Raw genomic sequence first — 70770 nt, forward strand, 5'->3', positions numbered from 1 at the left:
CAGAACAAGAACAACGTGGCACGAGGTGAGATCAACATTATAGCTGGCGGACCGACCAGCGGAGACTCCAACCGAGCCCGAAAATCATATGCTCGGCGGCTAGAGATCCACGTCGTTGGCTACAGTAGGGAAAATGCGAGCGGGCCCGAGATTAGCTTTAGCCCCAAAGATCTCGAAGGAGTCGAAGTGCCACTCGCGCCTGGATGAGTGCGTCGAGTTCTTCGAGAGAGAGCGTCACGATGTGAACGTCCAACTTCCTCCATCTTCTCGGCTCGGATTCAGGTGTGTTCCCACAGATGGCGCCAAATTGATCTTGTCTGAGAGTCGAGTCGACGGGCGCTGGGAACGTAGCGCTCGCTGCTGTCTTCAAATTATTTCTAAGATGACGTGGACCTCCTGGCGAACCTGCAACACAGCCGAACCGGGAAGGAGTTCCTGGCGACGACCCTCAGACGCTCAAGTCAGGCACCGGTGAAATAAAGTGGAAGCAGAGTAACGAAACTATAGCTACAGTGAATAATCGCGCATACCTCCGTCGAAGTCTGAGGGTCCTTATATAGGATCCCCGGGGGGGCACGTGCACGCTTCCCGAGGCATGCACGTTCCACAAAGCATACCTCAAAATGTACGTGTCGGAAAAGCGTGGCTGACGCCATGCTGCAACCGTCCGAGCATATCTCCAGCATGACAGTGGAAACTTCCATCGTACGATCTTCTATCCGGTCTGGTCGCTGATCATGTTGTCTGTCGGCGACGCATGTCTTGAGAAGGATATCGCCAGCTGTCTATTTTGTCCTCTTCTCTCTCGTCTGTTACTAGGCCAAGCGGGTGAGCTGCTCGGTCGCATACTTGGACGGGCATGCAGCCTTAGTCATTCGGTAGCTCGGCCAAGCGGACTTGCCGGTCGGCGCATCGCCTCTTTTATACGAAACCCTCATCGGAAACCCGACCTGTAATCGAGTTGTCTTCGCGGCGGCCTGGGCGCTATTAAGGCCGATCGGTGAGGTGACCTCCCCGCTCGGCCAAAACATTGGTCTGTCCATTTTGACTTTGACTTCCACGTGTCGTTGACCACTTTACGGCCGGGCCCCCTCCTTCACCACCGGATCAGGATATATTTATGTCCACCTATTGGGCAATATTATTACTTTTACATAGATAAATATGATCCATGTAAGTAATTTTTTTGAAGTTTTAAATAAGAAATAATGCTCACAATATTTATACATGTCCATATTCCTGTATAGCGTATGATCGTCCCCTCGGGGCGATGCGATGGTTAAAATATGAGGTGTTACCACATGAGGTCTTGGGGTCGAAACTCGGCGTGACCGAGCATAACCTCCTCCATGTCTTGGCCATTTACACTAATGGCTAGTAGTCATCCGTGATTTACCTCCTTCGTGTTGGTCTAGAGACGGATTGACGGGGGCACTGAGGATGAGCGAATCACCTTTTGCCATATGTATAACATATGATCAATGAAACCCTGAAATTTGAAACTCGCCGAAATCATATTTACAAAATTCTGTCAACTATGTAGGATGATGACGAAATTTATACCTCCATTTGACCATTTCTATTTTGAACTCGCCGTCCCACTTATCTGATAATAGGCAAATATGTGACAGTCCCTTCTAACTATTCGACTGCTTAGTTTTCATTCGGTCTGAGAAATCCAACAGAGACCAAGTTAGTGGAATATTCCCAAGTTTAACGTGTAGCTCGCATAAGTCATCACAACAAAATCATACTTGCGATTCCTTAGAATCAATGGGAAGGGAGGCAAAATGGTTGTCCCAAGCAGCAAGCTGTCATTCAACCGACTATTTGGCTTTGTTTTTACTACTGCTTTTTGATTTATGGTCGAACATTTTTTATTTAAATATCTAAATTACTTTAAAAAAATACATTTACGGAATTTCTAATAGATATAAAACATCTCATTAGCCTAATCTCTCCTGTATAAAGGAACAGTGTGACAGAGTAAAATGTCTTTCAATGATATTGGACCGTTTGTAACCATCTGAGCTTTGCTTCAATTGTACTAGGCATCTTCCAGACCGGAGCATGTGCCATTCGGTTCAATTTTTAGCCCAACAAAATAACTGGACATTCTGTGCGAGCTTACGGGCCACAATTGATGCCGTACGGATGCCGATGTCGTAGTTATTCGTGTTTGCTCCCCCATCAACTGAGCGCGCCTCCCTCGAGTCCCAGCTTTGTGGCCCTCCTCCCCGCCGCCGCCGCCGACGACGACGACATGGCGAGGATGGCCTCGCGAACCCTCCCTATCTCCATCAGATCTCGTCTGTCTCTTTCTCCTCCGATCTCCACGGCGATCTGGTCGGGGCCGACGGGCGAAGCTTCCTCCTCGCGTTTTCTTTCTTCTCCGCTCCTTCTCTCCGGCACTCCCTATGTTCCCTACAGGACAGTTTTCCATCTATCCTCTAGCTATTCGCGCTCTATGGTGGCTTCCCTCGGGTTCTTGGCGAACCGCCGAGGATTTCGGAAGGTGAGACGCCCGCAAGCTGCGATGAGGAAGCAGGTGCCGAAGGACAAACAGCTGCAGCTTGATGTCAATATTATTCTGGAAAAAGCATTGCCCAAGGACCCTGAAGTTTTGGTAAGCGTCCGATATTTCTTTTTCTGGTGTGGTTATTTTTACATTACTTAAATCGCTGTTGATTGCTTAACATCATCATTTAAAGAGAATTATGGTCGACTGGTGAAAATTATGGATATGATCTGTGCATCGTATTTCAGTTGCTGTATAGAACATGCAATTCTACCTTATGGAGTACTGGAAACAAAATACTTGTTAAAGATCTACACTTGCACAATCTACCATCTCATGGTGAACTTAAAAGCTATAATCTTCAAGGTTCCTAGCTATGTAATTCACCTGCATAGTAAATGATGTCTTCCACTGATACTATACTGACATGCAGATATAAAATACAAGGGATGTCATTTGTAATGTTTGCATATTTCCGATGCCATTTTTTTTTTTTGCCAAGATGTTATCTATTCTTCAGCAATCTTGCAGCTGATATAGTAACTGATTTTGCATGCTTCTTAAGGATACTTGATGCAAATGTGAATAGAAGAGTTAGTTATGGTTGGAAACTTATCTGTTCCCCTTTTTTGCCTTGTTGAAAAATGCTTACATATATTTTTTAAAGACTTTTGCTGCATTTCCTTCATTTTTTTACTTGTTTTCATTTGCTATAGAAACTTGTTGCACGTGTTCTTAAGGATAATAGTTTTACCTTTGATATTTATCCAGAACATTGCTGAAATGTTAAAGCTGAATGTTTCAATGGCAATGAAAATTGCATTCGATGGTCTTAAGGATTCAGAGTATAAGACAAGGGACACCTCTATATGTGATGTTGGCAAATTTGATAAGGTTGAACTTTCGGTATTGCTTTGCAATGATGAATTTATCCAAAATCTGAATAAGGAATGGAGGGGCAAGGACCAGGCGACAGATGTTCTATCAATGTCTCAGCATATAGCTGAACTTGATCTACCTGTTGTAAGAAGACTTCTTTTTGTTGAAGTCTAATTTAAGCTTATGATTTTTCTTTATTTTCATTTTGTTTTCCCCTGCAGCTAATCCTAGGTGATATAATAATATCTGTTGAGACAGCTTCAAAACAAGCGGAGGAGCGAGGTCATACCCTTCTTGATGAAATACGAATTCTCATGGTATGATTGTGGAATATATACTTGTATTTCTCATTCATCACTGTGCTTATCTTTTCGTTACTTGAAATATTTATCATCTATAAAGCCTCCTGATGGCACCATCATGTTAGCCTCCTATATATCTTTCTAGTTTACTATTAGGTGTCCTTTGTTCCTTGTGAAACTAGCTCCTGCATGGATTAGTTCCAGCTTCCAACTTGAAACGATGATGTAAACCACATTAACCATCTTTTTTTCTCAGATACTAATAAGATACAAACACTTTGCTAACAATGAAAGTAGATTTACTTGATTTTTCCTCGCCTATTCATTCTAACATTTTCTTTGTTAGTAATTTCAATTTTTATTAGTTTTTGGTTGTGGCTAAATGCAACTTTTGGATAGAAATTTGTAGTTAATGGAAGTATCTTGGCAGTGAGACAAATGTTTTGTAACTCTTGCTTAGCAAGGGTTAAATGAGTAATCTCAATTAAAGTTGGAAATATTGGCCAAGTAAATAAAAAATGGACATACTTGCAGTAGTACGAAGCATTTAGCACACTTCGGTTCAGCATTAAGCAATATCTATTTCATACTTATTTAGGTTCATGGTTTGCTGCATCTTCTTGGGTTTGATCATGAACTTAGTGATGACGCTGAAAAAGAAATGGAAAATGAGGAGAGACTGGTGTTGAAGAGTCTTGGATGGAAAGGAAAAGGCCTAATAAAGAGTGCAACAGATGCTGCAGAAGATCGAACCCTTCCCAATGACATCTTAGAGGGTTAGGCTTCTTATTGTCTCCTTCCTTTTCTAAACCAATATGTTTCCATGTGAATTCTTTTTGTCTCCTTAGATCTACTGTGAAAGATGACACTGTGAATCAGTACTGGTAATTTTTTACATATTTTTGGCAGTAAATGTAGTAAAGGATTCAAAGAAAGCAGGTAGTCTGAGATTCTACAAACCCAAATTCAGTTATATCTTTTGTGATATGGATGGTGAGGTTCAGTTCTTAGCATTTTACTTTATCTAATAGGATTTTTTCTAAATCCTTTATTCTAACAATTACTTTCTGACAAGGCACACTTCTAAACAGTAAAAGTCAAATTACTGCAACTACTGCAGAGGCTATACGGGAAGCAGTATCCAGGGGAGTAAAAGTAGTTATTGCTACTGGAAAGGTGAGTGGAGGTGAAGCTATTATCATTTAGTATTGCAGTTACTTATTTAGTAGAATTTAGATGCTTGGATTTGTGTATTTGTTTTTATACTTGATGCATCTTGTTGATAGATATTCTGAATTGTAAATTGCTTCTGGCTAAACTTTTACCTTTTCTATTTGTGGTAGCACTTTATACTAGACACTGTTGTTCAGGGAAGTAGCAGGGATATGCTGATTTAATATTCTTATATATGTGAAACAGACTCGCCCTGCTGTCATAAGTGCGCTCAAGATGGTTGATTTGGCTGGGAAAAATGGTGTTATTTCTGAGTTTTCGCCTGGCATATTCTTACAGGTTTCTCTATGTTACTTCACATAAATTTGTTACTTATTAGACACCAACTTATTTTAAGAAACTGCTTCTCATGAACACTTTCAAACTTAAGGAATGCTGAAACTACTAGTTTGATCTAAAATCTGGAAATCTGTTTGTGAGTTTATGTTGCCGATAAGTACACTATTTTTGTTTTTTTTTTAATTTTTTGGTTAAAATTAGCTCTTCTTTAAGAGAACATACGCTACTTTACCAGGTCACATGATATGCTCTCAAATAGATACCCAATCCATTGACTTGAGGGCTTGACGCTATATTCATTTTTTTTTATCAATTGGATCTGGTAGTCAATCTAATGGTTAGGTAAATATCTCTGAAACATGTTTAAAAAATTGTTAAATATAATAACGTTGAAAGATGTAAAGCATAGTATTTGACAAAACCCAGCTCTCATTTTGTTTGAAAATACACTAGTCAATGGATAATTTGGTTATCTAGTTGGTAGAATAATGTTCTAATTAATTAGTAATGTCAAAAGATGCAGCAACAACAACAACCAATTCTTATTCCATTAGGTGGGGTCGGTTCTATGGATTCTAGTAATGTGAGAATATAAATCTATAAATTGGTATTTTCCTAACAACTTACGTGACCCTAAGTCCTGGCTTGCTTCCTATACCTTGTTATGATATCCTTGTTTATTCTCCTACATTTGATTCAGACTTAGTCTAGCTTGAATGTGAGCCAATGCTAAATCATTCATTTGTAATCAGGTCCTTTTCTAACGCTTGACCTTTTTGAATAAATAAGTTGCTCAAATCTTGGTAATGAATGAATTAAATGATTTCTTCCCACATTCCTTTCATTTTGAAAACTTTAGATTGTATTTTGGCCAATTAATCTAATTTCTCACAGTGATTTAACCTATCATTTTTTTTTTCAAAATAAATTTTACTATGTAACTTTCATTACTGTATATTTTATTACTTTTTATGATTTTCTCATGGTAAAGTTTTCTGCATTCAGAAAATTTCTATTAAAATTTATGTTGCATATTGTGGCTATTCGTGAAGATAAACTTATACACAAATTTGTTGGGTATAATTTTTTTAACATTCTTAGCAGACATTTTGACCTTTTTGTTTTATTTTTTATTATTTTCAAATAATTTTGGTGTTATTCCTCAAACTGAACTGTAGAAAACTGCTCTTGCATCATTTGCAAGCTCTGTAAAATTTTGTTGTCTTTTAATACTTATCTAATTCAGTCTCACTATTCTCATTTCAAAAGACCAAAAGTCAACGTTGGTTGTTGTTTTTTCTTCTAATTTTATCGTTTTTGTATTACATGAAATAGCTCTAATAAGAATATATTTTGTTAATAATAGTATGCTTTCATCCTACATGTCTGGCATTGACTCATCTTAACTGAAGCAACAACTGCACTTTTAGGGATTGCTTGTTTACGGAAGACAAGGACGAGAAATTTCTAGAAGTAATCTTGACCAGGATGTTTGCAGAGAGGTAATGAGATGTATGCAATGCAATATAATATTTTTAGCTCATTTGAGTTCACACATGCTTGTAATGGGGCTGTACTGTTATGAGTATGTGAATATGAGTATGATCCAATTAATTTATCTCTTGAGAGATAAATGGGAGTCCAGTTATTTCTCTTGAGAGACAAAATTGGTCATCTATTAGTTTGTGATTTGTGCAGTTTTCCTTGATTTTATGTTTATGAGGGTCCTGTGATTCTGCTGATGTCTTGGTTGTTCATTAGTATGTCACAGCCTAATACTTCGAAGCATTTTAAAAGCTTAATTTTTCTAATATGATTTGGTTATGTTAACAATTTATAATTGGTGCAGATATTCACTTTAACCTTGTAACTTGCATGCTCATTGTTTTCCTATTAAATCACAGGCACTTTCATATTCTCTGGAGCATGAAGTTCCTGTGATAGCATTTTGTCAGGATCGTTGTCTCACATTGTTTGACCATCCTTTGGTTGATTCACTCCATACAGTATATCATGAGCCAAAGGTGGTACAGAAATGGGACTCTCACCACATTGTCCTTCCATTATAACTTCTTGTCAACTAATGCAGAATTTTCTTTTGCTACAGGCAGAAATTATACCTTCAGTTAAGCACCTTCTTGCAGCTGCTGAGATACAGGTAAGCCGTAAGCGGCTACGTGTTTTGGTTGACATATGCTCAGTTTAACTCTATTGATTTACTTTATAGTCCAAATTTTAACTCTTTCTTAAGATCATACTTTGTGAGTCAAATGTCATAGTGTTATTTCTCTTGTTCTTTATCGTGTAAAAAGTTTTATTTCTAGTGATGGGCATAAACAAGATTGAACAATCAGTTTTTTTTTTTTTTCAAAACTTAAAATTCAATTATGGGAGTATGTTCCTTGTGCCAGCGTGTACATCTTTTAGCAAGAACCGAGATAACAAAGTTGTTCGTTAGTGTTTATATTAGTGAGGTTAGATTACAGAAATAATTGCCTCGAGTAGTGAGCATGAATTGGTATCTGCAGAAACTTCTTTTCTTTGATACGACCGAGGGTATTTCTCGTACTTTGCGACCATATTGGGCAGATGCGACAAAGGGCAGAGCAAAGGTTGTCCAAGCTCAACCTGATATGCTCGAGATTGTACCTGCTGGAACCTCAAAGGGTGATGGAGTAAAAATACTGTTGAATCACCTTGGTGTTAGTGAAAAAGAGGCAAGCAATCCTTTTCATCTTTCGTCTCTTGCTCATATTGAAACAATTTGCATATAAAAAGATTTTAAGATAAACTATTTTAACTCACTTATAAATCCTACTAAAGATGGTATTCCTCTTCGTAGAAAAAATGTCTCCTGAACCTGAGAAAATAGACCAAACTCATGCATGAATCATGATCCACTATGTTCACATACTTTCTTGTAATTATGATCTGCTTATAGGTAATGGCTATTGGTGATGGTGAAAATGATATCGAGATGCTCCAGTTAGCATCATTGGGTATTGCACTTGCCAATGGATCAGAAAAGGCTAAAGCTGTTGCCAATGTGATTGGAGCTAGCAATGATGAAGATGGGGTGGCAAAGGCAATTTATGAATACGCATTCTGATGTTCAATTGCAGCAACAGATGGCTGCTCTAGAGTTTACTTTTCAGGGATAATGCAAGAAAAATTAAACTAACGCAGAAACAAGGTTGCTTGGGTTCTACAAGTTACTAAAGTTGTAGATCATTGTTTTAAGCTGGTGCTCAACGCCAGTTCAACATTGTATTTTAGGCCAATGTCATTGTTTTTAGATTCTGTATTTAATCCATTGCAATTTACGAATTTGCAATAATGACGATAAGGTTCATAATCCAACTTGATGTTGCACGATGTTGTGTTGCTGTAGTGTGGGATGGATAAGTATTGCAAGATTCATGTTAAGCTGGATTAATATTTACCTACAGATATCAAGCTTTGTGCTATTAAGAAAGGGATTTTGAAAAGAATCGCAATTATTTATGCCCAAACAGCGGTAACTCAATCAGTCATCAATTAATTCAACTGTATGTTCAGAGCACAACCATAAAATGATTCAGAATCTGAATCACAACATCAAGAGTTTGGTGTCCCTTTGCCTTGAGGCTGAAATGGCTCGACTACTGAGTCGGCTTGAGCGTCTTAAAGGAGTAGGTGCACTATCCATTCCCCCTGCTTTGTTTCCAGAGTCCTATCACAAACACTAGAAAACATTAGCCTTCAGTTTCTGGGAGAGAACTTAACGAGTAACAAAGAAGAGGAGGAAGAGAATAATTCATGGTTGCCATATATTTCCAATTGAAGTTTGTAAGTAGTACTTTGATTTTTCTGCTTTTATACTTACAAAAATACTCAAGTAGCTAAAATAATTTAAATACATCACAACTAATGTGCTTATGGTTGATATGCAATAAATGCACAAACAGAAAACTAATACAATATACTTGTTTGGATTAGAAAAACATGCCGTGCTCCTTTGAACTACAACCATCGCAACTAGTTTCAAATTAATTCTCTACTTGTTAGACTGGTAAACGTGTAACATTTGAGGATTAGAATATGAAAACTATAGTTACTTGCCTGTTTTTCCCTCGTCTGCTTCTGTGAAGTAGGACTTATACTAAGAACCGAAGCAACCACATTAAAGTTGGATGATGAAGTTGTCATGCTCGTCGACTTCATTGAACATTGAACTAGTTGTAATCCTATAGTTGATTCAGCTTCACTTGCTATGTTCTCGTGGCCAGAACCTATTGTCTGCCTGGTTCTTTCTACTGTCACAAATTTACTGAGCAATTGCACCACTGGTGGATGGTTACTTGCTAAAACTCTACCGTTTTTGCTTGGGGAATTCAAAGGCTTACTGGACACTCCATCGCCAACCTTGTCCTTAGTATATTCTGTTTTTCCGGCTGAGGATATCAACTTATCCTCAACTTCCAGATCTCTACTTATTTTGGGAAGGCAACTTGGAGGATTACAATTTGCATTTGGATCGCTGAATTTCTCATTACTATGTTCTTTCATTCCAATTGATGATGCCGGCTCATCTCGACCTGCAAAACCTTTTGAAGATGAAAATACTGGTAAAAGAAGGGATCTTGGAATTGAAATCTTCAGTGAAATCCAACTAGAGGTGCCCAGCAGTAGAGTTAGCAAACACAATGAAACAAGTACCAAAAGGGCAGTCTCCGAAGAAACGTCATTCCATTTAGGTATTTTCTTCAATGCATCACGAATTGTATTTTCTTCCATCATCACAGACTCAGTATCCAGGATTGCAAGAACACTGATGTCATTTCCTTGGTCATGCTTTTCTTGTTCAAGGGAGCTTAGAACCTCTTCTTTAATCACCAAATCATCCGCCTTGTTGCGCACCTTTTCAATCAGCAATTCATTAGTTCTTTCTGCTTCCCATGGAATAAGTAGAAATGATGCTGCGTCTTCAAAACTCGATTTCTGTTCAAGTTGAACATCTGATACTACCATGCTTTCACCATTGCTTTCGATTGGACAAGTCGGATGTTTTAGAGGCACATTGAAGCAAGTCTCAGACAGGCCCATCAAAGTGATCATAAATTCTGTTCCAACTTGAGAAGGCCTGATGTTACCTTGAAGCTTCAGAGAATCCTCTATAGAACCTCCATCAATTGAACAGGTGAGTTCTTTATGAGCCACATTGAAGCAAATCTCAGAAACGCCCATGAAATTCAGCATAAGTTCTATCCCATGCGAGGGACTGTGGTTGTCATGAAGCTTCGTAAAATCCTCCATGGAACTTCCATCATCTTTAGGAGAGTGAAATCCTGAGTCGATGGAAGAAAAATAGCAAGAAAAATAAACTAACCATCCAATCAGAAACAACGTCCATGTTCTTTTTGACCACCAAAGAGGCCTCCTTGCTTCCTCTTCATCCTCCATGTCACTCTCCTCAAAATCACAGTTTGAGGCATCCACCAATTCCTCTTCCTCCATCCTCGCCCTCTCGATGCGCATGAGAATCTCAAGGCGACTATTAGGATTGTAGCGGAGGAACCGAGGCCTTGGGCAGGTATAGTTCGTCAGCGGATCATAGAAACCAGAGCAGGATTCTGCTCCTACTCTCTGCACAAGGGAATTCGTATCGGCAGCAGAAACAAGCTCAGGCTTCGCTTGCTCCTTCGATCCAAAGCTGGCATGACCGGAGGAGGCCAGCGAGGTCGCATCGCCATTCTTCTCGGCCAAGATCTTCTTTTTCATTGTCGGCGATTTCTGTTCCTTCCTTGTATGGCGCGACGACCCAAACCCTAATTTCTCACGAGAAGGTCCGCTTCTGTTCTCGTCGCTCTCTCCGGATCCATCGATTCCTGTGACAAGGTTTCGAATACGGCCATCTAAAACCACATCAATTACTTCACTCATCCAAAGATCCACGAGAAGAAGCGATCGTGGAATAAAGAAAATCAAAGAGATTGAAATGAGATATTTGAAACCAAAAAGAGTAGAATCAGTGAGATTTACAAACCAGAACGAAAAGGGAGATTGGTAGATCGCGGAAATGGCGAGGGATGTTTCCTGGAGAAATCCATCAGGTCGCAGCTCCAGTTGAAGTATCGGAGATGGTGTTTGAATTTTTGAACACTTCCCCACCCCGCCGACGATTAATTAATAACAACATTGCATTGCGTTGCATTCGACCGTTAGGTCACCAGGCGTTGCAGTGAACTCGCGGATCATTGTAACCAAAATGACTCTTCATAAGCGGAACCTTGTATCCGGCCCATCAAACTTCTCGGTCAGGCCCACTACAGTTTTCCTTTAAAGCAGCAGCGGCGCCGGCGCCGGCCCAAAGTGAAGAACATGGCATCCCTCCCTAAGCGACGGAAGCTCGATGGGGAAAAAAGGTATTGCTCTACTCTTTTATCCTCTAATTTTCCACCACTTGCTTCAGGAAAACTATCGATACCTCTTCCTTGTTTGATTCACCTCCTATCCCTTCTCGGTATCTGGATAAATGAGTTGGGAACTAGAAACCTATTTAGGGTTTTTGTTCTGGTTGCAATCGAAGATTTAAGCATGTTTCTCTGTTGCCGTATGCTTCAACGATCAAATATCTCAACGACATTAGCGAATATAGCGTCTTGAATTGGACATGAAGTTGCTGGATGCCAAATTTAAAACTTGTTCTGCGCATTTTTTTTTCCCACTTTCAGACTGTTAGGTTGAAGCTTTTATTTGAGAGACCTTGAATTGACTTGTTCTGTTTTCATTTGAGAAACCTTTCATTTAAGTGACTCTAGAGTTTGACTTTGTTACCGAGAACAGAGTTTGTGTGTGGACTTTCAGATTGTGTAGGTGTTGTTGAATAGTTTTGCCTCCTTGTTATCCAATTCTTCTTTATTGTTGAATAGTTTTGCCTCCTTGTTCTCTCTGAGGCTTCTGCAACTGCAAAATTGTAAAGTGAAAGATATTTACCATGTCAATAGGTAAATTTATAGTTGTCTCCAAATCCTGAAACATCCATTTTCGTCTTAAATCGTGTGTTTCTATAATGTCAACTAGTAGTGTAGTAGTAATAACAGAGTTATATTATATAAACATAGTTCATGTTGACTTTGAAAATCTTCCTTTCTTTGACATTAGATTTTGTTCTTTCTTTTTTTTTCATATTGATGTTCTTTGTTACTACCTTAATTCTAGCATGTTCACCATGATAACCTATTTCTGTCTTCTTGTTTATGTTGCAGTAGCAACATACAAAATGTTTCTGTTTCTATTTCTATTTTGGTTCTATCCACAGTCCAAAAACTGAGTGCTTTGTACATAGTCATCATCATACAGCCACATACCCATTCTTGAGATACACTTTCTCACATGTCATCTTCTATTATTTGGCGTGTTTCGCATTTTCCTCTCTTTATGCAGGAATGTTCCCTCAGTGACTGTAAACTATAGCGCTTCAGCGTCCTCAATTTCTTCCAGTGTATGTTTTTCATTGTTGCTTTCTCTTTCTTTTCAGCTCCTCATTCTGTCCATTGAGATGCATTTAATTCCATGCAGGAACCAGCCACAGCACTCCAATTGGAGGTCAAAATTCAGATTCAGCAGGCCAAGAAATTTGCAGTCTCGCAGGCTCAACAAGAAGGATGTTTGGGGAATTATAGAAGTTTTGATTCGCCATTTGGAAACTATATAGTTCCTGTAATCCCAACTCGTGCTGATTTATTTGGCTAGTTGCTTACTGGTTATGTCATTAACAAATACGGTTTGATGACGAGGACTATTTCTTCATCGTTCATTTTTTTAAAATATATTCCTACAATTTTTGTTTATTTGTTGCTATTCATCTATTGTATTATCTTTTGAGATGTTATTGCTTCTTCTAGGGTCGTCATAGTTGAATGCAGGTTAATGATTCAGTTGGAACACTAGCTGGATCAATCTATTAGATCCATGGCTTCCTCATTAAGATTGATTTTTATTGGATCGATTGAATCAATCTACTAGATCAAAGAATTAACCGCTAGCCAATTTGATAACTGGTTACGATTCGTTTGAACATGGCCTATTTTGATTTGTTTTAAAGCACGACCCATTTAAATAGTATTATTATATTATAAGGGCATTTGATTTTTTTTAAAGCGCGACCCATTTAAATAGTATTATATTATGAGGGCATTTGTTTCAATGTTAATATTTACTATCTCTTCAACTAGTATAGACGGAAATATTTTATTATTTTAATATTAACTCTTATTATGTATGTGTTTATTTATTCATCTTTAATTTTTTTTATAATTTTCATGAATTGATAGGTCAATATTTATATGGATGGTTGTTCTAATAAATTTTGTAGTCAATTTTCAGTAAGTGTAAATATTTCGTTAGAGGTTTAATTTCTCCCTTGTAAAAAGTTATTGTGTTAAGATAAAAATATCCTCATATGTACTTGTCTATCTAACTAGGGCCAAATGGGACCAGTATTATGCCCTTTTGTTCCAATATTTATTCTTTTTATATCTAAATTTAATTTTCTTTTTTTATATATAAAATTTACTCACGTCAAAGAATTGATTAAAATGTTAATATTATAATACCGACTCATATTAATTATGACACCATTTGAGTATTATACACTCCATTTTAACACCATGGAAGTTCTATAAATAGAATTATATTTCTTAAGAAAAAAGACACCATTTTTTATGGTGTCGCTTGAATTTAGAAAAATAGTATTGCATTTGAAATTAAACATTTTTAGTTTTTTTTCAATAACACAAACTCCTCTCTGATCCTATCAAAGTTCCAGTTAAATTTGTCAGGTTGCAAAAAGTCATAAATATCTTTCCTCTAAAAAAAATAGATATATGAAATTTTAGCGACAATTTTCAAACTTTCCTATTGGAACTTGGATATCAACTAAAGTCCTCTTTGTTCGTTATCCATTGGAGGTAAAATCTCCTATAATTTATCAAAGCTAAGGGATGCTTAGTTAGATAAAATAGAAGTGAAGAATGGAAAAAAAAAAAATTAAATGTTGATGTTTGATTTAGGAAATTAGTGATGGGTCCCACGTATTCCATCCCTCCAATATAAAATTAAATAATTACTGAGTAAAATTTGGAGAATAGAAAAAAACCTACTTTTAAGATTGAAAGCTCTCATTCTTATTCTTCACTTCTATAAATCACATTCCTATTCTCATTCTTTCTACAAACCAAGTGTCCCTTAAGTTTTGACCCTGAAATTTCTAGGATCCAGACACGGTAAATCTTTTCCATTTTATAAGTTGATTCATTTACCAATTGATATAAATTGACACTTAAAATTTTTATATTATAAACTACCATAAGTATTTAACAATTAATTTTCATAACCATATATAAAAAATCAAATTGATCTTTAAAAAAATAATCCCTCGACCCCTATTAAAAAAACTCTATTCTTTCCCTTACATCACTTCAAAATTAAATTTAAGTTGGGAGCTCATTTCCTCTTCTTCTCCTTTATAAGAATTCTAAGATCTTAAAAGTTACTTAACTTTTAAATTTAATTCAAAATTTATTGGATATTAAAATATAATTATGGATAAATGAGTAACAATTTTTTTTTAAAACATAAACAAATTTATTCAAAAGAGATTGTCAACGACACATTATCATTTTAAAATAAAAAAATTTACTCAAAAGACTTGGTCAATAAACACTATCATCTTAAAGAAAATAAATAAATTTACTCAAACAAGATTATTAATAATAAACTAAGATTAATATAATCCATTAAAAAAATGGCTAAAGAATCAAAAATATACATTAAAATATTTTTTTTTAAAAAAACATAATTTTAAATGTGCATAAATTGTATTTCGATTTTAGTCAGCAAATAACCAAGACGAAAGTTGAATTATATATATATGGGGGTTAGGTATCTATCCATTTATTAAATGTGACACAATGGTATTATAAATTTAAACTTTTTTATTAAATGAGTCATTGTCAAATTAAAACTAAACGTATTTTTCCTCATGATGGCTCTTGCTTGAGAGTAGATCCTCTGATTCATAAATTATGAATTAGAAGATGGTCCATTACATAAGGATTTTTAATTTGGATGAATCTCATCTTTAAATAGGTAGGATTCATTCAAATCAAGGATCTTCATCAGTGGACCATCCTTTGATCCGTAATTTACGGACCAAAAGATCCCTACTGCTCTTGCTCACCAACAATCTGTACAACAACTTAAACTATAAATATTTAATTTAAAAATAATCTTATTCTGTGGTGATAGCTCAATTGGGACTTTGGGACATCGGAGAGCTGATGAGCATCTTATTTGATCGATCCACGCCCACAGTCTGCTTTTTTAAAAAAAAAAAAATCAACAGTTAATTTCTCTATTTATTTTTTTTTTTTACTTTGGTTAAATAATGGAATATATTCTCTGTAAATTAAGAAATCGAAGCTATCTAGTATCTCAGTTAAAAAACTACTCATAGTAATTCTTCAACTGGGTTATGCCCCGTCGGCGAAAAGTAGAATGGAATATCGAGTTGACTTGACCAAGACATCAGCGTACAAACATAAATCCAATTAGATTTGTTTAGTAGATTTGTGCACGTCTGCTCTGCTCTGATCGATCCTCTTCACTATTTCCAACTCCATTTCCACTCTCGTCTTCCATGCCATGTCGCCGTCGCTTTTCCCCTTCCTCCTCCTCCTCGGTTTCATCTGCCCTCTCTCCTCCGCCGTCGACCTCCTCTTCAACGGCTTCAACGATGAAGACCTCCGCCTCTACGCTAACGCCACTCTCGAACCTTTCACATACCACTCCCACCACCACCAACGCCGCCCTCTGTTCCTCCTCTCCCTCACCCACGACGACGACGCCTTCTCTCTCGGCCGTGCCCTCCTCCCCTACCCCATCCCAACCAAATCTTCCTCCCGCCAGGTCCTTCCCTTCGCCGCCTCCTTCCTCTTCTCTGTCGCCACCGTCCTCACCGCCCTCCCCGGCCACGGCCTCGCCTTCCTCTTCGCCCCTGCCCCCGGCACCCTTGGCGCCACCTCCGCCCAGCACCTCGGCCTATTCAACCTCTCCTCCAACGGAGACTCCTCGTCACGCGTCCTCGCCGTGGAGTTCGATGTCTTCCGCAACGAAGAGTTCGGCGATATCGACAGCAACCACGTCGGCGTCGACCTCAACTCGCTCACCTCCGTCAAATCAGCCTCCGCCGGATACTGGCCCGACGACGAAGCTGCTTTCGTGGGACTTACACTCAATGACGGATCCAATTACCAGGCTTGGGTCGACTATGCGGCCGGAAGACTCAACGTCACCATCGCCCCTGCAAGTCTCGGCCGGAAGCCACGCCGCCCCCTTATCTCCGTCGAATTAGACCTCTCCGATGTCTTCCTCGATGAGATGTACGTCGGCTTCTGCGCCTCCACCGGGCGGCTTGTGGAGCGCCACCGCGTCCTGGGTTGGAGCTTCAGCAACTCCAATTTTTCCTCCGGCGACGGCCTAATTACGGCCAATCTTCCTAGTTTCGCGACGCCGGCGTCCTCCAAGTTGAAGAGACGTCTTTCTATCGCCCTCTCTGTCTCTTCCACGGTGATCGCGATGTCGTTCATGGGAGTGCTAGGTCTCTGGGTTCGTCGTCGGAGAAACAGGGGACAGTTGGTCGAGGAGATAATAGAGGAGTGGGAATCGGAGTATTGGCCGCATCGAATCGACTACCATCGGATCGTCGCCGCCACGGATGGTTTCGCCAGCAGCAACCTCGTTGGCCGAGGGGGCAACGGGACGGTCTACAAGGGGCTTCTTGGGGGCGATCCGGTGGCGGTGAAGGTCTTCTCTCGAACAAATGAGGAGGAGGCGAAGCTTTTCGCTGCCGAGGTCTGCACGCTCGGCCGGCTGAAGCACCGTAACCTGGTCCGCCTCCGGGGATGGTGCCGGACGCGGCGGCCAGCCGCTAGCGCGATGATTATCGTGTACGACTTCATGAAGAACGGAAGCCTTGATCAGTGGATCTACGGCGCCAAGAAGCCGTTGGATTGGGGATCGAGGGCGAGGGTTCTGCGGGAAGTGGCGGCGGCGGTGTGGTACCTGCACGAGGGCTGGGGCGAGGCGGTGGTGCTCCATCGCGACATCAAGGCGAGCAACGTGATGCTGGACGGAGAGATGACCGGACGGCTAGGAGACTTCGGCCTGGCGCGGGCCCAACCGAGAGGGCGGTTGCTGAGGACCACCAGGGTGGTGGGGACGGCGGGGTACCTGGCGCCGGAGGTGATACGGACCGGGCGGACTACGACGGCCACCGACGTGTACGCCTTCGGAGTACTGGCGCTGGAGTTGGCGAGCGGGCGGATGGCGGCGGAGGAGGGGCGTCCGCCGCTGGTGGCGTGGGCGCGGGATGCTGTGGCGACGAACGGGGAGCTGGCGGCTGTGGAGGTGAGAACGAGGGGGTCGGAGGGGTTCGACGATTGGGAGGCGGTGCGGATGGTGACGGTGGGGTTGGCATGCACGCACGAGGAGGGGCCGGCCCGGCCCACGATGAGGCAGGTGGTGCGGATGTTGGAGGCGGAAGAGTGGTACGAGGTGCCGGAGGTGGGCTGCAGGAGAGCGGAGGCGACGTCGTGGCTGCTGGATGCGAGGGTACGGCGACCGGTGGAGACGGCCAGTGCGGGTCCCATCTCCATTTCCACGTCGCAGTCCGGGTTTCGGACGGACTCGGGTATTATAAAAGAAGCTGATGTCTGACCATGTAAGAGGATACGTAATAAAAGCAAAAAAAAAAAAAAATCTCAAATATTTATGGTCCTTAAATTATCAATCAAATATTTTATTTTTTAAATATTTTAAATTTCACAATCAAATATATAAAATATCATATATGGTTCAGGACTTAACTGTTTCTTCATTTTCATCTCATCCTAATTTCACAATAAATATGATATATGGTTCAGGACTTTAACTGTTTCTTCATTTATGTCTCATCCTCACCACTCTAAACGCTGCCATGCGACAATATATTAAATTTTGACTTTTTATAAAAAACAAAAGCGATCATGTTTTTTTTATATCAAACCTACTCTGGATCATATTAGATCCAGGTAGATTTGATATGAAAAATATCAAATCCATAATAGGTTTGGTATGGAAAAATATTAAATTCATCGTGGATCTGATATGAGATCATATTAGACTTAACGATAGATTTGATATGGGAACATGTTAGACCCTTTTTAATTTTGGAGAGAGGGAATGCATTAGAAAACGGAATGAGATTTTTTTTTCTTTTAACACTGGAACCCACTCTTCTAGATTCTAGGTATTTCGAATAAAAAACACATCTGAGCTTGAGTTACAATTGGAGTTTGGAGTCAATTGAAGAGTATGTCTATTTTTTTCTAGGATGAGTAATTCGAGTTCAGAGGATCCACTCTGATTTTTTATTTTTAAATAGCCTCTCATTTTTTATAAAGTTTCCGCATAATTTCCTTCGGATTGAGCCAATATCTGTTACGTCATTCATTCTATTCAAAGAATCTCTATTTCAAAACCGTACGTGATTTTCATTTCATATAGCTCCTCCCTTCTTTCTGCACATAGTACTAAGAAAAATAATCTATGAAATTCAAATTTGACTATTTTCATTATAAACTGAAAGGAGCTAGTATTTTTATCAGAAATCTCTAGCCAGCCTTCCTACAAAAGATTTTTTATTAACACAACTGTATTAGTACTAGATGGAAATGATAACTTCAACAATTTCTTTGTCCTCAACGCCTCCTATTTTCAGGAATTAGTCACTTTAATGATCTTTGAGAGAGGAAATTTAAGAGATCGACGAGAAGGATAAGAAGGGAATAATACTATTTTTAGTGTTGTTTTTTATAATTTTAAAATTAGTATACTTTTTTAGGTAAATAAAAAAATATAGCCCATTTTTTTTTTTTTTTGGTAGAAAGCCCATTAATTTTTGCTTATAAAAAATATGGCCATTGAATGCTTTGACATTCAAAAAGAAGTTTATTCTAATCCTGCACTCGTAAATCTAATCATGATCGACGACTTCCCTGATTTCCATGATTGCACTCGTAAATCTTGTTGAATAAATGAAACGCTGTCTGATTAATTAAAGAAACTCTGGTATTGTCCTTGTATTTGACTTTGTTCTACAACTGATTGTTTCAAAAATATGACAATCTCTTGAAAATTATGGGAATTAATGTAACTCATTTTTGGTTTAATTTACTGGGGAAAAACATGCTCGATCCTGTTGTTTGTCAACGGGAAACAAATCAGAGAAAGAGAGCTGGAGTTTTATATATAGCATGAAGGGTCTCTGAGTCCCGACAGCCGCAAAAGTCACTGGTATATGTAACCATCAAACTTTATACCGAAAATTGTAGATGCATAAACTTTTATATATAGCTCATTTACCAATTTTTTTTTTTTTAAAAAAATCACGCTATGAAACATAAAAGACTTTTTTTAACTTATGGGCTGATTCACATGTTGTGAACTAGCTGCGCCACCATAAAATGTCTTATTTCATACCTAACACAACTCAAATTAATGATAAAGAGGATACCATTTATTAATGAGCAATTGATTAAGAGAGGACTGATGGATCATCCGCTATAAGGACTTTTTAATTTATAAAATCTAGCTGATCATCTCGTAAATTGAATATCCAATACCAACTTAAAAAAAATACTATGAATCTCATGTCTGGCAGACAACTCAATTTAGTGATAAGGAGGGTACAATGTCCAAAGCAACACAATTTTGTAATATGGAGGGTAACTCATGTCAAGGAGGGTACATCTTAAGTCGTGCCAAGTGAGGTTCAACAGGAGGGTACAAGCCATCCATAGAGAAACTATAATTTCTAACCGTGCTATTGAACACTATTGAGTATCCATATCAATTTTCTTATTACTATATCTAAAATTTAAGATAAATAATTCATTTTATTAAATTTAGATAATCATTTTTCACTACACACTATATCAATTATTTTAAAATTTTCATCATTTTTAATTTTTTTATTATTTTCTTTTATTTTTTATTATTATATTTATGAAATAAGTGTAAAAAGAGATTAAAAAGAAATATTATTTTATTTTTTAGATAAAAATTTCATTCTCTAAATTTAAAAAATTATTATTCATTAAATTTAAATTTAAAAAATAAATAAGATAACTGATATAAAGATTTTTAAATTATTTAAAATTTAAAATAAAATCTTTTAGATACAGATGTTCTAAGATTTCAAATTGCCTTAAAAGATGTCTTTTCACTTCTCTTTAACTCCCATTCAATTGTCTTTACTCTCCTTATCCATTCAAATTAAATTAAGTTTTAATAAAGAATTAAAAAGATATAAAAGAAAATCCAGTGCATGATTCATGAGCGACTTTCAAAGCATCTGAATCGAGTCTCGGCGGCTCTCTCAAACGGGCATAGAAGTCGAACACGAGAGTTAAGCACCATATTATTTTCGTGTGTGTATATATATAAGGTTTGCTGATCAATACATCTCATGCTGCACACCTTATTATCATCCTGTGTATTTTTTTTTTTAAAAAAATTAACTTAAATACTATAGCATAAGTCTTAAATTCTAAAAAAATAGAGAAAAAATATATATTGTTGCTAACAAAGTATGCACCATGAGATGTGTGGCTAACTTGTATATAATATCTAATTATAAAAGAATGAGAACAGATTTTATTAATAAAAATAATAAAATATTTATTTTTTAAAATAAAAATTATTGTAGTGTTGATTTTTAAAAATCAACACCACAACTAAAATAACGACATCACTATGGTACTAATTTTTAAACATGAGTACTACAATTGAAATACCAACACTACCAGCACTGTTATAATATTGATTTTTTAAAAATAGTAAAAAATGACATATTTAGACTCTGAAATACAATAGAATTCTTGCAATAGTTGGAATAAGTCCAATTGAAATTTTTTAAGTTCATCAATGAATTTTGATCGAATCACACTTAAAAAATTTGAATTTTTGAAAACTTAACATGTAATGAAAGAGGATAGTGAAGTGAAGATATTTATGATATGTATAGTTCTACATTCCTTCGATAAGTTATATGTACGTATCAATTATTTTAAATTCATAAATTTAAACACCTTCATCACTGTTGTTAATACTTTCAAGCTAATATCTCTAGACACATAAATTTGAACACTTGAAATGAATTTGATTATAGCTCTCTAAGTCTCAAATGACCGCTTTTAGAAGCTATAATTTTTTACTTGGATATCAAAACGAGGCATTATAAAAGTCAAATCGAATCTTGTTCAAAGATATATATTTATTACCAGATGAAACCCGTAATAACCCAATTTCAAGCCTAAAAATATCATTTAAAGTTTTTCAAATTTATTAATGAGTAAGTGCTACAGATCTATGATGTGCCATAAAATCTATGTGTAGAGATATCTTCAATGATGATGAGAATGTTTTCAAAATTTATGATTTTAAGACAATTAACACGTACATATAATTTATCAAATATCAAAACCAAACATTGATATCATAAATATCTTCATTGTATTACCAAAATAGTTTATGATTTTCTATTTTTAAAAATCAATATCACAACTGTACTAACGTTGAAGTTATGATATTAATTTTTAAACGCGAGAATCACTATATTGTTGATTTTTAAAAATCAAAACTATAACAGTATTAGTGTATTAAACTAAAAATCAACACTATAACAGTAGTAGTGTATTAAACGTGTTAATATTTAAAAATCAACACCTCAACACTATAACAGTATTAGTGTATTAAACGTGTTAATGTTTAAAAATCAACACCTCAGCAATGTTAGTTCTGAAGCATAATGCTGATTTTAAAAATCAATAAAATTTATTATTATTATTATTATTATTATTATTATAATATATATATATATATATATATTAAAATTTTAAAATGAAAAATAAATAAATTTAGAAGATTAAGTAACATTTAGTTTAATATAATTTAAGAGAAAATAAAAGAAAAGAAATATATTACATGCAAATAAAAGAAAAAATAGAAAAGTCAAAAAAATCAAATAACGTAGAGGTAAAATGATAATTAGATGTGTTTTTAGGAAGAATGAAATGGATAGAGCAATTATAAATTGATCCTATAATTTTTTTTTTTTTCTTTTTTCATATAATTTAGAGATAGACGGTGAGAAATCTCTAAAATGAATATAATCAACTTTCTTATAATAAAACCTTAGGAGCGCCTTTGAGAAACTGTCAGTAAAGAAATCCACACTCAAACATAAACCCACAGTCATAATCACATTCAGCTTGTCCTGACTAAGTCTGACTTTGTTAGGCTCTAGAACTCGATCAAATTTGGTACCTAAGCAGGACCAGACAAGTTTGCATCATAATTTTTTAAATTTTAGCTTGGAGGTCCAAAACCATTGACCTGTAGGAATGTTTTAGGTCCAAGACCATAGAACGATAGGCCTGAATGAATGTTTCAGGTCCAAGACCATAGAGCTGACAGCTGTATGGAAGTCCAAGAACATTTTTTTAATTTTAGCTTGTATGGATGTTTCATTAAATTCATACAAAAAATATATACAAGTGGCGTTTGGAAAAGAGTCAAAATGTTGACCATTGACCTAAAAAACCAACAAACGGCGATTCATTGGCATTGTTGACCTTCCATTCACATTCTTCGTGGTAGTCATTAGCTCTAGCATACCAAAAACATAGATGTTAATTATATTTTAGTAGTCTCAAGTTTATTAATAGGAAACAAGTTAATATTCTGCCTACCAATAAATAATCACTATATATTGGAGTTTGTTCTGGAAGAAAATAGATGCCACATGTATTCCAAGATATTATTTAAATCTAATTTGCTTGTTTAAGTTATACGTAACACAAGATTGGCGACTTCTACGGATTAGTCAGTTGGTGAATGCTCAACGTGTCAACTGATTCACCGAGACTCTTAAGCCAAGTAAAGCTATTTGATCATTGATGGTTTAACTAAATAATACTAATATTAATAATAATATAACATTAACAGTTGTTAATAAAATGGAAATCAGGATAAACCTTGTTTGAGTTTGCCCAAAGGCGCACCTAAAATTAAGAATTGATCAAAAGACACCCCCAGATTTGAAAATGCCCAAAAAAAACTTACTTATTCTTCCCATTTTATCACTATGTTATGATCCGGTAGTAAAAGCGCCCCCCCCCCCCTTCTTGCAAAGTCAACGCCAAGTGAAAGTCACCGGAACAGCCGCCCCTCCGAGGAGAGTGTGGTCCGACCGGACGGACGGCCGTAGACGGCCGGCCCGACCGGACTGCTGGCCGGCCGATGGAATCGAATACCCGGATGGGTCCGGCCGGCTCGCACTTATGGTTGGAAGACACCCTGTCAAATCGGGGTTCCGACGCTCAGTTAAAAAGGTCACGGACCGAGCTGACCTTTTGACCGGCCACAGTCATAAAGCGCCCCTGTTTATTAGTCTCCACAAAGCACAGGTAAACCACTGCGTATGTCCGGTCGGATGTTGAGGTAGCTCTCCGCTCGGACGACAAGTTTGGAGCAAGGAAAAAGACCCGAGTATTTCTCCTCTGACAACTGGTAGGTTTCACGTGTGTGTCATGCTCCAAATCTTGTGACAGGGGATTCTGCTGTCCCATCGAGGGCATGTTTTGACTGTAGCGATATGGGTCAGGTAAGTTTTCTGACAGCCACATACCTAGGAAAGGACGGGTAAGCTTTCTGACAGCCGCATACCTAGGAAAGGACAGAGAACACGTATGCACCTAGGTACGCGTGCCCAGACCCTTCATAGCTCTATATAAAGAATCTCAGGTTTCGCCGGTGAGATACGTATTCTGAGATTTTGGAAGCCACTTTGTTCATCGTAGCTTACCTGACTTGAGCGTCGGAGAGCCGTCGCCGGGACACCCCTCCCGGCTCGGTTTTGCTGCAGGTTCACCGGAGCACTCGAGGATCCAGTAGGGAGCGCCGCATCCCCAGCGTTCGTTGACTCTTGGTTCGAACAGGATCAATTTGGCGCCGTCTGTGGGAACGCTCCTGCATTCAAACAAGAACAATGGACGAGGCTGGACGACAACACACGGTGGCGCTTTCAACAGAAGAACTCGACGCTCTGGTCGAGATGAGGGCCGCCAAACTTGTGGAGCAAAAACAGAAAGCCGCGGCCGAGCGGCCGGAGCAACAAGCAACATCTGCGTTAGGTGGCCGAGCAGCCACCGTCGCATTCCACGGGCCTTATTTCGCACCCCTCAAGCCATACCAGCCCGAAGAGATAGAGGATCTTCTTCGGATGAAATGCCAAGGCGGGATGACAGAAGGGGAAAGCTCCCCGAGCGGACTCCTCCCGAGCGGATCAATCGCTTTCGGAGGCTATTCTACAAGACCCTCTGCCCAAGCACTACGTGGCTTCGACGATCGGCGAGTACAATGGAACAATGGACCCGGATGATCATCTGGGTAAGTTCGATAACACGGCTACGCTCCATCAAGATACAGATGGAGTAAAGTGACGAGTCTTTCTTACCACCCTCTCGGATCGGCTCAACGTTGGTTTCGGAGGTTACGGACGGATCCATCACTAGCTTCAAGGATTTCAACGGCCTTCCTCCACCACTTCGCCAACAGTCGAAGACAAGTGTCAGCTTGTTTGCCATCAAGCAAGAGCCGAGAGAATCGCTTCGAGCTTACATCCAGCGATTCAACCAAGTGACGATGGATATCCCAACGGCCACATCGGAGACGATGATGAACGCCTTCACACAAGGCCTTGTAGATGGGGACTTCTTCCGGTCGCTCATCCGAAAGCCGCCCTGAGATTATGATCACATGCTGCATCGGGCCAACGAATACATAAACGTGGAAGAAGCGCAAGCCGCTCGGAAAATGGAAACTCCAACCGAGCGTGCACCTGTTCATGCCGAGCGGAAACAGCACGCCGTTCAACAGCCACCCAAAGGACCGAGAGCCGAAGCAATTCGATCCCCCCACGCCAGATCGCACGTACAAGAAGTGGCTGCCGCTCGGCCCAAGCCAAAGAAGAGGTGGACCCTTATGTTCTGCACCTTCCACCAGACGGATACGCACAACACGAGGGATTGTCGAAGTCTTCCCTTCGTGGTCAATCCCGTGCCCAGGAAAGCCGAACGACGGTCTCCTCCCATCGACAGGAGACAAAGGACCCATGAAGCCGACCGGACCCGCACCGAAAGGCGACATCAACAAACACCCGATCGGCACAGATCTCCGAGACAGGAGAATCGCCGGGCGTCCAGAGAACGGTCGCGACCGTCCACTCGGAAAGAGGAAAATAGGAGCAATACTTCCCGGAGCGAGATCAACGTTATTGCTGGAGGGCCGACCGGAGGAGACTCCAACCGAGCCAGAAAGGCGGGCGTTCGGCAGCTGCAGATCCACGCAGTCGGCTGTAGCCAAGAGCGGGCAAGTGGACCGGAAATCACTTTCGGTCCCGGAGACTTGGAAGGAGTAGAATTGCCCCACGACGACGCTCTGCTCATTAAAGCGATAATAGCAAATTATACTATTCACCGCATATTTGTTGACACAGGGAGCTCGGTCAACATCATATTCAAGAAGGCGTTCGATCAGCTGCAAATTGATCGTGCCGAGCTGCTGAGCTGCTTTACGGGCAACGAAGTTCAGCCGGTCGGACAGATCCGGCTGGCTACCTCACTGGGAGAGGAGCCGTTCAGGAGGACCAGGACAATAAACTTCGTGGTGGTCGACTCTCCCTCGACCTACAACGTCATTTTGGGACGACCGGCGCTCGGCGAATTCCGAGCGGTTGTCTCAACCTTCCACCAGAAGATAAAGTTCCCCGTGGAGGACAAAGTAGGAGAAGTACGTGGAGATCAGCTAGCAGCTCGGCGGTGCTATATAGAGATGGTCCGAGCAGAGGCTTGTTCCGCTCGGAAGGCGCCCCGAATTGAGGTACACGCCATAACCGAGAAACATCCTGCTTTAATTTACGATGAAAAGGAGGAAGTTCAGATCCGTAGGCGACGTCGGCAAGCTTGAAGCTCCGTGGGCGGGTCCCTTCAAAATCATCGAAAAGCTCCGCTCGGGCGCGTATTATTTGGAAGATGAGGACGGTCGGCAGCTAGATAGGCCGTGGAGCGTAAACCACCTCCAGCCTTACCGGGCGGGGTGAAAGGTGTGCCTATGTAAATCATCCTCTGTACGTCTTTCGACTGAATACTTGGAATGCAGAAATGAAAAGTCAAAAGAACGAATATAAGGCATCGTCATCGAGTAACGAAGGCCCCTCGCTGCTCGGCTGGAGGTAAAAGGGTCGAACCGAGCGCGCGAGTATCGAAGGCCCCGTATCGTCTGGACGGAGGGTAATTATCCGAGCCAAAGTGCTCGACGAAGCAGATCCTGAGCCGTTCGGCTAAGCGTACGTTCTCCAAGTCGGGCGAAAGGTGCGCTAAATACAAATTTATATACTTTTTGGTCGCCTATGTACTTGCGATGCAGGAAGTAGAAAGAGGAAAGCACATTGAGTATTCTCTGCTAAAAGGAAGGCCAAGGTCGCTCGACCTGGCAAGGAGTTAGCCTTAAAGCCGTCTAGCCCAGACGTTAAACCGTAGAGCCGCGCCGACCGGCTATAAATATCCGCGCCGACGAGCTCCGTCGTTAAAGATCAAGAGCCGCGCCGACCGGCTATAAATATCCGCGCCGACGAGCTCCGTCGTTAAAGATCAAGAGACGAGCCGGCGTCTATAAACCCTCCGAGCGGAAGACCGACGAGCTCCGAAGATCGAGGGCCGCCGACCGGCTATAAATATCCCGCCGACGCTCCGTCGTTAAAGATCGAGAGCCGCGCCGACAGACTATAAATATCCGCGCCGGCGAGCCCGTCGTTAAAGATCAAGAGACGAGCCGCCTATAAACCCTCCGAGCGAAGACCGACGAGCCGCCGTTAAAGATCGAGAGCCGCTACCGACCGGCTATAAATATCCGCGCCCGAGCCCGGCGTTAAAGATCAAGAGACGAGCCGACGCCTATAAACCCTCCGAAAGGAAGACCGACGAGCTCCGCTGAAGATCGAGAGCCGCGCCGACCGGCTATAAATATCCGCGCCGACGAGCTCCGTCGTTAAAGATCAAGAGACGAGCCGGCGTCTATAAACCCTCCGAGCGGAAGACCGACGAGCTCCGTCGTTAAAGATCGAGAGCCGCGCCGACCGACTATAAATATCCGCGCCGACGAGCTCCGTCGTTAAAGATCGAGAGCCGCGCCGACCGGCTATAAATATCCGCGCCGACGAGCTCCGTCGTTAAAGATCGAGAGCCGCGCCGACCGGCTATAAATATCCGCGCCGACGAGCTCCGTCGTTAAAGATCGAGAGCCGCGCCGACCGGCTATAAATATCCGCGCCGACGAGCTCCGTCGTTAAAGATCAAGAGCCTCGCCGACCGGCTATAAATATCCGCGCCGACGAGCTCCGTCGTTAAAGATCAAGAGACGAGCCGGCGTCTATAAACCCTCCGAGCGGAAGGCCGACGAACTCCGTCGTTAAAGATCAAGAGACGAGCCGGCGTCTATAAACCCTCCGAGCGGAAGACCGACGAGCTCCGTCGTTAAAGGTCGAAAGCCTCGCCGACCGTCTATAAATATCCATGCCGACGAGCTCCGATGTTAAACATCAAGAGACGCGTCGGCGTCTAAAAATAATCCGAGAGGAGTATCGTCGACACGGCAATTACCCGCAGCCGATATTGTTAGACCGACGCTAAGTTCCGCTCAGACTCGAGATATAAAAGGTTCTGGTCGGCCTATAACGAGCGAGTCTTGCCAGCAACACAGAATGATATTCGGCCGCACGGAAGGGCTGGGGAAAACACTTGCAAGAATGCACCTCGAATGCCAAAGGGGTGATAGCGGACGAACGGACAGCACAGGTATTAGCAGGTGGACAGTGCAATAAGATAGAGTACACGAAAGGAAAACATTTCATTAAAATTAAAAACCTTAGGCCGAGTGGCCTAAGTACAAAAAGATTCATGTTCAGCCGAGCGGCGAAATTACAAGAATTACTCGATGTAGTCGTAGAGGTCCCTCGGAATGTTGCTCAAGAGCTCCACTTGATCGCCGACCGGAATATTGGTGGACTCCGGAAGAAGGCCCTTCGACTTCAGATAGGTCATAGTAGCCGGAATGGCCAAGTCGAAAGCCGAGTACATCCGCTCGCAAATTTTCTCCGAGAACTCGGGCGATCGGATGTGGCTTTGTCGGAGAGCGGCGACTCGGCTCGGCTCAGCATCCTGGTATTCTTTGAAGGTCGCCTGGGAGCTTGTGAGGGCCTCATTCAGACTTTCAATCTTCTCCGCATCGACCGAGCGGCCTGCCTTCTCCCGGTCGAGCTGCTCCGTCAGCTCCTTTATCTTCAACTCCAGGCCCCGGGCCTCCACGTTTTTCTTCTCCAGATCGGAGATGGCTGTGTTCTTCCGAATGGTGGCCAGAGTTATCTTCGTGTCAAGCGACTTGACTTGTCGCTCGGACTCGGCTAGGGCGTGGGCCTGGTCAGCTGCCAGCAGAGTTTGAGCTTTCTTCAACTCTTTTTACTCGGAGTAGGAAGGGCCTTGGGAGCCGCCCGGACCGCCAGTTGCTTTATCTCCTCGTCCGCCATAGCTAAACCGCTATCTCTTCCACCCATCTCAAGCAAGACGATTTGTTAAAAGCGCGGAAATATCCGACAAAACTTCAAAGCAACAACTTACCCCGTAGCCGCTGCATATGGCTGGCTAAGTTCGAGAGGATCATTGCTACCGAGCCGCCCACATCTCGCGAGGGCCTTTCAAAGTAATGGTGTGCTCGGGCGCGGTACGGCCGATCGGTAGCAACTCTTCAATTGGAAGATGAAGAGTAACTCAGATCGTGCGGCCGTGACCGGGGATCGAAGATGGCGCAGAAAATCGCGAATGGATGGTCGAGCGTTGGACTGAACGGGAGAGTGTCGACCGGAGTGGCCTCAACCGGAGTAGGCAGCTCATCCCAGTCCGAGGACGAGATGGTCTCGCACGGCGCCTTGCCTTTAGCAGTCGCAGCGGCCCGGTCGAGGGGTTGGACCGCGGAGGTAGCCGAGCGCAGCGGAGTCTCCACCCGGCGCCTCTTATGCAGTGGCTGTTCCTCCTCCCGAACGGATCCTTCCTCGGTGGCCGTTGGTTCCCTGGAGGGGCAGCTCCGCTGGCCGCCTGCTGTTGAGAGGTCGGAGCGGCCGATTCAGCCTGAGTGCCGCTCTCTCCTTCGTGAGAACCGACCGGCTGAATGCCCAGCGCCTCCATTTCCTTGGCCGCCGCGGCCTCCAGCGCCGCTGTTTTTCTCTTTAGAACGCCGGCCATCACCGAGTCCATTGTTGGGATCTTTCGTACTCGGCTAGAGAGGGGGGGTGTGAATAGGACCAAAAAATGTACATCACTCCCTCGTGAAGAAGTTTGTTGATGTCAAGCCGCAGACCGGCTAGTACATTTGCGGCGTGAAGATAATCCGGTCGGGTCTTGAATTTCTTCAACTCGGGAGTAGGAGGTAGACTGACCTGCCACTGGGTCGGAAAGTTTGGCTGACTGGGCATGCGGATGTAGAAATAATAGTCCTTCCAATGTTTATTGGAAGTGGGTAGTTTATTGAAGAAGACCAGACCGGGCCGAGCTTGGAACATAAAGGTGCCCGGCTCGGCTTGTTTAGGATAATAGAAATAAAAAAAGACCTCCGGGCGGAGGGGAATGTTGTGAATCTTAAACAAAACGACAACGCCGCAGAGGAGACGGAAGGTATTTGGTACTAAACTTCCGAGCGGCACGCCAAAATAATTACAGACGTCTGCTATAAAGGGATGCACGGGAAACCGCAGACCGGCGGTAAATTGGTCGCGGAAGACACAGAAACCACCGCGCGGCGGTCTGTGTGGCCGAGCGACGGGACCCGCTAGACGAACTTCGATATCCTCGGGTATTTCGAAATTGTCAGCCAAAATATCAAAATCCCGTTGTTCGAAACGGGACCGCATGGTAGTATACCATGGGCCTAGGGATTGTTCTTCGGGATGAGAGGAACTGGCCATGATCCGGATAGGAGAAATCACAAAAGGAAGTTCCAAAGACAAAGAAATGGAATTTCAAAGACTGGAGCTAGGGGAAGAAAGGCGAATTCGATACCGAAAAGGAAGGAGGAAAGCTCTAAAACCTTACTAAAGGGAGATGGATCGAGGAGAGGCGCCGGAGAGCGTCAGAGGGCAGCAACAAGATCGCCGGAGCTCCAAAGCGCAGAGAGCAGCAGTAGAGGTAATGGAGGCGTGTGAAGGTGAAAAGGAAACGAAGAATTTATAGGGTGAGGGCCGGGCGGCCTCCACTGTCGGATCCAGGTCACGAGAATCAAAGCACACATCTAGCCGTTTATTTCGAATTGCTTCGATCACATCACAATATCATGCAACCGCCTCCGTACTCTGGTGGCCTTGCTCCACGTGGCAGTCAATCATTCGGAGCATTTAATGAAGGTATGATCGGCCTTGATGGCGAAGATTGGCGCAGAACGCGAGGAGATCCGTTGAAGGCCATCGTTGATTCATTCAAGGATATTTCTACGACTGACCGAGCGTAGAGTATTAGCATTGAGGAGTCGTTCGGCTGGACTCACAGTCCAGTCAGTCGGACTATTCGCCTCCTTCGACTAGACTTGAAGGGGAGGCAAGTGATCCGGTAGTAAGAGCGGGCCCCCCTCTTGCAATGTCAACGCCAAGTGGAAGTCACCGGAGTAGCCGCCCATCCGGGGAGAGTGTGGTCCGACCGGACGGACGACCATGGACGGCCGGGCCGATGGAATCGAATACCCGGATGGGTCCGGCCGGCTCGCACTTATGGTTGGAAGACACCATGTCAAATCGGGGTTCCGACGCTCAGTTAAAAAGGTCACGGACCGAGCTGACCTTTTGACCGGCCACAGTCATAAAGCGCCCCTGTTTATTAGTCTCCACAAAGCACAGATAAACCACTGCGTATGTCCGGTCGGATGTTGAGGTAGCTCTCCGCTCGGACGACAAGTTTGGAGCAAGGAAAAAGACCCGAGTATTTCTCCTCTGACAACCGGTAGGTTTCACGTGTGTGTCATGCTCCAAATCTTGTGACAGGGGATTCTGCTGTCCCATCGAGGGCATGTTTTGACTGTAGCGATATGGGTCAGGTAAGTTTTCTGACAGCCACATACCTAGGAAAGGACGGGTAAGCTTTCTGACAGCCGCATACCTAGGAAAGGACAGAGGACACGTATGCACCTAGGTACGCGTGCCCAGACCCTTCATAGCTCTATATAAAGAACCTCAGGTTTCGCCGGTGAGGTACGTATTCTGAGATTTTGGAAGCCACTTTGTTCATCGTAGCTTACCTGACTTGAGCGTCGGAGGACCGTCGCCGGGACACCCCTCCCGGCTCGGTTTTGTTGCAGGTTCACCGGAGCACTCGAGGATCCAGTAGGGAGCGCCGCATCCCCAGCGTTCGTTGACTCTTGGTTCGAACAGGATCATGTTAAATCTAGCTTTTATTTCTGGAATTTCTCTTCTCTAGTTTATATGCATACAATAATTGTGATATTGATTTTTAAAAATCAACACCCTAATTTAATGATTTGCACTCTCATAGACTTAATATGATTCAAACCAGGCTCAACCTAGACCTGAACTCCCAGAAATTAGGATAATGTAGTAACGAACTGTTTGTATAACATTGAAGCACTTTCGGAGAGACCAAAATAAACAGTGGACGGCACCATTGAACTCGAAATAAATCCAATCGAACTTGTCTAAGTCAAAACTCACTTTCACGGGACCTGAAATGGATCAAATCGAATATATCTAAGTCTATTAGTAAGTTTTGACATAGACAGATTCGATTAAACTCACTTCAAATCCTGTGAAATTTTGAGATTGCAACAAGTCAAAGTTCTTGCCCTCCACTTATTTTGGCCTCTCCGGGAGTACTAGAATACTAGATTGCAAAATGTCAAACAGTGCTTGCCCTCCACTTATTGTGGCCTCTCCGGGAGTACTAGAATACTATGCAAGAAGTTAGCTAGCTTGGTCTTAAAAAAATCAAGTCCACATTGGGTTTGATCTGAATCAAACCATGTCTGTGGTAGTACAAACCATTACCATTAAGTTATGGTGCTAATTTTTTAAATAAACACCATAATAGTTATTGCATGCAAAAAGATAGAAGAGAAGAAAGGGAAGAGGATAGAGAAGAAAAGTTACATAGAAGAAAAAAAAACAAAAGGAAAAAAAATCAAATTTAATCGAGGTAAAATAGAAAAATAAATAAATAAAAATGCACCTTTCTGACATTTTCCAATCTTAGAGTTCCTTTTGGACAATTTAACTTTGGATGCACCCTTTCCACAATTTCTGATTTTGCAGCCAAAGAATGAATTGCTTTTATAAAACATTTCTCGTTTGATTTGACGGCTAAAATAAATGTACCGACCACACAATGATAATGAACTTTTAATTCACATTTATTTATCAGAATAAATCTTTCTAGAGTTCTTGTACGATTGATGTAATGTGCATTCATTATAATCAATAAGTTAACTTTGGTTGTTATCTAGATTGTATTAATTGTTGGTTCCACTTGTAGCTTTTATGTAAATTCCTTTAGCTTTATCAATCACCTGCAGTAGTGTTATATCATGAATTTCAATCAGCAATATTTAAGCACAACAATAACACAATTAAACAATATAGTTCTTAACAAAAAAATAGCACTAAAATATGGATACAATAATACTTCATCTAGTGTTACTTAACATACCAACAATGAAAAAGATGTAACAAAAGCACTTCAGCTAATTCAGTCGCATATAAAAATTCAATCATGAGTGAAAAGAAACAAATTAGCTACAGGCACATTGGTAAAAGATTGCCATCAGCAAGGGAGATCTTGAGATTATCTCAACGCAATCTGCAATGTAATGCGATGCTCAAAGCCCATGCGCAATTTCCCAACATCATTTGGCATATATTCATATTACTATATGCATACACACTCACATAGACATCAGCAATCTCAAAAGGCATGACAATCTGCTCAGGCACATCATCAATTGCTGCCTAGATCTGTTTGCATTCTCGAAAGAAAAACCATGAGAAGTAATCAGCTACTTACTTGATCGCGTTGCATGGTCCGAACACCGCCACAACCAAAATCTTGTATTTCGACTCTGAGAAATCACTCCAATGGCAAAAGCGAAGAGATGACGACGGCGTAGAAGTGGAAGTGATAACGAAGGAGGCGCAGTGGCCGTGCAGAATTGTGATTTAGGGTTTGGCACTGGGACTTAAATGATCTACTCTTCCAAGAGAAAAACTATTGGGCCTATGGGCCCATCGTTGGGTTTTTTCGATTCGGGTCGAACATTTATGTTCATATAACCATGAAGTATTTTATAATTAAATCTTATTTAGAATTCAACCTGGCCTGAATCAAAATTAAATTATTTGGGCTGGTTTAGATAAATTAGGACTGATCTCAACTAAATTAAATGATTTTACTTTGGTTTAATTGTATTATTGATTTCTACGTATTTATATATTTCAAGAGTTTAAGAATTAAAATCAGATAGAATTGAGTATTTCATTCAAATTTAATTAGTCTTTTTTTTTCGAACTAATTTTTGAATTATCAAAATTTTTAATAAAAATCAAACTGACAATATATTAATTAATTCAGTCAAAAAAAAAATCAAATTAATCAATTTTTGCCGACACTCAATTGCTCTACAAAACGATTCGGCAGCAATGCATCAAACAAAATATAATATTTTTTTTATTTCAGTTTATTTAATTTAATCGAGATTTTAAAATTGAAATCAAATATAATTAATTAATATAATCATTTTTTAAAAAAAAAAAATCAAAATAATCAAACTGAATTTAAATTCAATAAATTTATTCAATTTAATTAAACTTTTCTCACCCCGGCACTCGCAGCCACATAAGCCTCAACAATTACCGTCTTCCTGATACATGGAACGTATGCAGCACTGGTGTGATAAGCTTTGTGATTTAGAAAATTGATAGAGTTCAAACAGGCTAACAGTTTATACGAATTTTCATTTATTGCCATGAAGTCCAAATTTTCATTACTTCGGACAGGATAAAAATAAAAAGTCACGTTCCGATCAGAATCTAAAAACACTGATATCTGATATAAATGCACAAGTACTCGAAGGAAGTTTCAGTAGGTTGGTTGCTGTGACGCTATGGATCTAGTACTTCTATACCAAAGCATGAAACTAGAACTGATAAAAAAAACTTTTTCTGTGAAACGAAAACAACGACTAAAAGAGTTCCAATTTACATGGAAATATGTCTATAACTATGTACAACCTAATAAACTTTTCTTTATATACCAAGGAAAGAGGATAACCATATTCCTAGGAAAACAACGCCCACTGTCGCAAAGGCTTGGGTTATTTCATAGGGGTAGTTTGGCCCCTGCACCGGCAAGTTCTGCCAATCTGTCCTCCTGCAGTTTATACAAGTAGCATATGACTATCGTTCATAAAAGACTATCTACTGGGACAAATGAGTATATAGATTCCAAGCCAACACGCCTTAATGCTAACTTTGTCCTACATCATGTGATTTACTACAAGCTTAGTGTCGTCTGAATTATTCATCAGGATGGAAGAATTTTTTGAGACAATGATTGTTGATGTTAAGTTTTGTATTATACTCATGGGTTTTCTATTTGAGCTGTAAGAGTAAGGATATGTTCATAAATATATTCTTTGTTATTAAGTCACAGTCGCACATAATCAAGTCGCATACGACGGAATGTGTTTAAAAAAATATATATGTAAGCATCTAAATCAGTGAGAGCTTATATTGTCATTCTTATAGTCTTACAATAAGAGTTTTCAGTTGTATCTAGAAATTTAACCAGATAACTTAGCCATTATTGATCTATTTCACACTGTGTTCAAATTGGCAGATATACTTGATCAAACACCTACTGATCACCCAAGGATCTGAAAACCAAAATGACATCCAGCCACTGTTATCTACTCCTTGTCATTATCCTATATTATCCTTTCAAAGGCAAGTGAAGTAGTGCTACCACTTTCATTTGCCTTTCAATTAATTCTCATTATTAGCATGTTATTTTGGCTTGCAAATTAAGTTACAGAAAACAGTAGTCTGCTGTTAAAAATTCCAAGTTTTGTTCATGGTTTCACCTAAATTTGAAATCAGAGGTCAAATAATTGTATGTACTTGTGGATTTGCAAGGACAAAACAGGATTAATTACCCCAAGTCGGCTATAATTATGCTTATGTTGTCTTGTGAATGTCGGTCCTGCAGAATAAAAAGGTTGGCCAGACAGCATCTTAGTCAAAACTGAAATATACTTATAATAGCAAGTATCATGAAGTAAAGATACCAAAGCAGCACGTGCTAGAGCTTCACAAGCTATCTGAAACAAAACAGAGTGTGGAATTTACTAATACACACAGACCACGAGCAATACCATGTAACTATAATTGACATAACAATAAGGCACCTGAACGTCACCATGCTGGCGTAGCTGATCTCTGACAAAAGATACTGCTTCTGAGCTGAATAATCAGTTGCTTGATCTAGTTAGAAATGGAAGGAGATTCAAGCATAGTATCATGCATTACTTCTCCGGCATTAAGTTCAAATAACAAACAATTAATTAATGAAATGTTAATGCACCACAACATAAGCAAAGCCAAAAGATGAATTACAATCCATTTAATATTGCAGAATTAAAAATGCCAGTTAATATAGTAACCAAGATCTTCGGTTATACAAACCTTTTCATATAGTCCCATAGACCATCGGAAGCCAGCAAAACAAACTCCACATCAGAGCTGAGTTCTATTTGAGATATGTCTGGTGAAGAAGTTACTATATCTGCTTTGAACTGAATTCTACAAAAGAAAAATCAATTGGTTATTGATACTTCTGAAGAAGTAAACCAAAAAGAGATAGCCTTAAGTAGTGTGCATATTTGACAGTTTCCAGTAACCATGAATTCATGAAAGGTTCCCACTTTATTTTGTTATGTTAAACTTGGTTTGTATATTCATGTTAGAAAAAAACCTACTAATACCAGGAACTGATTACTGTTTTGTGAACATCAAAATAGAATAGTTTGCAGTATGATGAGAAGTCATGTATTGTAGAATTACCATATAATTGCCAACACCACGTATATCACATAAGGAAAAATAGGACAAAGGCATTTTTAGTCTAGTATGCCTTTTTTGAAGTGAAATCCATATGAAGAAGATTAGGCATTAATTTGTCTTCTATGATGGTCTGGATATAAATTTTACAGATTTGGTATTTTGCTAAAAGTCATCATTTGTCAATTGAAATGAAGATACCTCCATATAGACTTAAATACTATGGAAATTTATTGTGCATTCATGGAAATGAAAAACAATGGTCGCATTTAAATGTTTGAGTAGAGTTTATTTTCAAAGCCAAATGTTCCTTTTATATTCTAGTTGGATTAGCTTTATGGTAAATACTATAAATCTAACATAAACAGAGGCTCATGCAATGGGTTAGACTTAAATGGTATTCATAATGACTATGAAGCCGGGAGAGGCTTAGGTTTACGAGTATTTAAACGATATTACCCTGCCACAGAACAATTCAAATCAAAGCCAAACCAAAGCAAATAAATTAAAGTCCATTTGAAAACATCAAATAAACAACAGCTTTGAACAATAATTTTATAATGTATTTAACTATATGACTAAATATGTTTCTAGCTAAGAAAAATTATTGTGTAAGCATCTAGTTGAAACGCTTTAAAGAAATATTCATGTACTACTGCAAGGGGGAACAAATTAAAGTAAAGCAAAACCTAATAGACAATCACCAGATAAGGATATTAATACTTTAATGCAGCTGTGGCAGATCATCATGACTATTACTCTCATGTTCAGTTGTTCATATCACAAGAAAAAAGGAACAAATTATTGGAACCAAGAAGAGTAAAGACACAGAGATTGTACAAAACTTTGGAGTTAACCTCCGTATATTACCTGGAGACAAATTTATCATTCCATCGTCCCTGCTTAACTCCTTTCATTAGCATTCTACAGAAAAGTTGCAAGGGGAAAACTTACAATACAAATGCTAGTTCAACATTATACCATGCGAAATTCAACTAGTCTAAAGCAAGATGAGAAAACAGTTATGAAGTACAAACTCATTCTTCTTTGACTTGTAGCGTATGTCCCCAAAAGTCCGAGAAATAGCAAGATCCCCACAGATGCGACCATCAACAATCTATAGGTTTTATGAAATGAAATCACTAAAAAAATTATATGGAGAAAATTCCTACATGCCCACTTAAATGTTAGTGTAAATATTTTATAGACATTCCAGAAGTATGACACTTTCATTTCTGTAGGTAAACAAGTGAGCCTGATAAAATAATCAATGAACTTCATGAATTCTATTGCAAAAATATTGAATGTTATTTCATTAGGGTATTAAATAAAATTCATCTCTATGAGACATGAATTTTAACCAGAAAGGAAACACACCCATCCACCTGCTGCTCTAACACGCTTGATTTCTTCGAGAGAAACTCTATTGTTTCCATAAGGTCGATGTGGATTTGTCAGCATTTCAGCTTTTCCTCTGCGAGATATAACCTATGTGATAGAGTATAATCAATCAACAAAATTAATAAAGATCCAACAATACCCTGTTCATCTACATGATCGAAATTTAATAGTTTGAAGTTCAATTTGAAAGTATATTACAGAGGAATAACACTAGCACAAATAGAGGGATTACCACACAGGAATCACCAACATGTGAAATGATTAGTGCATCGTTCCTGACAAACATGACAGTTGCTGTTGCACCAGATTCAATATCCTTGCCTGTCTGTTCAAGCCTTCATAACCAAGAGGTTTGAGATATTTAAAAATGAAATACTAAATTTTTGAAGTGTAACTAAGTGACCACGTTAAGATTAGAGAGTGGCAAATTACTTAAAAAACAACAATTAAGCTAAGTATATATTCTTTTAGGGCTCACCAAATCGAGAGCCTGGCATCAACATTTGCAAATACTTTCTCAATTGCTTCTCTTACAACACCAAAGTTATTGTTGGTCAGTAGCAACCCACCTTGCATAGCTGTGACACATTCTTTGTATAATTCCTCCCTGTATTCGTTAAGGATTAACTGTCAATGCTTTCCGATTTAAATCTACCGAGGAGCAGCTCAAGATTTTTTTTTAAAAAAAAAAAACCAAATCTCTAATACTCTGTTGAAGGAGTAACATAAAATGGATCAGTTTGTTACTTGAAATGAAGTAATTCTATACTAAAATTCTCGAAATAAAACGTCTCTTAGTTACAAATCATGGTGGACCTATCATCAATAACGAACTATGACTATAAATTAGCAAAAAAAAAAAAAAAGAAAGAAAGAAAGTGAACATGGTGTGAAGCAAACCTCAGGAACTCAACGCATGAGAAACCAGCATGGCCATCGAGGACGGCAGCGAAGGAAAATCCCGAGAGGCCATCGGACCGGAGAACTACTTCGTCCTCCATTTCCGATCGGGCCCCCTGGAGCTTGCTGGAGCCCCATCGGATGCCGGAGATGCCCGCCACTGGCGCCTCGACAGAGATCGCCGAGCATCGAAAACCTCTAAGCCTTCTTCTATCCTTCCATTCTACTCCAATCCCACAGCACGGCAGCGTTCGCAACAGCCGCGCGCTCACCATCGCCATAGAAAACGAGAGAGCAAGCGAGAGGTTCCCGCCGCTCATGTGAAGCCGGAAAGAAAGGGATAACAAAATTATAGCCAATTAAAATTTAGTTTTTCCAGGACAATTAAATAATATTTTGAAAATAGGGTGTGGACTTAATTTTCCTGCATTTAACCGTCCAGTTTGTTTACAGAAATTGGAAATATTTTTTTACTATTTTTAAATATTGTTTTCATTTAATGAAAAAAGTAATAAAATAATAATAATGACAAATATTCTTTAACTTGGGCCATTAAAAGGAGCCCATTTACTCGATCTTTGTCAGGCTCGTCCAGCTTCAAGATTGGCGTGCAGAAAGATCGACGGAGATCTACCTCCTACCAGACTTCCAGGATTATAACGAAGGTCGCGCTCGCGATCCTTTCCGTTGCCCTCACGCGATCTCAGAACACCGAACAATCGCTTGGATAAAGGGGCCAAAGGATTAGGCGATAGGGTTTCGTCCTTGAGACTCCGAAGAAAGATGCCGAAGAACAAGGGTAAAGGAGGGAAGAACCGCAAAAGGGGGAAGAACGAGGCCGACGACGAGAAGCGCGAGCTGGTATTCAAGGAGGACGGCCAGGAGTACGCCCAGGTGGTCCGGATGCTCGGCAACGGCCGCTGCGAGGCGACGTGTATCGATGGAACTAAGAGGCTTTGCCACATCCGTGGTAAGATGCACAAGAAGGTATGGATCGCCGCTGGGGACATCATCCTCGTAGGCCTTCGTGACTACCAGGACGACAAGGCCGACGTCATCTTCAAGTACATGCCCGATGAGGCACGTCTACTCAAGGCGTACGGTGAGCTTCCTGAGAACATCCGTCTCAACGAGGGTATCGGAGGCCTGGACGAGGAGGACGAGGGCGGCGCTGATGACTACATCGAGTTTGAGGATGAAGATATTGACAAGATCTAAGGAATTGGAGCCGGACCTTCTCTCTTTCTCCTGAACGTGGTCTGATTTAGTTGATGTGCCTTTCATTTTGGTTTCATTATACACGTAAATTTGCTTCTGTTGTTGTATGAAGATGCTTGTATTAAATTCTTAATTCCTGCAATGGTCGCCCCCCATGCGAACAAGATATATAATCTTGTCTTTGTTCATGGATATAATTTGCTATGAAAAAACACATCTTTGAGCGTCTTTAGTTATTTGTTGTTGTCTTCATGTATTCTCAAAATTGGGTTTCATGCTCTTACCCAGATCAAAATAAGGGTTTGATGGTCATTCCTACACTTCTCAGCATTTTTTGGTTCTGATTGAATTGAATTGTTGTTGTGGGTCTGGTTGGAGATAATTGATATGCTTGCATTCGGCTTTATCGATGTGTATTTGTTGAGGTTATGATTTTGTTGATCCCTCTTCTTCAGTGAATATTGTCTGATTTCCTGCTGGAGTGGGTTGGTAGTTTATGATTAATTTTATCATAAACTAGGTATTTTGATATTTGTAATATTTGTTTTTTTAATTTCTGTGTTATTTGTTGCTCTTGATGCTTATGTTTGACTTAGGTATAAAAAAAAAAAAGCATCAGATTCTGCAATCTGCTGTCGAAATCCTTGACCTACCCAGATTGAACATTTGTTACCCCTACATTTTATTCTGCCTTTGTGCAGCCTTTCTAAGTTCCATTGAAATTAAGGGTTTTTTTTTTATGATCGATTGCATTATTCATCCCATTTGGTTGGAGTTACTTATAGTAATCAGTGTTCTATGCTCACAATTATATGCTTAGTTTTTTTTTTGTTCCATAAATACTTAATTGTTGAAGTTCATTCTATAATTCTATCAAAGAAAAATTTGTTGGTAGCCTCTTTCATGAAATATGACTCAATGTAGCCTTTCCTTCTTGTTTAATTGCATGCTTAGGATGGTTCTGCAGATGGGGTGTAACTCATAACATTTACTATTGATAAAGATATTTGCATGCTTTATGATTGTCAACTTTTGCTATGATATCTGGCCTTGAAATTTATACTGTTGCCTTTGAGAACAAGACCATAGTCTTCTGTGATATGGAGATGCTAACCCTAAACCCTAACCATAGTCTCAATAATTTTCAGAAATATTTGTTGCATGTCAAAATTGATCATCAACCACCTTCCTGTTGTAGGCTATGCAGTTTGCTTGTTGTAGTTTCGTATTTGGTATATTGCATGTACATGCTTATGCTTGTTGGCTACTGCTTTTATATGTGATAACTTGAATGCTTAAGTTTCGTTCATGACCAAATTGCTGTGGCTGAATCTGGGACTACATGTGCAAGGTAGATCCATCCATTGTGTTATTTTGTTTAGAAATATGTATAAATCTTTAGAAATAGCCTTATTCGACACTTGGACTCACACCTCTGTCTAAAACCTAGAATCCTAGTAATATAGTTTAACATGGTATATAATGCATGAGTGCATAGTTTTGTAGTGAGTGTAGAGAGTTGTTTGTTATTCTACCTTGGTACTGCAGCTTATTTCTATAGCTTAATTGTGGGACAAAGTAAATGTAGCTAAATACCCTATAGTTGGGAACATTTGATTGTATACTTCAACTGGTTCCTACAGGTTTGCCTAGATATCCCCTCTTTACATACAATGACTCTGGAACCAATCTATAGTTTTTCTAGATTGCATGCCACTTCCTTGTGGCTCCTCCCACTGTGAACTACTCTTTGGTGCAAAATTTCCATTTGATATTTGATATAACAATCTTATCAGGCCTCACATTTGTTTGCATACAGACTAGTTACAGGTATTGCGGTGCCAGAACCTTTTCCTCCAGCATAAACTCAAGGATGATCTAACATCGACTAATATCCTGAAATTGGCAATACTACCTCGGATGACATTGAAGAAGAGCGAAGGGAGGAGAAAGAACAAGTGCAATATATGGAAATATGCAGTTGCCTTGGCTTTCTGTTCCTTTCCTTACGAATTGTTTATCTTCTTCTTGTTCGTATATCCCTGATTGGTGCATGTTAGACCCATCTTATGGCCTATTCAGGAAGCTTGGGCATCAGGAGGTGGCTCATGCTCGCTGGTAGTGTACATATTTCCATGCATGTCTACAAGGGTTTATGTTTTAAAGCCTACACGAATTATTCTGCACAGATAGATGTGGCTGACTTGTTTGGAAATTGTGAGGTAAAGTAAAAGCATGATCTAGTGATCTCATTGTTTTAAGTACCCAAGAGTTTTTATTTAAACTATTATCGTTTTAAAGTTTGTCGATAATTTTAAGATCTCATCTAGTGATCTCTTTGTTTCAAGCTATTTTTTTTTTTAAAAAATGGAGATAAGTTAAAAGGAGTAAATGTTTAGCTGAAGAAAAAAAAAAATATTAGAGCGGAAGTTATAAAAGATTGATGAAGATCTTTATATTAACAAATGATGAATTGCCTTTAATTTGCCCGGACACCCAGCTAGATATTTTTGATAAATAATTGGCCTGTGAAAATTTTAAATATAAATGTTTAACTTTTATGATTTGGGCTCATTATGCCACATCACGTCCAGCTCAGCCCAATTAGGATTTTTCGGCCTTATCCCAAATGGACAGCCCGAATCCAAGCCCAATCTGTCGCCATTTCCTATTTCTCCCACCCAACGCAGCAACGCTGCTTCTTTCTTCCTCTCCTCTTCCAATCTCTCTCCGTCTCTTCTCTTCTACCACCCATCGCTGCTCTTCCCACTTTCTCTCCTTCCTTCCTCGGCATTCATTGCAGCAATCCACCTTCTGTTCTGTAGAGGTACTGAAGAAGAAGAAGATGATGATGAAGAAAGAACCAAAGAGTGTCTGTCTTCTACCCTTAACTTTTAGCCTGTGTTTTTGGCTTTCTCGTTCTTTTAATGGCTTGTTTCCCTTGTTCTCTTCTAGTTCAGTGTCCTTCTAAACCTTCCTCCTTTTTTCATCAGGCATGAGTGTTTCTTCAATGCTTCAGGAGCCTGTTCTAGGTAAGCTTTCTGTTATTTTGATAAAGGAGTGCCTTGTCGCATACTTTCCTTTCATTTTAACTCTCTATCCAAAAGTCTGTGAGCAGATACTTGAAGGACACCCTTGCAGCCTTCGATTTACGAGTGCCCTAACGATTTCTACTTGTACCTTTAATGTAGCCTTCTCAGGTAGAGTGAGCAGTGATTAAAATCCATCCTTTATCATATGAGCAAACCCAGGCGTCGGATACTGGAAGAAGGGCGATTCTTAGTTTTGTTTATTCAGCTCGTTGGAACTTCCATAGATTTGCGGGGGTTTTGGCCATGAGCAGCAAGAAAGATGGGGAGTTGAGCTGCAGCAATGTGTCAGCTGGTGGACTCGTGTGGGTACGTCGTCCTAATGGCTCATGGTGGCCCGGCCGTGTTGTTGGCCTAGACGAACTGGAGGCGAAATGTGTGGTTCCACCGAGATCAGGGACTCCTATCAAGCTTCTTGGTCGGGAAGATGGAAGTATGTAAGTATATTTATCTATTAATCCACTCTTCTAATGGTAGTAAGTTTTTCCCACAGCTCTTATTAAATCGTCATGCCTTGAATGGATTCGGTTATCTATTTGGTTGTAGTGGAGAACTTTTTCTATGCTCATATCCACAGAAGATGCGTTTAATACCTTTAATATTTACCCTTTAGATTTGTGACTCTTCAAACATGTCATAGATAATTCTGTTCGACTCATATATTTTTTAATATTATTTTGGATTTATTCTTCCCTTTTGGATGATGTGAATTCTCTGTAGTAAACAGCAGATAGATTAAATCGAGGAAAACAATTTTCTCAATAGACTGTCATGGAGCCTTCCAGACATGTAGTTCATCAAATCCCACAATGTTGATAGGGAAACAGAATGAGTAATGCCACATAAACTGACAGTAGGAATGACATGATGTTTTACACTTCTTTATGTTTGTTTATGGTGTTCCATAGTTAGCCATATAGGAAGCCGAAATGTCTGCTGAGTTCATTTGTTTTAATTAAGATTTAACATCCTAGCTTCAACATAAGCTATAGAAGTTTTGAATTGATGCTAGGATGCACACGTTTCTCTTTTATTCAGCCTTGTTGTACTGTGATACCTGTCCAAACTTCAGTTTGTTAATAATCAACTTTGTAACCAGGGACTGGTATAATCTTGCAAAATCAGCTCGTATTAAAGCGTTTCGTTGTGGTGAATTTGATGAATGCATTGAGAAGGTCATGATTTCTGGTGTTCACTCAAAGAAACGCTCAACCAGTACAGGAAAGTACATCCGCAGAGAAGATGCTATTCGCCATGCTTTGGAGATTGAAAAGCCTCATGTTCTTGCTGGAAATCAGAATGGCTCAGGAAATAATGATTCTTTATCTTTAAGAAAGATGATTTATGATTTTCCTAAAAGGATGAAGATGTATAAGCTTGACAAACAACCAAGTCAAATAACCAGGAAAGTTGATGTTCTGGAAGAAGATTCAGCTCGAGAGGTTGCTCAACCTTTGATATCATGTCAACAGAAAAAGAAGCTTATTTACACTGATAGTAAGTTGAAAGAGAAAAAGAGAAGGAAAACTCCAAATGATTCAGAGGAAAATGGAGGGATAAAGCGAATGAGAGATCTTCAGGATATAGGATTGGGGATTGCATCAAATCGAAAGTCTAATGTGCATGTTAACAATTGGTGTTCAACTGAGCTACTGCCTGCCTCTCACCATGTTGTTTCACTCAGTGAATCAAACATTAGTGATTTTTGTAGTTCGAGTTCAATAAAAAGAAGAAAATATTCTGTTTCATCTCTGAAACGGAAGCAATCACATGTTACACAAGATCATGAGAACACAAAGATAAGAAATTGTCAGCGTTCACTAAGTAAGAAATCTAAGGTTACTAAAGTTATACTTCCATCATATGGTTATTTTGGTGGTTCTTTCCAAGGACAACAGCCATCTCTTTATGAACTTACTACAAATAAATTGAAGGAATCACCATCTGCTTCAAAGGCCTCAGATGTGCCTGTTATAATTAGCCCACATTATTCAGCATCTTCAAATGAGACACCATTGAATCCATGTGAGAACATTCACAAGATGGACAGTACAAAATTTGATTCTGAAGTGAAGGATTTTGAACTTGCAAGCATGTTGGAGGTTATTGACAATGAATGCTCTAATGCCCTCATTGACATACCATTGGTTGTGAGGGATTATCTTAGAGAAGGTAGCATATTACTCTTCTGTTTGTTTTTTAAGTTGATTGGTATTTGTTTCAAGTTGTGGACTTTGAATAGTATTGGGAATGATTTAGCTTGAAATTGCTTAAGAATGATTGGTCATATGTGCAGTGCATTATAAGTTAAAAACGTTTGTGATTTGTCATATGTGCATGCTGATCATTAATCATGTGTCTTATTTGTATATCTGACCATTTGGCTATGCAGCCCAAAGAGGGGGAGGGAAGTAGTATGATCCCCAACAAACAAGGAGTAGCTAATTTCTTTAGAATGCTAGATATAGGCATTATAAATGTCTTTCTTCTTTTTGTTCTTGTGATCCATATTTATCTATGATATGTTCTGCATACCTGAGATTCAACCTAGATTCTCACACCAAAGTCGGTTCATTGTGATTTGGTGGCTGCATACTTTCAATAGAAATTATGAAAAAGTTGAGAATTCTGAAAGATTCTGTCTCAAAATATACTGATTGTGATTGCACCGAAAAAGTGAATTTGGCGGCTGTGATGAAAAATGTTACATCTATTTATTTGCAATCATGAAGCTTGATTCTTCAAATTTAAAGATATCAGTAGCTTACTGCACGGAGATACAAAGCAGAGTTCAAGATTAATAAATTTCATGCAACACAAACCAGTATTTATGATTTTACTTGTTCTTATATTCATTGTTAATTTGCACATACAAATGCTATTTGGGTGCATGATGTACAACTTGATATTATTTTATCTGACATTGATCCATATATGTGCATGTGTTGTCCAAGTTACCAGCTATGTACAATTCTAAATGGTCTCATCAATTTAGTATTTAAATTTTGTTATACTTGATCAAAAATTCTATTTTGCCTCATCCTTTACGATGATTATTAATCATAGATTATAGTGATGTTATCATATTGACTTGTTTTATTTATTGAACCACAGATTAGAGTTATGAAATGTATGTCCATAGACTTATCTAATGTTACATGAGTGACTATAGGATTATAGCACTGATTTGTTTTTTCTGCATTTCTGTAGAGATGTTCTTATCTTAGGTCTTGAGTACTTTGCTATTCAGCATTATTAGGCGACTGATACACCATCGTCGAATTTTCTCCTTTAGACATTCAACTTTGTTTGTTTATACTATGACACCCCGTAGCGGAGTTTTACCATTATTTTCTGTATATTCAGGTTTGATTCATCTAATTAATTAAAATGGGTGCTAGCAGTTTTTGTAGCAGCTACAGTGTATCAACACATTTTCTGAGTGTTAATATTTACATATATCTCCATAGCATATGCCATTTATTTGACTATTTTCTCCGCTTTTAAAATAATTTAGATTTTGATATACACAAAAATCTGCATGGCGGCATATAGGCTTTAATTATGTAACTGGTTCTATATACAAAATTGGAGTTACAGATGTTGATATTACTTGCTTTTTTTCCTTATTAAGTAATGCTCTTGTAATTTTAGTGAGGCTAACTTTGCTATCTGATGGTGTTCCAGATCTTTCTATCACGATTGAAGACTTGCCGAGTAAAGACCTTGAGTGTGATGCAGCAGAAAACCAACATGGCATGTCCAGCCAGGGCAATCTTGTATCACACTACACTGAAGGACTTGGTGAGAGTAGCTTTACTGGAAATGCATATCAAGTAAATAACATCAGGAAAAAGACACAGAAGAAAACCTTGCAACAATATTTGAATGGGAAGAAGAACCTGAATGGATTAAGGTTTAACAAAAATGCAAATTCAAAAGGTTGCATAAACAGAGCTGATCAATCTAGCAATTCCTTGAAGGATAAAGTGCAGGAGTCTTCTGTGGGTTTTCACTGTACATTGGAGAGCCAATCGTTAACCTTTGATCCCTGTGGTCAGTCGGTCAAGGATGACTCGATCTCAGAGGCAGAAGGCATTGCCCAAGATCAGATCTCTGGTCCTCCACTCTCCGGAAATGTTAGTTACTCCCAATCAGGTGTTGTAGCAAACAACGGTTCTACACATTCAAGAAATCAAGATAGATTCTCCAAGATATGTTTTCAGGTTTCCACTCTTCCAAGACAATTGTTTCCTGAGGACAAGCTTTCCCTCACTGACCATGCCAAATACAAGGTTCTCAGGAAACTAAAATATACAGGTTTAGATTCACATCTGTTTGATGTTGAAGTGACTGTAAAATCACACTATTATGGATCCTATGTGCCGCTAATCTCTCTCACGAGTAAATTGAATATTAAAGAAATTGTTGGCCACCCAATACCAATTGAGGTAGTGAAAGATGGCTTTACTGATACCTTTTTGACTAAGAAACTTGCTTGTTCACCGGAGAATAAGAGTAATGCTTTTGTGAACTCACAACCAGGAAGGAAACACAATCATACCAATGTGACTTCTCTGAAAATGAAATATTCAGAAAGTAAGAAATCAAGGTTGTCTTCCAGAAAGATAAGAAGGCTGTCATCAATTAGTGTTGACGGCAAGAGGGGAGTAGAGAGAAAAATGGTGGCTAAAAGGTTGGCTGGATCTACTATTGCATGTGTGCCAATCAGACTAGTCTTCAGTAGAATCACGGAAGCATTGAGCTGCTCATCTTTATTGACAAGCATCAGTTAACATCAAGAAATGAAGAACATGACTAAACATGCTTCTGCTTATATGTATTCGTATCTAACTAGTTCCTAACAGTGTAAATGTTCACGGCTTGCTTTACGGGTGTGCTTGTATCCTTATCAGATTACAGTCCGTTGGGAAAGAGAAATTTTTGGGGCTTCATGTGGTTAGGTTGATGAATTTTGCCATTCTGTGATTTAATACTGTTGTAGGCATGGGAAACGGAGACACCTCCAAGTTTTGATGTAGTGAAATTTCACCAAAATTTTAACTTTTGTTGCTCGGTGAGTATCTTTGAATGTATTGGATATCTTTGTAGACTAGTGGCCTTGACAATTATATCCATTCATAAAATATATATTTTTTTCCCCTTTAGTCGACATGGTATCAGTAGTTGAATGCTTCAGGTTTCATGTCCTACTGCTTACTGGTGGCAATGTTATTTTCTGAGAATATAAAAGAATTAATTTCAATACTCAAAATCTTTTTGGCAAACAATTTGACTGATTAAATTAGCTGAATTATTATTCTTTAACTAAAAAATACCTGTTAATTTCTTTTTGCCTCGTTTGTTGTATGTTTTGCAGGTACACATCTGTGCACAATTTGTCAAACAAGAACTAAACCTCATTCCTCTGTGCACATCTGTAATGAAATGGGAGGTTGCAAAAGAGGTTTGTGAAATAAAAAAAAAATCGAATCATTGAGATTAATAGTTTAAGAACGTTAGTTAAATTTTAAATCTATTTTTTAATCTTAAAATTAACAGTTTGAGTGAGGTCAATAATTAAATTTTAAATCTATTTTTTATCTTAAAATTACTAATATGAGTGATGTCAGTAATTAATTAATGAGGCATAAAAAAAATTGGTAAGTAAGATCCATAACAAAAATTATAAGGAATTTTTTTTATTATAAAGAGAGATAAATTGTATAGAACCCTCGTCATTAAAGGGGGGAGTAAGAGAGCACTCTTAACTTCTCCCAACGTATTTTTTTTTTTAAAAAAAAATCTTGATGTGTAGTGGGACCACAAAAAATCCAAGAGCCTCCGGCTTTGACACATGATGTCCAAATACGGCAGGGACCGATTTCAGGATTTCACGGTCTGCAAAGAACCATCATGAGTTAAATCTCTCTCTATATCATGTGTAATAAGTGTAGTGGATTGCTAATACGACGGTTCTATATTTTTTATAACTATAATTATAAAATAAAAAATAATAATAATTTTAATTAATTTTATTGGTTATCTTTGAAATGACTGATCTAATGTTATAAATTTTTTTCATAAATTAAGAAGTATACATCGTGATCCGTCCAAAAACCCATCGTAGGATTAAATCATAAATATTTGAATGATAATTTAAATATTTTACTGTGATATTATAACCCCCGGGGATAACTATAATTATAAAATTGAATTAGGTCATAGTCTAAAATAATTCCCTAGATCAAAATTACTCGAGGATCGCCTAAGAGTAAAATGATTAGATTGACTAATTTAGTGAAAATCAACCATTAGATTATCTAATTGATGAAATTAATGGGTGAAAATTAAAAGGGTGCTCATCAGGTGTGTTTTCATCAAATGAGCCCTCTTTTTCCTTAAAAAGTCAAATAAGCGTCCTTCTATGCCACTTTTAAAGAGATCTATTTAAAATATCTTTATATTATTTAATTATTTAATCATATAAAAACTAACAACTGACTTCTACAATTATAGAAGATATTAACTAATTTCTACTCGTGACGGATCTAGGAATTTAAGCATGGAAAGGCGATCACGATATGAGCCGAGTGCAGTTAATTTTTACACGAAACAAAGAACGATATCTTCTATCTTCATCAGTAAAACCTCATAATACTCCGAATTATAATGCCAGTAAGGGAGGCGACCCAGCCCCGGTCCTAACAATTAGAAGGCGTAGGGCGAAACGATCAAAATAGGTCTTTAATTTTTTTATAAAGTAAAACTTATTTATAATGATTTCTTCTAATTTTTCTAGATGTAAGATCATCTATAATATTATTAATTTTAAGATTTTCTAAAATCTTTTTTTCAATAGATAAAATTGTTAATCCATTTAAAACCGTGCTGGTGCTGGTACTGGTGCAGCCGTGTAGAGAAGTGGCAAAGGCGCAGTCTCACTGTGATATCGTCGTGGAGTCGCCGATAAAAAGGAGAGCAAATAAAAATGAAAAGAGAAAGCTAAAAGAAAAGTGATGTAATTGTAAAAAAAAATCTGAGAAGTAGAGAATATGAAAAAGGAGATAGCGCTGGCGGAGATTGAAATTTGCTCGAGCTTGTCTGCTTATGCCGTTGTGTAGGGGTGTCAATTCGGATGGGTCGGGTTGAGTGTTTTTTTTTAACCCAACCCGAACCCGACCCGAACCCTAGTTCAACCCAAAACACTTCAATCCGAACCCGAACCCGACCCATATAACTCGAAAATCCGATTCAAAACAACTTTTTTGGGCTATTTTTCCTATAATTTTTCACTTTTATCTCAATACTCCATCATTATCATACAAACATGATATTAATATACATAAAAATATCTAACTTTTTAAAATAAAATTTGATTTAACTCCAAAAAAACCCACAAAACCTTATATTTAAGCCAACCCAGGTCGACCCGAACCCGACCCGACCCAACCCGAAATTTTTTTGCTCTCCAACCCTCCAACCCAAATTCGACCCGACCCCGACCCGAACCCGAAAATGCTCAACCCGAACCTGATTTTTTTCGGGTCGACTCGGGTTGGGTCGTCAGGTCGGGTTCATTTTTGACACCCCTACCGTTGTGCGGCGGCGGAAGAGCAGGTGCAACGGACAAACAGTGCCAAGTTTACAAAACCTAATTCTTAAAATAATTAATATATATATAAATTATATAAACATTTACAAGTTATGGGCCCCTCCAAGAGCACGAGCTTGTGCGGCAACGAAAGAGCAGGTGCACAGTGTAAGGTTTACAAAATTCTTAAAACAATTAATATATATATATTATATAAACATTTAGAATTGTTGACCCCTTCTAAACTTGGGCCCTGAGCAATCGCCCAAGATGGCCCGGCCTATGGGTTGGGGTTGAGGCGACCACCAACGCCACCTCCCTGTGAATCCGCCCCTGGCTTCTACAAATATATTATATAGAAGTTAGATGTTAGCTTCTATAATTTTTTAAACAGTGATTTTATATCATTTTAATTTTAATTTTAATTTTTTTTGAATGGTAATCTAATTAAAATAATATTACAATGAGTAAATTAATAAGTCCATAACACTTAATATATTTCAAATGATATTCATTTAAACAGGATGAAATATATAAAAATTAGTATGTAATTAACTTCTACGTTAGCCAGCATCTTCTACAACAGTGCTAAATCCAAATATATTTCAAGATAAGGGATGCTCAATTTTTTAGAGGGATATTCATTTAATATTGTTTTTTTTAGAAAAAGAGGCCCCTAGTCGAAAACACAAATGATGGTACCCTTATTATTATTTTTTCCAAAATTAATCGGCCAATTAATTTTGGACAAAAAAAATAGGATAATAAGTCATTTGAATAAAAATGCTAAAAATACTCATTTACACTTTCAAATAATTAAATATATAATACCAAAATAATTCCTTTTAATATTCCAACATATGATAAATATGTAAAAATCGCTCAATATATATATATATATATATATATATAATTAATTAATTAATATTAAAGTGCAGCCTACATATATTTAAAAATCAAATAATATTTGCCTTAAATTCCGTGTCTATATATGAGAGCAGGCTTATGACCCATGCCTAGGGCTCCAAATTTATTGGGACCCATAAATTTTAATATTTTATTTTTATTTTTATTTAATTCTTTTTATCAGAACTACAATATTAATTTTTAATAAAAAAATTAGTGTCGTCCACATATTTCATAGATTTTTTAATTACTATTTTGAATTATTCTATCTTGCATAGATTTTCTTAATTACTATTTTTAATTATATTCTATAACACCTATTCAACTTTTTTTTTCAATATCTCTAAAAAAAAAAAAATCTTAACAGTTAATGATTTCATAACTTTTCAATCTCTCTCATTATTGTTGTGTGTCTTTTTCCTTCCTCATTAGCAATTACATACCTCCTTCCCTGCTAATAAAAGATTTTTCTTTTGAAGTCCATCTTATACTTGAGATGAAGTTTTTTCTTCAACATGCTATAGATCTAAGCGCTCTTTGTCGCTTTTTTTTATATATATATATTTTAATTTTTATACTATTGATGATGAAGAACACCACTAAAGTGTGTTTTTATGTCAGCAGATTTAACTTGACTTGTGTGATTGTGTTTCTATTTTTTATTATCTATTAAGAAATAATTGTTTATCAATATAAATTATTCTACTTAAATTAATCAATCCAAATAAAAATTAATATTTATTTATTTATTATTATATTTTTACAGATAATAATCAAACTTTAAAATATTATCAAATTAAATCTACACAACATAAATCAGATTTTTTTTATTATTTTAATTTTAAGCAATTTTATTTTGATAAAATAGTATAGACTTATATTTTTTATTATTATTTGAATATAACTATATTTGCTAAAAAATGATTTTGGATATAAAAAAACTATGAAAAATAGAAAAATTTATTCAATCTAAAAAAATGCAATAAATTTGTTATTAATATTAATAATCAAAACTAAATAAAAATAATTTTTTTAAAATTAAAATTAATAAAATCTTATTTACGCTAATAATAACTCAAGAAAAATTAAATAATTTAATAATTTTATCAATTGAAAAAATTATTAGAACTTGAATATAAACTAATACTTTGTATCTCATAAAACCAAGAATTAAATTTTATTAAAATTTTTTTTAAAAAAAATTATTTTTTAAAAAGAATTAAATCTGTGATTGTTAGTCATGCATGAATGAAAAAGATGAGAAACAATTATTTTAAAAAAAAAAAAAATAATATATGCTCTTCATTCACCTGTGTACTTGCACGACCCCTGACTTTAATGCACATTCTCTGACCGGCTTGTTCACTCAACATAACTCAATCTAGGGATGTAAAAGAGCCCGGTCGCTTGTGAACAGTTCATGAATGACTCGGTCGAAACACAATTCGAATTTGAAGTTGACTGAGCTTGTGCTGACTTGATTAAAAAGCGAACCGAGCTCATATATGCCTACTTAGGAGCGTAGTCAGAATTTTATTTTGTTGAATAAGAAATAAAAAATTTAGGTTAACTTTGAATAGTGAATTCCCCGTTTACTATAGAGAGTAAAGGAGATCGTGCTGCGAGTAAGTTTACGATAAAAACATTAAAAAACAAGTTAGAATTAATGTGTTTATTAACTTATAAATATATTTATAATGAATTTTGTAAAATTTATCATTCTAATTTGATATTTTAAAATATTATTTTTGAATTTGATATTTTAAAATTTGTAGCGCATGGAATGACCAATTAATGAATTTATATGGGACTGATGCATAAAAAATTAAAATTATTAATGATATTTTTTAGAAAAGAGGTGGGGCTGGAGCCCACCCTAGTCTAGAGGTGGCTCCGCCCCTTGCCTAGTTATGACTTGCTTGGTAACTCGTTGAGTTAAACGAGTCCGTAATAATATATATTTGTATAATATATAGTATATTAATTTATTTATTAAAAAAAAATTTGAGCTCGAGTTCATAATTAAAAATCAAGCTCGAGCTCGAGTCGAGCCAGTAAGCTCATGTTTTGGCCCAGTTTGTCACCGCAAGAGAAACTGCAATTAATCTTCAACTTCAAGCTCTTCTAGAATATCATTAATTCGAGTTTGTCACCCCAATTTTCAGATGCACACGAGCCACAGTAATGTTTAGGAGGCAGTCCTGATCGTTGATTCTTTTGTCGTTCCTGAAGAAATAAGGTTAGATTTAGTGGTACTGCATTCAGCCACATGCACGCTCAGTGTAACACTGAAAGCTTGGAAATTTCATAATGTGTACAACGGAGCAGTGAGCTCTCGATTACTGACCATTATTTCACAATTTTAAATGCACTGTTGAAAAATCACTAACCTAGGGAAGACGATATATTGCTAACACAACCCTGAAGGACCGCTGAAGAAGATGGGGCTCAATTGGCAATGTTCTAGTCCGTTAATTGTTTACAAATATATTGAGCTAGCTAGGCCTTGTGCATATATTGTCTAAACTAGGCACGAACAGAGATTAATGGCCCAGTTTAGTAGATGAAATTAACGAGCATAATGAGGATTCATGATTGGTTGGGGCAGATGCATGACTCCTGAGAAAGAGGGAATTGAGTGAGAGGAAGAACATCGAGAGAAAACAAATATTATAATTAATGAGCAGAGGCTTTTAAGTAAAGGACAATTAATATTGTTGATTTAGAAATCTTATAATTTTCTCAATTAATTATTAATACCCTTCCCTTCGGTTCACATCTTCTTCGTCCTCTCTCGCTCGCTCTCTGACTGTGCGAGTTCAATCTTCTTGCTTAGGAAGTGTACTGGTCCTTCCCTGAAAGTTTTGAGGTCTCCATTGTCGTTGTCTGTTTGCGCTAATTAAGTTTACTTGTTTCAGGAAAATTGGGCCTGATGGACCCTCTGCTGTTAATCTCATTTTCCTTTTTTTTATTTCATTTCTTTTATCTCATTGAAAACTGATTTTTATTTATTTATTTATTTATTTATTTATTGTGTCTATTTGTATGTCCACCTATGAGGCCGCTCGCTGTGGGATTGACAAAGATACTTAAGGTGAGCAAGTCATCTTTTGCTAGGTTTACCACACACAACAAAAGAAAAAAAATACATATTACTTGAAACATTGAGGGAGTATTTGGTTGATGGATTTGGAAATGAGGAAATGAAATGATAGTACAAGATAGTATTTGGATTGTGAGTTTGAGAATGATAATTTGAGAATGATTTCTAAATTTATGGAAATCAACCAAACTCATATAACTAGGTGAGTTTCATTTTCATTTTCATTCTCATTCCACCTTACTATTAAACTCATACCCACAATCATTCCTCTCATTTAACCAAACGCCACCTGAGATCAATCTTACTAAATCTAAACAACCCAAAACAAAACCAAAGGTACAATTGTAAATGAACTGAACATTCATGAACAAACTTGATGTTTAGTTTGGTAAGTACTTCTTTATGTTCGTTCAATATAGACAAGATTAATTAAATAAACAAACTTGAACATATATGTGTTCAACTCGTTATGAACAATATTCGTGAATAACGTTCATGAATAATATTCATGATCTATGCTCATTAATAAAATTCTTATAAACATGTTAAATAACAAAGAACCTTTTAAAATCAACAAACAAGTTTGAATTATCAAGCTCAATGGTAAAAATTTCAAATAATTAAACAAATTTTAATTGAGAGCTCAATGATATTTAAATGAACCAATCTCAAGTTTGAATAATCATTTCAATAGCTTAGTCATTTTAGGATCGACTTTGTTGGTGCAATATCCCCTGGTTAAGGTTGACCAGATTGACTAAGCTTAAGTTGGCTCAAGTTTGAGTCTCAATATTTGGGTTTCGATGTTTGATAATATATGGAGATTGTAGGATCAATCGTCCGATTGGGAAGATTGTTGATACAATTTCCCTCTGGTCTAGGACTAATCAGTTAGATGTGAAGAAGAGTTAAGTATGTCAAAGGTTTGACCGGATACTTGACTGAGAAAGTCCTAACTAGAGGTTAGGCAGGTGAAAGACATAGTGAGTGAAGCTAGGCAGTTGGGAAATCCTGATGAGTGAAGCCAGGTGAAAGACCTAGTGAGTGAAGCTAGGCAGGTGAAAGTCCCGGTGAGTGAAGCCAGGCAATGGGAAAATCCAAGTGAGTGAAGCTGGGTGAAAGTCCTGGTGAGTGAAGTCAGGCAGTAGGAAAGTCCTGTTGAGTGAAGTCAGGCAGATGGAAAGTCCTGGTGAGTGAAACCAGGCAGATGGAAAGTCCTAATGAGTGAAGATAAGCAGATGCAATGACCAGGTGAGTGAAGTCAGACACATGGAAATCCAAGTGGGTCAAGGTTGATCAGACACCTAGTGTTGGGAAGTTCAAGTAGGTCAAAGGAGTGACCAGATACTTGGCACAAGGAAATCCAGATGGGTCAAGGGTGACCGAACATCTGGTGGAGGGAAGTCCAAGTGGCTCATGAAGGACCAGACACTTGGCACGAGATGGTAAGTCCAAGTGGGTCAATGTTGACCGAACACTTAGCACAAGGAGAAAAGTTCAAGTGGGTTAAAAGATTGACTGGACACTTGGTGAAGAAGTCCTGACAGGTCAAGGTTGATCGGATGCTAGGCATGAAGAGTTCCAACAGGTCACAGTTGACCGGATGTTAGAATTGGGGACCCTTGAGCTTGAGTTAAGCAAGTCAAGGATGGTCAATCGATCAACAGATCGATTGGGAGAGTGCTGCGATAAACAACAGCCCAATCGATCAGCTGATCGATTGGGCGCCTGAATCGCGAGCACAGAAGCTTCCCCAATCGATCGATCGATCGATTGGGGCTGGTTTTCTCCCGCAGATGCGAGGAAGCCTGAATCGATCGATCGATCGATTCAGGCAGTTTCCAGCAGAGCACAGAGGCGCTCTGAATCGATCAACCAATCAATTCAAGTTTCCCCAATCGATTGGTCAATCAATTGGGATGTGACCACTGCGAAGGAAGCATCGAGTTTGAAATCGTCTTCCTTGCAATTACTCATTTATTCTCCACGGTCTTCTCTCACGATTCTCACAGGTTATCACCGCCAGTTCTTGAAGCGTCTTAGAGTCAGGTGTTGTTGCATTTCCAAGGTCAAGAGGTGTTCTAGACAAGAAGGAGAAGCAAGCTAGGGTTTCCTCATTGTAAATCTTGTAAGATTTGTTATTGTATTAACTTATATTTATTTCTTCTTGTATTGAGAGGTTGTACAAGGCTTCTCCGCCTTCGGTAGTTATCGAGAAAGAGTGTTTTTCTTAGTGGAGAGTGTGTCATGTGTGGATCCTTAGATTAGTCACCTCTTCTTGAGGTGGATACCAAGTAAGTCTACATGTTAGCGTTGTGAGTCTTGTTTCGAGTTATTTCCGCTGCATATCAACAACACCGAAGCAAGCAAACGAAGCGCGACGAGTTATTCACTCACCCCCTCTAGCTACAAATCGACCATAACAGACTTGATTTAGCTTGGTTATGTTGGTGCAATATTCCCTAGGTCAAGGTTGACCTGGTTGACTGAGCTTGAATCAGTTCAAGCTCGAGTCTTGATGTTTGGATTTCGATGTTTGACAATACATGGAGACAAGACATGGAGATTACAGGTGCAATTGTTCATGTGGTGGATTATGAAGAAGAGTCGAGTAGGTCAAGGTTGACTGGACACTTGACTGGGAAATCCTGGTGAGTGAAGCCAGGTGAAAGACCTAGTGAGTGAAGCTAGACAGAAGAAAAGTCCTGGTGAGTGAAGTCAGGCAGTTAGTGAAAATCCTAGTGAGTGAAGCTATGCAGACGGGAAATCTTGGTGAGTGAAGCCAGGTGAAAGACCTAGTGAGTGAAGCTAGGCAGAAGGAAAGTCCTGGTGAGTGAAGCCAGGCAATTAGTGAAAGTCCTAGTGAGTGAAGCTAGGCAGAAGGGAAATCCTGGTGAGTGAAGCCAGGTGAAAGACCTAGTGAGTGAAGCTAAGCAGTATGGAAAGTCCTGGTAAGTGAAGCCAGGCAAATGAGAAGTCCTAGTGAGTGAAGCTAGGCAGAAGAAAAATCCTAGTGAGTGAAGTTAGGTGAAAGTCCTGGTGAGTGAAGCCAGACACAGGAAATCCATTTGGATCAAGGTTGATCAGACATCTGGTGTTGAGATAAGTCCAAGTGAGTCAAGGATGACCGGACACTTGGCACATGGAGAAAAGTCCAAGTGGGTCAAAGGGATTGACCAGACACTTGGTGAGGGTTTCTAGCAGGTTAAGGGTGACCAGATGCTTGGCATGATGTACCAACAGGTCATGGTTAACCGGATGTTGGTTTAAGGGGTTTTGGACTTGATTTTGGGCGAAATCATGAGCTGGATCGATCAGCCGATCGATTGGCTCATGCCCAATCGATCAGCTAATCGATTGAGCGAGTCTTTGCGACAAGCCCCCTCCCAATCGATCAATGGATCGATTGGGAGAATCGCGCAATCGCACAGAACAACTCTGGATCGATCGGTGGATCGATCCAGAGCCTCCAATCGATCGGGTGATCGATTGGGAGGTTCTGTTTTCGTGCGATAAGGGCTGGATCGATCAGCCGATCGATCCAGACAATTCCCAGAACATAGAGGCACTCTGGAACGATCGATCGATCGATCCAAAGCCTCCCCAATCGATTGGGAGCAATCCGATCGATTGGGATTCGACCGTTGGCGCAGGATATAGCTGTTGGCGAGCGTCTCTCTCAGCACAACTTCAACGGCTTCAATCCTTCTCTTCAGCGATCTTCACAGCGACTCCACAAAGTTCTCACCGCCAGTTCTTGAAGGTTCTTGGAGGCTTGTGCTGGTGCACGTCCAAGTCAAGAGGCGAGGAAGAAGTTAAGGTTAGGGTTTCCTTGTGCATATCTTATAAGATCTTATTGTATTTTGTTTCCCTTTCCTTTCTTCTTGTACTGAGAGCTTGTAAATCTTCTCCGTCTTCGGTAGTTACCGAGAAGGAGTGTTTTCATAGTGGAGGGTGCGTGAGTGTGTGGATCCTTGGATTAGTCACCTCTTCTTGAGGTGGATACCAAGTAAATCATTTGTGTTAGCGTTGTATGTGTTGTTTCTTGTATTTCCGCTGCATATCCTTGAAGAAACAAGCAACGAAGAGCACGAGGAGCGCGCCGAGCTATTCACCCCCCTCTCCTCTAGCTATATATTTGGTCCCAACAGGTTACCTTATCAAAAAAGTTTGAACCCTCTAAAACATGGCTCAACTTAACTTGTTTACAACCCTAACTAAAAACAAACAATATTAATACCCGAGTTTTTTCTTAGGAGAATGTTATCTTTGAACACATATTTAATTGGACTTCATTTGACTTCATTCTTCAGTCCTACTTGAAGGAGGGGCATCTGATGGCAGTCAGATTTTTTCTCTGGAGAATGTTATCTTTGAACACATATTTAATCAGACTTTATTCAACTTCACTTTTTAGCCTGACTTGAAGGAGAGACATCTTATGGTAGTCGGGTTTTTTCTCTGAAAAATGTTATCTTTGAACACATATTTAATCAAACTTCATTCGACTTTATTGTTCAGTCCAACTTAAATGAGGTACATCTGATGGTAGTCATATTTTTCTCTGGAGAATGTTATCTTTGAGCGCATACTTAATCAAACTTCATTTGCCTTCGCTCTTCAATACGACTTGAAGGAGGGACATCTAATGGTATAGCCGAATTTTATCTATCCAGAAATTGTTATCTTTGAACACATACTTAATCAGACTTTATTCGACTTCACTTTTCAATCCGACTTGAAGGAGTGACATCTGATAGTAGTCGGGTTTTTTCTGTTGAGACCGATTATATAGCTAGAGGGGGGGATGAATAGCTCGGTGCGCTTATTGTGCTCTTCGTTGCTTGTTTCTTCAAGGATATGCAGTGGAAAATACAAAGAAAACAACTACAACGCTAACACTAAGAATTTACTTGGTATCCACCTCACAAGAAGTGAATAATTCAAGGATCCACACACTCACGCACCCTCCACTATGAAAAATACACCTTTATGGTAACTACCAAAGGCGGAGAAGCCCTACAATACTCTCAGTACAAGAAGAAGGAAAGGAAAATACAAAATAAGCAAAATCTTATAAGATATGCACAATAAATCCTAACCCTAGCTTCTTCCTCTCCTCTTAACTTGGAAAACCTCCAAGAACCTTCAAGATCTGGCGTGAGAGCTGTGGAGAAGTCGCTGTGAAGATCTGTGCTCGCTAGAGAAGAAGGTCGTGAGTTCTTGTCGAGAGGTTTCGAAGAAATCGCACTCCACCAGTTAAATACGACGCCAACGGTCGGATCCCGATCGATTGGATTGCTCCCAATCGATCGGGGAGGCTTTGAATCGATCGGTCGATCGATCCAGAACGCCTTTGTGCTCTCGGGAAATGCCTGGATCGATCGGCTGATCGATCCAGGGCTAATCGTGCAGAATCACGACTCCCAATCGATCCACTGATCGATTGGGGGCTCTGGATCGATCGGTCGATAGATCCAGAGCTATTCTGTGCGATCACACACTTCTCCCAATCGATCCACTGATCGATTAGGAGGAGGCTTGTCGTAAAGACTTGCCCAATCGATCAGTCGATCGATTGGGCATGAGCCAATCGATCGGCTGATCGATCCAGCTCATGATTTCTCCCAAAATCAAGTCTAAAGCCTCCTAAACCAACATCCGGTCAACCATGACCTGTTGGACCATCATGCCTAGCATCCGGTCACCCTTAACCTGCTAGAACTTGCTCACCAAGTGTCCAGTCAATCCTTTGGACCCACTTGAACTTCTACCAGATGTCTGGTCAACCTTGACCCATCTGGATTTCCTCGTGCCAAGTATTCAGTCAATCCCTTTGACCTACTTGAACTTCCCAACACCAGATGTCCGATCATCCTTGATCCATCTGGATTTTCCTTGTGCCAAGTATTCGGTCAATCCCTTTGACCTACTTGGACTTCCCAACACCAGATGTCCGATCACCCTTGATCCATCTGGATTTTCCTTGTATGGCTTCACTCACCAGGTTTTTCACCTGACTTCACTCATCAGGATTTCTCTTCTACCTAGCTTCACTCACTAGGTCTTTCACCTCGCTTCACTCACCAGGATTTCTCTTCTGCCTAGCTTCACTCACTAGGACTTTCACTTCTGCCTAGCTTCACTCACTAGGACTTTCACCTGGCTTCACTTACCAGGATTTCTCTTCTGCCTAGCTTCACTAACTAGGACTTTCACCTAGCTTCACTCACTAGGGTTTTTCCTGCTGCCTAGCTTCACTCACCAGGACTTTCACCTAGCTTCACTCACTAGGACTTTCACCTAGCTTCACTCACTAGGGTTTTTCCTGCTGCCTAGCTTCACTCACCAGGACTTTCACCTAGCTTCACTCACTAGGGTTTTCTAGCTGCCTGGCTTCACTCACCAGGACTTTCACCTAACTTCACTTACTAAGGTTTTCCTATCAAGTATCCAGTCAACCTTGACCTACTTGACTCTCCTTCACAATCTCACCACATGAAAAATTGCACCTGCAATCTCCATGTCTTGTCTCCATATATTGTCAAACATTGAAACCCAAACATCAAGACTCGAGCTTGAACCAATTCAAGCTCAGTCAACCAGGTCAACCTTGACCTAGGGAATATTGCACCAACAATCTCCCCATTTTTAATGTTTGACAATACCACTGACAATACCACATTTAAGTTAGGCTAATCCCATAGCCTCAACTCCCTTCATGCCACTAGGTAATGAAGATGTAAGTTAAACCCTACATTCTCCCCCTAAGAGGGCAAACTCCCTCTTAGATAATGAAGGCCTAACTTAAATCCTTTCATTCTCCCCCTATTGACACACATCAAATCTCTACATGCCTCATCTTTGGGCACATAACAAAAACAAACTCTCCTCCTGAAGAGTTACCCTACGTTGTTCACAACTGCATTCGTTGTTTACAATATAATAACGAAGGTTTCATACCCTTCATTATTCTTAACGCCCATCCTTGAGCATATACCACTTGGTATATTCACTTGTTGTATACAACTTCACTCGTTGTCTTCACACACGATTCAAATGAATGTCTCATACCCTTCATTATCATCAAATGCTCATCCTTGAGCATTTTCACTAAAGAAGGTAAAATCACCTTCCAAGGTGTATGAAAATAATTTTCATGTCCTTAAAGAGTAACTCCCCCTAAAGACATGGTCGTAACTTCTGTCATTGCACCAAAAATGACTTGGAATCCCTGAACCTTTAGGAAACCCAAAATTAGAAGTTTTGATATTCAAAAATTCAATATTGAAACCAAACCTCAACCTTAACCTCTACGTAGTCTTCCTTAACCAATCCATCCTTGTTTTCATTATGAAAACTCCCCCAAAATGTATACACATGTGTTTTGAGGGGTTAGGAGTGGTTACCTAGACTAAACATGGTCCAAAATGCTGAAATCAGACTTTACCAGCCAAAATCAGCATTCCCAATCGATTGGAGTTGGGTTCCAATCGATTGAACCTGCTTGAATCGATCCATTGATCGATTCAGTAGGGCTGGATCGATCGGTGGATCGATCCAGGAAGCTTCTGTTCGTGAGAAGCTTGCTCTCAATCGATCGGCTGATCGATTGAGGCACTTCAATCGATCCACTGATCGACTGAAGCTCTGAAAAGGCTGAAATTCAATTTCAGTCAATTTCATAAATCCCTAGAAAAATCTACAAAATTCCAAAAATCATAAAAATTGTTGTAGACATTATTTAGGACATATATTATCATGGAAAAATAGTTTTATAAGAAAATACTTCATATTTTGAAAGATGGACACAAACTTGAAAACTTGTAAAAATTTTAGTGTTTTCTTCAAGTTTGTGTCTAACTCTTCAATGATGATCACTATCAAAAGATAGTCTTCACCAAGGTTTTCCAAAAGTGTTTTAAAATGATTTTCAAAACCAATATCTAACCATGTTCTTTGGGCTCAATGCACATGACTTGTACATTAGCTTTCCCAATGATTGGAAAACACATAACTATGTGTTTTGATGAACATAAAACTCAAAAGAATGCACTAAATCAACATCTTGATTTTTGTTCATCATCCTAACATCTCACTTGTATTTAATGTGTATGAAACCACATACAAGTCACCTTAGTAGTTCTTTGTGAGATGTAAATTTTTGGTTTTGCCCTGATCTAGGGATCATGCATATCTATCTAGGGATTTTTGAGGTCATGAACATCCACCAAGGATGTTACTTGTTAATTAATGCCATTGATCCTTAAATTTCAAGAAATTAAACATAATGCATGATAATGTTATGACATACATCAAAAAGAAATAATTTTCAAAAGAAAATATCCTATAACTACATGATGTATGTATGACATGACATGGTATTTTTATATTTTTCATGATAAATTGTGAATGCAAAAATAAATATGATGTCATGGCATATTATGGACAAACAAAGCATGACAAATTTGCATAAATAAAATACCTAGGTTGTCTACCTAAGTATCCTTAAGTCTTAGCTAAAATAAGATTTAAAACCTAGATTGCCCACTATTTCCCAAAAAAATGCCAATAATCCAACTTTGACATTTCTTTTGCTTTTCCTAAATTGTGTCAATTTAAATTAAACATATTCCTCAAATTTTGGCACAATTTACTCTTTTAAAGAGTACCCAATTGAGTTAAGGCATACATTGCCTTTAATTTCCTAGGAACATACCAAAATCCCAACTTGGTAGTTCTTATGAATTTCCCAATTTGTGTCACTTAAAATATCATCCAATTTATCAAATTGTGACACATTTTACTCTTATAAGAGTAAATAATTTTTTTTCCATTTTCAAAGGTTAACAATAACCTTGAAAATGCTCCCTGAGTGTCAACATCATCATGATTGAGTTAACTACCTTTTCAATTTGAGTTGACACTCTCTAACCCATCTAAGGGGTAGAGAAAATGCTCCTAGGAACCCAAAATCTATCGGTGCTCCTTGGACGCTCTAGGTATTCACTAGGGATAACTTCCCTAAATACCTTCCTAGTGACCTTTTTAGGCTTCTTAGAGGGCTTGGTCACACTTCCTAGGTCAACCCTAGGGATTTCTTTTCTTGTGACCTTTTTAGTGACTTTGTTAGACTTCTTAGAAGTCTTAGTCACTTTAGTTGTAAAAATACTCCTAAGGATAACTTCCCTTGTACTTTTGACTTGACCCTTAGACCTAGACTCGGTTCCATAGCTATATGGAACCCTATGATAAGAAATTACATTCTTCTTAGCCTTGGGTTTGCATCCCAAACCTCTATGGCCATTGGATGACCTTTGTGCTCCTAAACCTAGGTTTTGCTCAATTTTCCCTTTTAGGATATTTTCCATCCTTTTTAGGGTCTTTTCCATTTTATCAAGTCTTGACCTCAAGACTTGATTTTCTATCATTAAGTCCTTAGCTTTTGGGTTTTCAATGATTCCATGAGCATTTTTGTTTCTAGGCTTATAACTATGGTCCCTAGCGTTATTACCTAGACTTTTACCTACCTTCCTAACCCTAGGTGTGGTAGTTTTAGCATGGAGAGCCACATGTTTTTCCTTAAAGCTCTCATGCTTTCTATTGTTATGATAAATAGCATTAAAATGATAAAAATTAGAACTAGCATGCTTTTTACCATTATTCAAGAGAGTATGCTCAATAAATGATACCTTTCTTTTTACCTTGGAGGCTCCCCCTTGAGTTGTGCTTCCTCCATGAGCCTTGACCGCTTTCTTCCCCTTGAGACATTGACTCCTATAATGTCCCTTTTGATTGCAAGAAAAGCACACAATGTGCTCCTTGCTCTTATTTGTTCCGGGAGCGGTCTCTTTGGGTTTCTCCTTGCCCTTTAGTGCCACTTGACTCTTCTTCTTAGCCAATTTAGGGCACTTACTCTTATAATGCCCATGTTCCCTACATTCAAAACATATAATATGATTTTTATTTTTAATTGAAACATTTTTACCTTCATGTGTAGGGATGACATCTTCTCCTTTGGATCCGGAGGTAGAGGCTTCCTCTTGATCAGAAAATGGTGCTCCTCCAATAGGTTTGACTTGACTTGTGGAGGTGGAAGCTTCTGCATCCTCTTCTTCTCTTGACCCGGATGTGGAGACTTCTCCTTCTTCTTGATCCGGTGTCACCGAAAGTTGCTCCCCCTCAATCCTAGAGGTGGAGGCTTCTTCATCCTCCTCTTCTTTTGAAGTTGAGCATCTCTCAACCTCGGAGTCTTCCTCCTTTTGGTCTTGCTCCAATGAGTCGCCCTCTTTGGATTTATCTTGACTTGGTACAGTGGAGGGTTCTTCATAAAGCAATGTCAATTTGCTCCATAGCTCTTTGGCATCTTCAAATTCTTCAATTTTCTCCAAGATGTTGCTCGGCAATAAATTGACCAAAAGCTTGGTCACTTTGTCATTGGCCTCACATCTTTGGATTTGTTCTTGGCTCCATTTGCTCCTCTTGAGTACTTTGCCCTTGGAATTTGTTGGAGCTTCAAATCCTTCCATTAGAGCAAACCATTGCTCTATCTCCATCATCAAGAAATTCTCGATCCATGATTTCCAAAGATCAAAGCTTGTTGAAATAAATGATGGAGGCACCCTTGTATCGAATCCAAGTCCGTCTTAGAATTCCATTGAAGTTGAGCTTGATAAAATCTTTGACTTGAAGAATTTTGCTCCAACTTCTTCACCCTCTAGCTCTTTGCCCCTTCCGGCGATGATTCCGGTGAAGAGCAATCTTGCTCTGATACCACTTGTTGAGACTGATTATGTAGCTAGAGGGGGGGTGAATAGCTCGGTACGCTTGTCGCGCTCTTCGTTGCTTGTTTCTTCAAGGACATGCAGCGGAAAATAGAAAGAAAACAACCACAACACTAACACTAAGGATTTACTTGGTATCCACCTCACAAGAGGTGACTAATCCAAGGATCCACACACTCACGCACCCTCCACTATGAAAAATACTCCTTTATGGTAACTACCAAAGGCGGAGAAGCCCTACAATACTCTCAGTACAAGAAGAAGGAAAGGGAAATACAAAATAGGCAAAAGCTTACAAGATATGCACAATAAACCCTAACCCTAGCTTCTTCCTCGCCTCTTGACTTGGAAAACCTCCAAGAACCTTCAAGATCTGGCGTGAGAGCTTTGGAGAAGTCGCAGTGAAGATCTATGCTCGCTGGAGAAGAAGGTCGTGAGTTCTTGTCGAGAGGTTTCGAAGAAATCACATTCCACCAGCTAAATACGACGCCAACGGTCGGATCCCGATCGATTGGATTGCTCCCAATCGATCGGGGAGGCTTTGGATCGATCAGTCGATCGATCCAGAGCGCCTCTGTGCTCTCGGGAAATGCCTGGATCGATCGACTGATCGATCCAGGGCTTATCACGCAGAATCGCGACTCCCAATCGATCCACTGATCGATTGGGGGCTCTAGATCGATCGGTCGATCGATCCAGAGCTGTTCTGTGCGATCGCGCACTTCTCCCAATCGATCCACTGATCGATTGGGAGGAGTCTTGTCGCAAAGACTTGCCCAATCGATCAGTCGATCGATTGGGTATGAGCCAATCGATCGGCTGATCGATCCAGCTCATGATTTCTCCCAAAATCAAGTCTAAAGTTTCCTAAACCAACATCCGGTCAACCATGACCTGTTGGATCATCATGCCTAGCATCCGGTCACCCTTAACCTGCTAGAACTCGCTCACCAAGTGTCCAGTCAATCCTTTGGACCCACTTGGACTTCTACCAGATGTCTTGTCAATCTTGACCCATCTGGATTTCCTCGTGCCAAGTATTCGGTCAATTCCTTTGACCTACTTGGACTTCCCAACACCAGATGTCCGATCATCCTTGATCCATCTAGATTTTCCTTGTGCCAAGTATTCGGTCAATCCCTTTGACCTACTTGGACTTCTCAACACCAGATGTTCGATTATCCTTGATCCATCTGGATTTTCCTTGCCTGGCTTCACTCACTAGGACTTCCCGTCTGCCTGGCTTCACTCACCAGGTCTTTCACCTGACTTCACTCACCAGAATTTCTCTTCTGCCTAGCTTCACTCACTAGGTCTTTCACCTGGCTTCACTCACCAGGATTTCTCTTCTGCCTAGCTTCACTCACTAGGACTTTCACTTCTGCCTAGCTTCACTCACTAGGACTTTCACCTGGCTTCACTCACCAGGATTTCTCTTCTGCCTAGCTTCGCTCACTAAGACTTTCACCTAGCTTCACTCACTAGGGTTTTTCCTACTGCCTGGCTTCACTCACCAGGACTTTTACCTAGCTTCACTCACTAGGGTTTTCCAGCTGCCTGGCTTCACTCACTAGGACTTTCACCTAGCTTCACTCACTAGGATTTTTCTGTCAAGTATCCAGTCAACCTTGACCTACTTGACTCTCCTTCACAATCTCACCACATGAACAATTGCACCTGCAATCTCCATGTCTTGTCTCCAGATATTGTCAAACATTGAAACTCAAACATCAAGACTCGAGCTTGAACCAATTCAAGCTCAGTCAACCAGGTCAACCTTGACCTAGGGAATATTGCACCAACATTTTCTTCGGAGAATGTTATCTTTGAACACATACTTAATCGGACTTCATTCGACTTCATTGTTCAGTCTAACTTAAAGGAGGTACATCTGATGGTAGTAGGATTTTTCTCCGAAAAATGTTATCTTTGAACACATACTTAATCGAACTTCACTCTTCAATCCGACTTGAATGAGGTACATCTGATGATAGCCGGGGTTTTTCTCTGGAGAATGTTATCTTTGAACACATATATAATTGGATTTCATTCGACTTCGCTCTTCAGTCCAACTTGAAGGAGGGGCATCTGATGGTAGTCGAGTTTTTTCTCCGGATATGTTATCTTTGAACACATAATTAGACTTCATTCGACTTCTCTCTTCAGTCCAATTTAAAGGAGGGGCATCTGATGATAGCTGGATTTTTTCTCGGGAGATATTATCTTTGAACATATACTTAGTCAAATTTCACTCGACTTTAATTTTCAGTTCGACTTGAAGGAGGAACATATGATGGTAATCGAATTTGCCCCAAGTAATATAGCAAGGTTTTCCCAAGCAACATAGCTAGGTTCCTCCCCGCAAGCTAGACAAGTATTGCAAAGAAATAATACCAAGTTCTACTAGGCAATATTACTAAGCTCCGCAAAGCAATGTAATGGAGGTTTCTACATTGGACATAGCAATAACAGTAAAGTTCCACCTGGCAATATTACCAAATTTCGCAAGGCAATATTACTAAGCTCTGCAAAGCAATGTTATGGAGGTTTCCATAAAGCAATAACAGTAACGTTCCACCTGGCCATAGACAGAGCCAGGTAACAAGCTACCCGAGCTATAACCCAAGGTATGTTTTTTTTAATGCTTCGTTAATTGTTTTTCCTCTATTAATATAGCCTAAGGCCCGTTTTTTTAATAGGCATCTTGGGGATGATAAAAAACGATGGCATAAGAGAAGGAAAATTAGAAAAAAAAACCTACCCCCTTTTTCTCATCCGTTGATTTTTTTCTTCATCTTGCTTCCTCATCCGTCGATTTTTTCTTCATCTTCATCCGTCTGATTTCTATTCCTCTTCATCCTCTTGGTTTCTTCGAATCTTCTTTGATTCTTACTCTTCACCCGCGAGTCCATGACTCCCATTATTAATTCTTGGAGCAACCAATGTCCGAGTCTGACAATCCCTCTTTTTCTCTTTTGCAGTTGTTTCACTCCTCTCTCGAATGCCCGGGTAGAAGTTTTCTTGAAGGAAAATTCAAATTTGGTTACCATTTTAGAGCATTTTCTATGCTTTTGTATTTACTGCTTTCTTATTCTAGTTTGGATTTTTTTTTAAAAAATTTTTCCTCCATGAATTGATATATGCTTTGGTGGTAGACAGACAAAACTTAATCATCTAGGTATATCTTTAAATTTGTTAAATAGGCACCTTATAGTTAAGAAGATTAGGTAACTCTTTGATCATCAGATTTGTAAAGTCATACCTTGAGAGTTCAAGCTTCACAAGGGAGAAGCCATCAATTGCTTACTTGATCATCAAGATTGTCTATCTGTTCGCACCAAATTGCAACATCATCCATTCAGGTTTGATTTTTTTTTTTTTTGATAATAAGAGGGGGGGGGGGATGTTCTATCTTAAATTTTTAATTATTTTTTTATTAATATTGTTCTTATGTATCATTTAAACTAGCCAATTTCTTAATTATTTTCTACCTCTCTAAAATTTTGCTAATTTAAATTGTTCTAATGTGGAATATTGAAGAACACAATTATAATTATTTTTAGTACTTTTTAATTTCATAAATAATGCCAATTTTTTATACTACTGTTGTTGTTCAATTTATATAGATAAAGGTGAGATTTATACTAGAAATTGTATTAGAAAATATTCTTTAAGATTTATGAGATTCTAAGTTGATCATATCAATTTTTTTTTGTTAGGTTATTTTAGTGTCAAATAACGAGAGAAAGGGAAATAATATTCTATCATTCTTTAATCCAAAAATTGATAATCCTTGTCATCCGAGAGAATCGAGACTAGTACATCCATTTCTAATAAGAAGTTCGAATCTTCTTCTAAACCTCAAAGAGTTGAGTTTGATAAAATTTCATTTGAATGAGATCTTGGATTACGTATTTCAATATGGCGACATCCTGTTAATTATCATGATAAAATTAGACAAGCTTATATTAAAATGATATCATATCAACCTAAATTACAGGAGTACCCACGGTCTAAATCAGGAAAGCAATATCGTCGATTTCAATATATATGGTTTAAAAAATTTTCATAATTAGAGTACTCTCCTAAGGATGCAATATTTTATTTTCCATATTATCTTTTTGAACTAAGTAAAGTACAACAATCTACATTTATAGTTGAAGGGTTTAAAAGTTGGAAACACGTTAATGATGGAGTCAGGTGTGCCTTTTTGTCTCACATGGGATGTTCTAATTCGATGCATAATAAATCTGCAAAATCTATTGTTGATGTGATGAATGTAACTCGACATATAGATAAAGTTATGAATCGAGAATTTTCTGAATAGATTCAAAAAAATCGATTGAGGCTTGCAGCAACAATTGAGAGCGTCCATTAGCTATTGGCTAAGTTTGCAAGTATATGGATTGAGAGGTCACAATAAATCTTCAGATTCCCAAAATAGTGGTAATTTCATTGAGATACTAAAACTTTTGGCAAAATGGAATGCTAGTATTAGCGACATTTTTCTAGAGAAAGCTCCAGAAAATGCAAAGTATACCTCATAAGATGTTCAAAAAGAAATTTTACATATTACTGGTAATAGAGTTAGAAATAAAATTCGTAATGAAATTGGAGATTCTAAGTTTTGTATTTTGGTAGATGAAGTGAAGGATGTATCTAACATAAAACATATGGCTATAATTTTGAGATTTATTAATGTCCATGGTTTTTTAATAAAACAATTTTTTCCCAAATTGTCCATGTTCATGATATCGCAACTGCAACACTTAAGAATAAAATATGTGATGCCCTCAATAGATATAATCTAGAAATACATAATATGTGAGGTCAAAGGTAGATGTTAGCAACATGTGTGGTACTGTTAATGGATTGCAAACTTTATTTCTTAAAGATTGCCTCTATGCTTATTATGTGCATTGCCTTGTCCACTGACTCCAGTTAGCGTTAGTTGCAACTGCTGAAAATGAGATCTCTATATGAATTTTCTTTTCGAATATGATGATTATTATTAATTTTGCTACATCTTCTTCCAAACACAATTCCGAGTTGCAATCTGCTCAAGTTAATGAAATTGTACATTCTGTTGTTGGTGAATGCAAGATTTGGCAAGGAGCTAATCATATTGGTACTTTGCATTGAGCAGGAACTACTCATTGGAGCTCCCATTTTGATTCTATTTGTGACTTAATAGATAAGTATAATGCAACTATTAATGTGCTTGAAAACATTAAAATCGATGTTCCTCTACTTTGATGCGTGAG

The 70770-nt window shown here is 38.9% G+C and overlaps 6 protein-coding genes and 1 long non-coding RNA gene across 11 annotated transcripts; 4 read left to right on the forward strand and 3 right to left on the reverse strand.

Annotated features, from left to right (window-relative positions):
* The first annotated feature begins 2128 nt into the window (after positions 1–2128).
* LOC121970541 (endoribonuclease YBEY, chloroplastic-like) lies at positions 2129–8586 on the forward strand. The gene is made up of 12 exons (XM_042521320.1): positions 2129–2626; positions 3290–3541; positions 3619–3714; positions 4298–4475; positions 4609–4692; positions 4775–4875; positions 5119–5211; positions 6642–6713; positions 7116–7235; positions 7319–7369; positions 7740–7928; positions 8153–8586. Exons 1-12 carry the CDS (start codon positions 2144–2146, stop codon positions 8318–8320), a joined length of 1887 nt encoding a protein of 628 aa, XP_042377254.1. The 5' UTR covers positions 2129–2143; the 3' UTR covers positions 8321–8586.
* Positions 8587–8721: 135 nt separating this feature from the next.
* Positions 8722–11364, reverse strand: LOC121970540. 3 transcript variants are annotated; one of them, XM_042521317.1, is made up of 3 exons: positions 11237–11364; positions 9313–11105; positions 8722–8923 (listed from the first exon to the last, which is right to left on the reverse strand). In XM_042521317.1, exons 1-3 carry the CDS (start codon positions 11298–11300, stop codon positions 8801–8803), a joined length of 1980 nt encoding a protein of 659 aa, XP_042377251.1. In that variant the 5' UTR covers positions 11301–11364; the 3' UTR covers positions 8722–8800. The 3 variants fall into 3 exon arrangements, with proteins under 3 accessions (XP_042377251.1, XP_042377252.1, XP_042377253.1); XM_042521318.1 differs by having other exon boundaries at positions 8723–8923; positions 9313–11078; positions 11237–11361; XM_042521319.1 differs by lacking the exon at positions 8722–8923 and having other exon boundaries at positions 9610–9788; positions 9910–11105.
* Positions 11365–15830: 4466 nt separating this feature from the next.
* Positions 15831–17999, forward strand: LOC121970542 (L-type lectin-domain containing receptor kinase VII.1-like). Its single transcript, XM_042521321.1, has one exon. The coding sequence runs from the start codon at positions 15898–15900 to the stop codon at positions 17968–17970; it is 2073 nt and encodes a 690-aa protein (XP_042377255.1). The 5' UTR covers positions 15831–15897; the 3' UTR covers positions 17971–17999.
* Positions 18000–33005: 15006 nt separating this feature from the next.
* On the reverse strand, positions 33006–33602 carry LOC121973548. Its single transcript, XR_006109653.1, has 2 exons — positions 33347–33602; positions 33006–33257 (listed from the first exon to the last, which is right to left on the reverse strand). It is a non-coding gene; the product is annotated as an uncharacterized LOC121973548 (long non-coding RNA).
* Positions 33603–34597: 995 nt separating this feature from the next.
* LOC121970543 (probable protein phosphatase 2C 5) lies at positions 34598–39156 on the reverse strand. Of its 2 annotated transcripts, none has more exons than XM_042521322.1 (11): positions 38813–39156; positions 38391–38519; positions 38145–38247; positions 37889–37999; positions 37549–37628; positions 37382–37435; positions 36137–36253; positions 35860–35914; positions 35740–35772; positions 35608–35654; positions 34598–34823 (listed from the first exon to the last, which is right to left on the reverse strand). In XM_042521322.1, exons 1-11 carry the CDS (start codon positions 39130–39132, stop codon positions 34700–34702), a joined length of 1173 nt encoding a protein of 390 aa, XP_042377256.1. In that variant the 5' UTR covers positions 39133–39156; the 3' UTR covers positions 34598–34699. The 2 variants fall into 2 exon arrangements, 1 of the variants encoding a protein (XP_042377256.1); XR_006108951.1 differs by having other exon boundaries at positions 34728–34823; positions 35740–35768.
* Positions 39157–39479: 323 nt separating this feature from the next.
* LOC121970546 (eukaryotic translation initiation factor 1A) lies at positions 39480–40266 on the forward strand. The gene has a single exon (XM_042521325.1). It carries the CDS (start codon positions 39596–39598, stop codon positions 40028–40030), a length of 435 nt encoding a protein of 144 aa, XP_042377259.1. The 5' UTR covers positions 39480–39595; the 3' UTR covers positions 40031–40266.
* A 2322-nt stretch (positions 40267–42588) lies between these two features.
* On the forward strand, positions 42589–48201 carry LOC121970544 (uncharacterized protein At1g51745-like). 2 transcript variants are annotated; one of them, XM_042521324.1, is made up of 5 exons: positions 42589–42902; positions 43024–43062; positions 43222–43552; positions 44219–45291; positions 46807–48201. In XM_042521324.1, exons 3-5 carry the CDS (start codon positions 43449–43451, stop codon positions 47913–47915), a joined length of 2286 nt encoding a protein of 761 aa, XP_042377258.1. In that variant the 5' UTR covers positions 42589–42902; positions 43024–43062; positions 43222–43448; the 3' UTR covers positions 47916–48201. The 2 variants fall into 2 exon arrangements, with proteins under 2 accessions (XP_042377258.1, XP_042377257.1); XM_042521323.1 differs by having other exon boundaries at positions 42691–42902; positions 43222–43556.
* Positions 48202–70770: the final 22569 nt, after the last annotated feature.

The sequence above is a fragment of the Zingiber officinale genome, chromosome 4A (assembly GCF_018446385.1).
Source record: "Zingiber officinale cultivar Zhangliang chromosome 4A, Zo_v1.1, whole genome shotgun sequence".
Lineage (NCBI taxonomy): Eukaryota > Viridiplantae > Streptophyta > Magnoliopsida > Zingiberales > Zingiberaceae > Zingiber > Zingiber officinale.

Bases quoted from the DNA above. Each gene is read 5' to 3' on its own strand.
- LOC121970541 (XM_042521320.1), top strand. From the start codon at position 2,144: ATGCCGTACGGATGCCGATGTCGTAGTTATTCGTGTTTGCTCCCCCAT. The intron at 3,715-4,297 runs GTATGATTGTGG...ATACTTATTTAG, and splicing joins ATGAAATACGAATTCTCATG to GTTCATGGTTTGCTGCATCT. The intron at 5,212-6,641 runs GTTTCTCTATGT...CTGCACTTTTAG, and splicing joins CGCCTGGCATATTCTTACAG to GGATTGCTTGTTTACGGAAG.
- LOC121970540 (XM_042521317.1), bottom strand. From the start codon at position 11,300: ATGGATTTCTCCAGGAAACATCCCTCGCCATTTCCGCGATCTACCAAT. The intron at 11,106-11,236 runs GTTTGTAAATCT...ATGTGGTTTTAG, and splicing joins CAATCTCCCTTTTCGTTCTG to ATGGCCGTATTCGAAACCTT. The intron at 8,924-9,312 runs GCAAGTAACTAT...TGTTTGTGATAG, and splicing joins AGCAGACGAGGGAAAAACAG to GACTCTGGAAACAAAGCAGG.
- LOC121970542 (XM_042521321.1), top strand. From the start codon at position 15,898: ATGTCGCCGTCGCTTTTCCCCTTCCTCCTCCTCCTCGGTTTCATCTGC.
- LOC121970543 (XM_042521322.1), bottom strand. From the start codon at position 39,132: ATGAGCGGCGGGAACCTCTCGCTTGCTCTCTCGTTTTCTATGGCGATG. The intron at 35,655-35,739 runs GTATCTTTACTT...TTTATTCTGCAG, and splicing joins CTCTAGCACGTGCTGCTTTG to GACCGACATTCACAAGACAA. The intron at 34,824-35,607 runs GTAATTAATCCT...TATAAACTGCAG, and splicing joins ATAATTATAGCCGACTTGGG to GAGGACAGATTGGCAGAACT.
- LOC121970546 (XM_042521325.1), top strand. From the start codon at position 39,596: ATGCCGAAGAACAAGGGTAAAGGAGGGAAGAACCGCAAAAGGGGGAAG.
- LOC121970544 (XM_042521323.1), top strand. From the start codon at position 43,366: ATGAGCAGCAAGAAAGATGGGGAGTTGAGCTGCAGCAATGTGTCAGCT. The intron at 43,557-44,218 runs GTAAGTATATTT...CTTTGTAACCAG, and splicing joins GGTCGGGAAGATGGAAGTAT to GGACTGGTATAATCTTGCAA. The intron at 45,292-46,806 runs GTAGCATATTAC...ATGGTGTTCCAG, and splicing joins GAGGGATTATCTTAGAGAAG to ATCTTTCTATCACGATTGAA.